At 50.7% G+C, this 70,545-nt stretch overlaps 2 protein-coding genes across 2 annotated transcripts; both read right to left on the bottom strand.

The window, feature by feature from the left end:
* Positions 1-20,594: 20,594 nt before the first annotated feature.
* On the bottom strand, positions 20,595-26,099 carry OPTC (opticin; the record flags this gene model as incomplete). Its single annotated transcript, XM_082856374.1, has 6 exons — positions 20,595-20,765; positions 21,258-21,353; positions 22,394-22,596; positions 23,298-23,456; positions 24,983-25,118; positions 25,863-26,099. The coding sequence occupies 6 exons, from the start codon at positions 26,097-26,099 to the stop codon at positions 20,595-20,597; spliced, it is 1,002 nt and encodes a 333-aa protein (XP_082712500.1).
* Positions 26,100-31,447: 5,348 nt separating this feature from the next.
* On the bottom strand, positions 31,448-45,609 carry PRELP (proline and arginine rich end leucine rich repeat protein). The gene is made up of 3 exons (XM_082832580.1): positions 45,493-45,609; positions 36,622-37,607; positions 31,448-34,091 (listed from the first exon to the last, which is right to left on the bottom strand). The coding sequence occupies exons 2-3, from the start codon at positions 37,589-37,591 to the stop codon at positions 33,916-33,918; spliced, it is 1,146 nt and encodes a 381-aa protein (XP_082688706.1). The 5' UTR covers positions 37,592-37,607; positions 45,493-45,609; the 3' UTR covers positions 31,448-33,915.
* Between the last annotated feature and the right edge of the window lie 24,936 nt (positions 45,610-70,545).

The raw sequence follows: 70,545 nt of genomic DNA, 5'->3' as shown, positions 1-70,545 counted from the left end.
ATTATTACTGATGAGTTGTATTACCTTGCAAAAGTTATTTTAACAGCTAACTCTCATCTTTAGTTTTCACTTCTGTAAAATGGAATTTAAAAATTCTATTCAGTTGTGAGCAGATGGAGAGACTGTCTTCTTGACTTGGACCCCCAGGTGCTACAGCAGTGCCCGGTATACAGATGCTGGTTTCTCTTCCTGATGCTGGTTTCTCTTCCTTCCCTTGCTTTTCCTTCTGCCAGCCCCACTTAGGGCCTAAACACGTGAAAACGGTGGCAGCTCTTCGTTTTCCTTTCAGTTCAGCGTACATTTTGCTTTATACTCACCTTCCAAAAATAGATCTCATTCTCAGTTCATCCATCTTTCCACTAAACTCCAGTTGCCATGACATATTTTTAGTCTAACAATGACGTATAGGTCTTTGCCTAACAAATTAGCAATGCATTTTAAAAAAATCCAGTGGAGGTAGGAATACAGAGAAATGGGCACATTTTTATGTTGCTGGTGTAATGTTTAAGATGGAATATATTAACTCTAAAATCCTTTAGGATAAGCTGACAATATATATCAAAAACAAAAATATGTTTAAGCTATTTTTTTCTCAGTAATTCTTGATTTTGACAATCAAAGCCAAAGTAATAATCCTAAATATACACACACAAAAGCTAGTTGCACAAATATTCAATATACTTGTCGCTGCATTATTGTAAGGGAAAGACTGGAAACAATCTGTATGATCAATCCTAAGGGAATGCTTAACTAAATTATGACACAGCCATCTACCCAAACTTGTGCAATTATGAGGGCCCTAGAGCAGTAAAATTCACGGAGGCTGAAATTAGAATGGCGGTTACTAGGAGCTGTGAGGGGGAGGGAATAGGGAGTTATTGTTGAATAGGTATGGAGTTTTAGTTTGGGAAGTTGAAAAGAATCTGGAGATGAATGGTGTTGATGATTGTACGACAATGTGAATGTCCACAATGCTATTGAACTATACACTTAAAATGGTTAAAACAGTCAATTTTATGTTATGTATACCTTACACAATAAAAAAAATGTGCATTGAAGAAAACTAAAAAGACATTAAAAATTCTCTTTCCTAAAACCCAATTCATTTAAGTAGAGCTTGTTTGGAGTTTGGAATATGAAATAGTGAATGAGAACAAGGAGAAAACTTGTTCATTCATTTGTTCTTTCGTATCATGAAACACACACCTATGCACCAGGCACCGTGCTCCGAACAGGGCGCACAGTGGGACAAACATGACAGACCTGGATGCTGACCTATTTTCTCCTCAATAATGATCATAACTAGGGGAATTGCAGTTCTAGGGGAGCCAGTTAAACTATCGGAGATAATATAAACTGTGATGTCTCATGTGCCCTGATTTTGCATGTTGGGGCTGGAGAGGTGGCTAGGTCCCAGGTGGACGAGGTGGGCATGGACATTTCCAACAAACCCCTCTGTATTGTCCCATGTCCAAGAAAACTCTGCCTCTGGCAGATTCCAGCTCACTTAGCTTTAGGTTTTGAGCGCAGGTGAGATACATGAATGTAACTCTAGAGGGTTTCTGGATTGGTGTCGTGGTCCCACAGCCATGAGGAGGGCATGGTCAGTGTTCATGACTTAGCCAGAGTTGGGGAGAAGGGATGAGGCGGTGCTCCCCCACAGGCCTCGCTCCCGTTCACCAATGCTGCTAGAAAATATTTTAGAACATGCCCAGACTCTGGGATGGGGTTACATACAATAAAAGCACGGGGCAAGTAGTGTTAACATCACAACTGGGAGGGACTGGGGGCAGCTTAATGCTCCAGACAGCCAATGAGTTTGGTGTCTACTACGTGTCAGGCACAGGGGTTACAGAGGCCACATAGAAAAAGGGTTCAGGGCACAGAGAGTAGAGCTGGGCCATCTAGTTCAAGTCCTGGATCTGCCACTTCAGGCTTAGTCACCCTGGGCAAATTATGTAACCAACTCTGTGACTCAGTTTCCTCATCTGCAAAGTAAGGACAATAAGAACATCTACTCTGTGGGATGTTATGAGGATTAAGTGAGTTTACATTTGCAAAATGCTTAAACTAATGTGTGGTGCATGGTAAGCACTGTGCAAGTTTCTATTAAATGAGATTCAATAAATTATCAGCCCCGTGGAGCTCATGGAGCAAGAAATTCTTGAAGCCTGAACAGACTCACACCTATTAGCAGTCCTGGCCTCTAAGTGAGGAGCTCTCCATGTCTTCTCTTTCTCTCCCTTCCCCGCTGAGGTTCACTTTGCCTCCTCCCATCCAGGCAGGGAGCTTTTCTCCAGATCAGTGAATGAAGTGGGTGTTGGGGGCTGCGGCGCCCCCAGAGGCTGGGAACAGGGTGAAGCCAGGCTGCCTGCTTGGGCTGGCATCCCTTGCCCCTCCTGACTGGCTCCTGGCAGGGGCAGGCCAACAGCAGGAGGATGCAGAGGGGGGTGGAGTCAGATTACTGTAATCGCTGTATTACCAGCCCCACTCACTCCCCCACTCTTTCCCTTAATGGTGATTGTTATACTTATTAGAGGCGCAGCTGCCAATGGTTATTGATTCTCCCTGCTGCAGCATTTTAATCAGGGATTTGCAGCTATTGTTAGTAGTACGAGCCTCTGTGGATCCCAGGACAGAGGCAGAGCTGGGCATTGGGACCTTTTCAGTCAGGCAGGCAGGGTCCCCAGGGTTCCAGAGTCATACAGAGCACTTAACCCAGAAACATCCTGACTCAGTCTGGTGAGAGGGAAGTGGGGGATGGAACGAGGGATGGGGCCACCCTGGGCTTCCAGTCATAGATGCTTGTAGGCAGTTCTTTCCAGCTGGGGCCCGGCTGTGCCTGGCTCTGCTGGATATACCACCAGCCCCCTCCCCTAATCCTCTCTTCCCTGCCTCCCTCCATGGCCATGCAGCTTCCTCACCCACACTCCTCCCAGATGGTGTGGGGGGTGAACTGAATAGTGTCTGGGTGTCTGCAGAGCCAGTAAGAAGCAGTGATGGGGGTGAGGGGTGTGTGGCCACGACACCCTGACCATTTCCCAGGGTTAGGGGTGAGGGTGAGAGTGAATGAACGTTTGTTGTACTCCCACTGTGTGTCAGGCATAGCATTAGGAGCTTTGCCCGTGGTATTCCCTTTAAACCTCACATCAGCCTTTCCAATAGCACATTATTAAAACCATTTTATAGAGGAAACTAAGCTCGGAGAATCAGAGTGACTTGCCAAAGGTCACTCAGCTAGGAAGGGGCAGAGCTGGGATTAGACTCAGGTCTTGTACTTTGTAGGTGAGGAAAACTCCGCTTCAGAGAGAGGTGGTGGCAGAATCTTCTAGACCTTTGATGATGTCAGTCCTGCACAGCCTGACCCTGTCCTGTCCAGGCACTGAGGATGCTCAATGAGCTTCAGGCTTATCATACACTTGAGCCCAGGAGAGTGAAACCTGTCCCATGTGAGAGCCACCTGCCTAGGCTCGGAGGTTGGGCAACAGCCCTGAATGGCCGGGAAGAGCCCCCATGGCCCCTGCCCTGGGCTTCAGCTCTGGCTCCTGCTGTGCACCCGAGTTCCCCGCCCCCATTGGTGTGCTGAGGGGAAGGCCATTCTGGTTGGCTGAAGCCTTTGTCCATTACTGCCCTGAGAGCCCTCATGGTACCAGGGTCCTGCTGCAGGCTGGCACCTGGCACTCTCTCACTACCCAGGATGCCATCCTCTCTCCCGGCTGAATTTGTGCAAACAATTACCCTGCTCTGTGAAGCTCTTGTAGCAAGTGCAGTGGGGGAGAGTGGCCAATAAAAGTCAAGTGAAAATCCAATAAATCAAAAAATATTAAACATTATGAAAATGGATGTCCTACACCCGCAAACAATGGATGTCTAACGTGAATGTTTTTCAGTTCTACTGCAAACATTAAGCAGCTTAGGTGTTAGCAGTTAAAAATGATTGCAGGCCTTTGTGGTTGACACTGGTGAAATCTGAGTTCTTCTGGTGGCCCACCCATTGGCCTGCTTGTAGCAGAGGGGCTGGGAGGACAGTGTCCTAGACACACTGCTGCTGAGTGTCTGTACTAGAAATGTCATAGAAATCCTATAATGGGGATTTGTCCCTCCACAGAGTTATGCTCTAGTGATCTTTTGATACCCAGGCTCCTCTACTTTCAGAGAGGACAGGATGGGGGGAGGCAACATAAATGCCTCCAGGGGCACTGCCTCCACCCTGACCCAGGAGGGGGTCCCTTTCCTCCTCAGGGTGCAGGAGAGTTCCAGCTCTCCTCTCTGTTTCCGTAGCTTTCCTTTCCCTTCCGCTTTCCCTGTGTCCTCTGAGTTGCCTCAGGGCCTAGTGCAAGGCTGGTTATGCTGTCATCCCTGAGGTCACACTGGGAGAGCTACAGGGGGGGCTCCAGTGCTTTCAGCAGGATGGCCCACATCCCTGTTACTGCGGCTCCCTCTCCAGCAGGGGCGGCCCCGGCCACAGCCAGCCTTCCCAGCCCCAGACCCCAAGGCTGGGTCTCTTTTGGCATTGGAGCCAGCCCTATTTATTTATTTATTTTTGGCTGCGTTGGGTCTTCGTTGCTCTGCGCGGGCTTTCCCTAGCTGTGGCGAACTGGGGGCTACTCTTCATTGCGGTGCGCGGGCTTCTCATTGTGGTGGCTTCTCTTGTTGCAGGGCATGGGCTGTAGGTGTGCGGGGTTCAGTAGTTTCAGCATGTGGGCTCAGTAGTTGCAGCACACGGGCTCAGTAGCTGCAGCACACGGGCCCTAGAGGGCAGGCTCAGTAGTTGTGACGCAGGGGCTCAGTTGCTCTGTGGCATGTTGGATCTTCCTGGAGCAGGGCTCAAACCTGTTGAGCAGGCAGATTCTTAACCACTGCGCCACCAGGGAAGTCCCTTTTATTTTTTTTAAATTGGTTGAGCTTTTTTCTCTGCCACTCCCACCACCCCCATCTTTCAGAGAAGCACATGGCGCTCTGGGCCCAGCTCCCTACCCAAGATTGTCCCCAGCCCCCAGCCCCCAACCTGTGTGCTGCTCAGGGCCCCTGCCATTCAGGCCCAGCCACCACCAGCCCCAGCAGCTCACCAAGCTTCACCGTGCTTTTGCCCCCTGACCTCCATCACTCCCTGCTTGAGCCTGCAGATGCAGCCACCCAGCCGCCCAACAGGCTCTTGGTGAGGAAGTATTCCTCCCTAGGAGGATGCAGCTTGGGCAAGTGGAGGAGTAGGGCTGGAACCCCGCTGATTAGCGTCTGTCACCCTTCTGAGCCTTAGATTTTCCTTATCTGTAAAATGGAGATACAGCTGATTGAAGGTATGGGTCAAACTAGATAGTGGGTATACAGTGCCTAACCCAACATCTAGCACACAGGGGGAGTTCATCGGCCTTAGTTCCCCATTTCCCTTTCCTTTTTTAAGCTTATTTGTGCCCTTCTAGCATCTGGTTGGAGTGGGGATGCCATAGGCCTGGAGTCAGTCGGCACCTGCGAGGCCGATGCTGGCTGGAGCTGCCGTCACCTTGGCCTCATCTATGTCACCTGAGGCGTCAGGCCTCCTTTCCTGCTTCTCACTTCCAAGATGTGATATATCTGGATCCACATAGCCTCAGTGGCTCCTAATGCACCCTGGGACTTGGAGAATGAGTCACAGAAGTTGATAGCATGGAAATGAGAGAAGCTCATTTGAGCTACGATCTCAGTATGATAACGAGCCTCATGAAACTTGGAATGAGTCAGAGAGGCAGGCTGCCCTGATGCTTGCCTTTACCAGTTGGGATTCCAATACAAAGGGTCTCTATAACCCCTCCCCCCACTGACATGCTGCTCCTAGGCTGTTCCTGTGGCATCAGAGAGAAGTAGGAGGTCTCCTGGGAAGGTAACCTTTCAAGAAAGGGGAGTCTGAGACCCACCCTACAAGAATTGTCCTGCAGTCTCTCAGAGGCCCCAAAATAGCCCCATGTCTTGGTCACCATGACTGCTTGATGGGCCCCAAAGGGAGTTCAAAGAGGGAGGATTTAGGGCTCATCATATTTCTCTTAAAGCACAATAACAATCACTTCTGTTTGTCAAGCTCTATGTGCCAAATAATGGTAAGCACTATGTGTGTGTACATTGCTTAACTTAACCCTATAACAATCCCGAGAGGGAGTGGTATTCCTGTTTCCCAGATGAAAAAAGTGAAACACAAGAAAAATAACTTACCTTGTAGTAGAACTAAGTTTCAAACCGAGAGTCATCTCTAAGTTAACCAAACTGGCCCTTGTTCTGGGGCAGCGTTCTAAGGCATCTTTTCTCCCTATTTCCCACTGGTGAGGAGAGCAGGGGCAAAGTATGCATTAGAGGGGCTCCAGCAGGAAAGAGGTAGCGTATACACCCCGGCAGGGTTGTGGGACACCGGCAAGGGAAGGTGAAACACCCTGAAGGAATGGGGGAGGGCCTTCCCTGGGACCTGGAGAGAGCTGCAGCGGCAGGAGGAGGGTGCCGGACAGAGGAGGGCTGAGGGCCGGGGAGTAAACGAGGGGACGAGGACGGCACAGTCTCCTCCTGCGCCAGGTCTCCAACAGCTGATCCCACTGGAGGCTGGAGGTCTAGGGAGCCTGGCTGGTGCAGGCTTAGAAGTCAGTCTTCCAGATACAGGGCTCAGAGCAGGGCAGAGGAGGGTGGCGAGTGTGGGAGCTGGGGAGGAGGGGCGAATGGAGGCTGTTCAATGCAAGGTGCCTCTGGAACTTTCTGAGAAACTGGCACTTCCTTGATGCTCCAGGAGCCTGATAAGGGTCGGGCTGGGAAGCACGCAGTTGTATTTTGCCTGCACCCGGGGCAGCAGCTTCTACCTGATGTCCTGGGTGTGAGAGCGAGGCGGGGAGTCTCCCGTTCCTCCCCTCAGGGACACAGGGGATTTGAACAGGGGCCTACCTGGAGACGGGGAGGGAACCAAGCAGAGATGGAGAGGAGTCAGGGAGAAGATGCCCCCCACCCCCCACGAAGGAAGGCGTGCAAGAGAGGGACTGGCGAAGGCCAGCTACCCAGGAGAGCCCCTTCACGCGGCTTACCTTCAGAAACATACTTTCGCTGCCAGCAGCCTCTTATTCTTTCCATAAATAGGTACTGTGCTGTGTGTAAGGCCTGTCCCTGCCACGTAGAAGTTGTACTAAACAGGGGCCTCTGCGGGAGTGAGGAGGGGCCATGGCAGTTCACACACTGCCTCCCCGACTCAGGCTTCCAGCTGACTTCAGCCCACGGCACCCTCCTCCCTTGAGCTTCCCCGTCTTACACTGTTAGCATTACTGCCTCAGCTATGGCCTCCAGAGTAAACTCTCCAGCACAGGCTCATGTTTGACTTGTCAGCATAACCCTATACCTAGGAGTAAGGGAAGCACAAAGCATGCGGCACTCAGGTTAGAGAAGCTCTGTTACCCTACTGCTCTGTGCACACCTCTAGAAAAGAGAGTTCAATTACCCAACCAATAATGCAGTCATTTTTGTCTGTTGGGCAGGCGAGACCGATAATGCCAGCTGGCCCAGCCCCAGGCCCCCTCCCCCTGTGCCCAGCTTCCTTTCACTTCAGCTGCTTGCAAGGGTGGCTCCCACGAGTTTCTGTTTCTTTGATTCCCCTCTTATCCAGCAGCTGCTGGGGAGTGAGAGGACAGTGGCATCCCTATCGTCCTGTGTATACATGGGAGGGATGCAGTACATTCCAGAGGCCTGGACAAATGGAATGCAAAGGCTGGAGAAGAGTAGGCTGAGGCCTTACTCGTCCCATCTATGGGCGGTGGAGCCTGCCAGTCAGTTTAAATGGCAGCCTCAGTTCCCGGAGGGATTGGCTGCCATTCTATTGTACCTTGGACCCTGGGATGGAGTCCTGATTGGATTGATTCCAAGGAGATGTGTCTTTCCCTCTGCTAGCTGCTGGCGCCAGCATCTCCTATGCCTGAGGGAGTGAGGTTGAATGGGAGCTTGAATCTCTGCCAGGAGAATCTGGGGCTGGGCCCATTTCTGGGGCACTGGGGCACTGGAACAGGGACCAGGTCTCGGCTGCCAGGTGAGCTACTCCTGGGTACACCCAAGAGCTTTCCATAACCCATGACCTTGAAGGGAATAGATGATCCTTTGGAACCTTGATCTTTCACCTTCCCCTCTCAGCTGTCCCTCTGTGTCATTTGTGTCCTAGAACTTAGGGCCTGGTTCGAGAGGCAGACAGGCGAAGTGGAGATGGCTGAGAGAAGGGCCTAGCTCCCCACCACTCCCATCTAGCCCCTGAGTGCTTCTCCTGTTTCTCAGTTGCTCTGCCACAATATTTCTCTCCCTGCTCAGCCCCACTGGTCTCAGCCGCCCTGAGCAGCTCTCTTGCCTCCTCGTCCATCATCCTGGCTGCGGGGCACCAGAGTACATCTCACAGAGAAACCTTCCTGCCCTAGGCCTCCGAGGAGAAGGGCTCAGCTGTCAGAGAAGAGAGAGGTTTCCAAAGGGGTCAGAGCACTGGGCCCTCCAGGACTGATCGGCTATGAATTACAGACTTCATGTCCCAGTTGGTCCTGGTGCTGCAGAACCAGTTGGGGTGTCCCTGCCTTCCTTCTGGAGTCAGCCTTTTCTCTCGGGCATCACTTTAGCATGCATTCATTGACTTTAGGTTCATTCCTGATTGATATTACTTGTCGGTTGGTTTTTTCTTTTTTTTTTTTTGGCTGCCTTGTGTCTTCGTTGCTACACGCAGACTTTCTCTAGTTTTGGCGAGCAGGGGCTACTCTTCGTTGCGGTGCGTGGGCTTCTCATTGCGGTGGCTTCTCTTGTTGTGGAGCATGGGTTCTAGGCACGCGGGCTTCAGTAGTTGTGGTGCACAGGCTCGGTAGTTGTGGCTCGCGGGCTCTAGAGGGCAGGCTCAGTAGTTGTGGCACACAGGCTTAGTTGCTCCGTGGCATGTGGGATCTTCCAGGACCAGGGCTCGAACCTGTGTCCCCTGCATTGACAGGCAGATTCTTAACTGCTGCACCACCAGGGAAGTCCCTTGTTGGCTGCTTTTTTAATGGATGGAGATTTTGTGCACATGCTCCTGCAATAGACTGGGAGCTCTCTGAGCATGAGGGCTGTGCTTCTCCTATACGCTACATAGCCCGTGGAAGGGTGGACTGCCAGTTGGTGCTCAATACCAGCAGTCACTGTGATGGCTAATGGGGTGGCAGAATGAAGAGTGGTTGTCTCCAGGAAGACCCCAGAGGTGAGGGGAGAGGCAGCAGTGAGCCCAGACTGCTCACACAGGGGTCACCAGGGCCAACGTCACTTCCACACTGAACAGGGTGTTAGCTGTTAGTGACACTCTGCTCTGAGTGAAGCCTGACCCACTTTACCCTCTACCCCTTTTCTTCACTTCTGTGTTGCCAGCCTCTCCTGCTGCTCTCACCTCTCTGGCTTCTCTTTTGCCTGCACACCCACCCGGCCTGGGGCTCCTCCCATTGGGCAGTGCTCTCTGCCCCCTGGCTGCCTTTCTCACAGCTCATGTGCTTAGTAATCCATCGCATACCCTCTCCTGGATTCAGCTGCCCCTCTGCTGGAGAGTCCCACTCCCCAAAACTATTGCAGCCTCTTCGTTTAATGGGGGACTTCTCCTGTCCCACCACTGTTCTCAACTCAGAACTCACTTCATTTTATTTTTTTATCCTATTCTATTCTATTCTATTCTATTCGGTTGTGTTGGGTCTTAGTTGCGGCAGGCAGCCTCCTTAGTTGTGGCATGTAGCCTCCTTAGTTGTGGCACCTAGGCTCTTTAGTTGTGGCATGTGAACTCTTGGTTGCGGCATGCATGTGGGATCAAGTTCCCATGCCCAGGGATCGAGCCCCGGCCCCCTGCACTGGGAGCCCAGAGTCTTATCCACTGCGTCACCAGGGAAGTCCCAGAACTCACTTCTGATTCTCATGGCATTGGCCTCCTAACCAGTCTCCCTCCCCCAGACTCCAGGTTTGTCCCCCTCAAAACTGCCTTTCACAGAACTTCTGAGATACCAGCCTGACCCTTCTGATCCCCCACGTGCCACCCAGCAGGGGCTCCTTTCATAGCCTCTCCTGCCCCTGCTTCCTCTGCTCACAACGTCTGCTCCAGAATCACCCTGCTCAGCACCACCGCGTGCCCTGGGTACAGGCCTGTAGCGCATCACCCCCCATCCCCCCGCCAGCCCTTGATCCCATGATCCCACTTGGCCTCAGGCTTCCTGCTCTGGCATCACTATCTTCTCCTTCAGTACACCTTCCGCCTTCCATGGTCTCTGCCCCACCTTGGTGCCGTGTGCCACCACTGCTGCCGTGTGCCACCACTGCTGCCACGGTTACTGCTTTGTACTTTAATGGTTTATTCGTGTATCCATGCACCCACCCCCCCACCCCCCGTATCTCATATCCACAGCACCTGGAGTCCCTAGCACATAAAAGCAATGACTCTAAATTGCTGAATGAGTGAAATGACCTGAATGAAGGAATGGTTAGGAGTGGATGGGTCCTGTGGGCAAAGGCTCACAGGTGAGGATTAAGAGAATGGGGGACCCAAGAGGCAGGTCAGAGGAGCAGCCTTTGAGGAAAATGAGAAAACAGTGCCAGATTCAGCCATGGGGGTGGGGGTGAGGGGGTGTGGGGGACGGACAGATGGAGGCTTTGAATATACAAAACACCCTTTACCTAGCTGCTCCTGTCAGCACCTTCGCAAAGTGAGGAAAATAAAACTGTTTTCCTTATGACAAAGCCTGATTTGATGATAAACCCTCTGTTTCCCAGGAGGTGGCAATGGCTCTGAGGGGTGGGGAGGAAGCAGGAGAAGGTAAAGGAAGGGGGTGGGGGAGAGACACAGAGAGAGAGAGAGAGAGAGAGAGAGAGAGAGAAAGGAGGAAAGAGGCAGGAGGCGGGGGAGGAGGGGAGGGGAGGGGAGGAGGGGAAGAGCGCTGGGTACGTGTGCTGCTTACTAAGGTGGTAGAAAGCGCTGCAGGTTCTGCAGGAAGGACTTGCTGTGCTGAAGAAAGCAGGCAGCCTGCTAAAGCAGCTATGCCCGGGTTCCTGCAGCCAAGCTAGAAGGAAGGAGCCAGGAAGGAGCCAGAGGGCTGACCCGGGCCTGGAGACGCTGCTTGGCCCCGAAGCAGCAGGGTAAGGAGGAGAGAGGACCTGAACTCTTGGCTCTGCCAGGGTCACAGGTCACCCCAGACCCTCTCCAGAAGGTGAAGAGGCGCTTCTGCTCCCCAGGGGGTATCTCACCACTGAGGTCGTAGCCGCCTTCCTTGAGGAGTTGTTTACATGGTCTACCTTGCTCAGGGCTGCACCCAACCCACTCCTGGCATCGAAAGACAGACGCTGATGAAAGCTTCCAGGAGTCCCTTGTCCCTGAGGGAGGTCAGTTCTTTGGAGAAGGCTGGGCCTGAGCAGTGTGTGGCGGTCAGGGAGCAAGTGTGCCCCTAAAACTGTCCCCTCTCGGCACTAAGGGCAGCAGGACAGCCTGCTGCAGGGGTGAGACAACCTTCTCTGGAGGTCAGGAGGATCTAAGCCTCATCTTCTCAAGTCTCTGTTAAGGAAACGAAAGGACATGTGGCATCTCGGAGCCCCAGACTGCTTGCACCTTAGAGATCATCTAAGCCAGTCCTCTCATGGCCAGAGGAAGGGAGCAGAGAAGTGACTGGACTGAGGCTACACAGCAGGCGAGTGTCCTAGCAGGAGCCCTTTTCACCTGTGTTCCAATCTCAACAGTGCACTGAGCACTGGGGCTCTCCTGAGGCCCACTTCAAGTCTCTAGACTTGTCTAAAAGGAGCTGACATCAGACTCTAAAAGCTTTGGGACATAGTGAAGCTCTTAACACAAGGTCTTCTTGAGAGGATAACCAAGGGGAAATTACACTGTGTGAAAGCCAAACAAACGTCCTTAAAATACTCTGTTCCCCTCTATTCAAAGCGCCACGGCTCCTGGGAGCTGCTCAGGCCTCCTTCGCTCTTTAAGCTCCAGCCCAGTGAGATTTCCTGCTCTCAGCCCTCCCCTAGACACCCTCCCCTGGTGTCTCTCTTTTTGCTCCACTTCTGTTGCCCATTTCCACCCATGACCCTCCCCAGGCCTGGTAGCCAACAACAGATCCTTCCTCCCTAAAAGATTATACTGGCTCTCGTCAATGTCATCGCCAGTGAATCACGCTTCCTTCCCCTCCTTCCCTGTGTTTTTAGCATCACTAACAGAGAGACAAGCAGGTAAGGGTGTTTGAGTTCCTCGGAAAAGGACCCATCGCATTTCCAGTAAAATCCTGCAAGACCTTGATGTTCAGGGCCGGCTGCTTCCCCCTACCTCACACCCTGGTAGGGGGAAGCAGCTCTGGCTGCTTGCATGGGTCTCCTCTCTCCTCTTTGAATCTGCTTGTTTCTGCACAGGGCCTTTGCTTCTTCTCTCCCTTCTGCCTGGAGAGCATTCGCCTCGTATTTGGAAAGGCTGCTGCCTTCTTGTCATGAAAGTCCAAGCTCAACCGTCACCACCTCCCAGAGGCTTTCCTTAATCCCCTTTCTAATGTTGCGGGTGCTATCACCAGTCTCTGTCACATCACCCTCATTTTGCTGCATGTGTCTGAATTACATTGTTGATCTGGTTGTTTGCTTATTCCATTACTGCCTGCCTCCCCCACTGAGAACAGGGACCTTGTCTGTCTATTTATTATAATGTCCCTGATGCTTGGTACTTAATAAAGACTTGTTCAAAGAATCAATGGAGGACACCGGGGATGGTTACGGTTGAGGGAGGGCCTAGTTCTACGTGAATCTCTTGGTTGATGGGCCCTTGCAGACTCATGCTCCTTCTCCAGCCTGCTCAGAAAACTGAGGCTCAGGATCCGTGTGAGTCAAGAATTAGGGGATCCCCATCATTCTCCATGATGGAGGAGTTGTGGCCGCCTGCTCTCTTCAGGTGGTTGTGTCTCCGTTCTCTGGTGTTGTCTCTGCCATGTTTATTGCTGCTTCTTCGCCAGCTGTCACGGAGGTTACTTGGAAAACACCATTCCCCCACCCACCAGATCTCAGCCTGGGTGTGGGGTGGTAGGAACTAGCTTGGTGATGGCTACAAACAAACGAACACTTCCCTCTTCCCATCCCTCTTCCAGTATTCTAGGCAGGAGCTGAGAGAGCAATTCCTGGGCTCTGAGGAAAAATAGAGGCAGTACGTTTGGCGCTGTACCACTTGTCCCCTAAGCTGCAATGTGCAAGAATGGCAGGGGCAGAGAGGCAGGGCATGGACCAGGCCAGGCCCCCTCTCTAGGATGTTCTGTCCCCATCAGGAAGAGACTGTGGCATGAGGGGCTCCTTGAGGAGCTGAAACCTGGTCTGGAACACACCGCCCTCGGAATGTTGTGATTCTGTTTACCAACACACACAGGAAGGAGCCTATTGTATTCAGGGTGAAAGAAGCGGGAAGAAATCGGTGAATAGAATATCAGGGGCCAAGAAGTTGGGCTCAGAGACAATGGGTAGGAAGGGAGGGGGTGTGGGAAGGGAGATCTAGACTGGAAAGGCTTGAAGGAGAAATCCAGGTGTGCGGGTGCCACCACTGGGGTAGGGAGGGGGCAGAAAAGGAGCTATTTAAGGTCAGATTTCTGCAGAAGTCTGCCTCCCTCCCCATGCCATGTGTGGTGCTCCAAGGACAATGGTGCTTCAAGGACAAAGGACGACCCTGCCTGAAAAAGTGTCAGCGTCACACCCCCTACCGGACTCTTAATTGCCCTCCCCACCATGTTGCGATGGTTATGAAATTCCTGAGCCCACCTGGGCGACGCCCACCTGGGCAACGGGACCTGTCCCAAATAAGGAAAGGCATCTGCCCTGTCCCACTCCCACCCTATAGAAGGAAGGTATATGTGCCTCGACAGATCAGTAAAGGAAATTTTCACCTCGGACCATTCCTTTGTTTTCAGGCTATAAAAACTGATCAGTAGCACATGTTCGGGGCTCGACTCTCCCAGACTACTAGGAAGTCGGCCTGCTGTTCTGGCAGCGACCTTCCCTCTAATAAATTTTATCTTCTTTATGTTCTGCCTTATGTCTGGCAGTTCTCTTCCAGCCTGCGTTCGGACCACAACGCCATGGAGCTGGCCGCATGGTGTTTACTGGGTGTGTTCCATACGCAAGGCTCCTATGGGAAGCGTGAGGTGACCCATGATTTACCAGGAATGTCAGATGCCCAGCACCAATCCAAGAGGGATAGAGGGTTTTGCAGTCAGGCCAAGTTTGAGTTTCCATTCAAACTTGCCTCTTACTTGCTGCATAACTTGGACAAGGAACTCCTTGACCTTGGACAAGGAACTTAACCTCTTGGGGTTCTTCTATAAAATTGGGGCAGTGCTCACTTCATCAAGCTACTATGGGGATTAAATGTAACCATGCGTGCAACGCAAAGGGCTCGCCAAGGCCAGGCAACGGTGTCCTGCAAATGGTGGCTGGGTAGCTTTCTGCAGCTTGGACCTCTGGCTCTTACTTAAAACCAGGGGAAGTTTTACCTGCACTAGATAAAGACCTGCCTGGACACAGGAGCTTGGACTGAAGGTCTGTGAGCCATCTCAAGGCCTTTGGAATACTGAATTTCTTCCCATCTTTCGTTACCTCCCATAATCTCTGTAGGGATAATGTTCTGATCTGCTGACTTTAAAATGGAGCCTATTTTCAGACTGACTTGTTCAAAGGGGTACCAGCATCTGCCTGGGCAAGGTGACTTTAACCCAACTATACAGGTGATCTGGAAGACTTGAATCCCTAAAGACTACATTTTTGATTTTTTTTTCCTCCTCTGCAGGGTGCTTTAGCTTGAAACATCTGTGTAACTGCTTAACACCTTCCTACTTTGCAGAGCGTTCTGGGCATGGGGCCTGTGGGCATCTCTCTAGCCTGGCATTTTTCATGCATGGCTAGGGTCCCACCTTTCCTCTGCCCATGCCAATCCCCACCTCCCCCATCCCCCAGCACTTTCCCCAAGGTCACAGTCTCACCTGCTATCACTTGTCCCCAAGGTTCAAATCTGCCATCATGCCTGTCTCCCAGGACGTGGCTCCATGGGGATTTCTTAGATCCCCAAGAGACGTGCTGCTCTTCTTGCAGGCACTGGGCTCCAGGAGCCTGTCCTCGGATGCAGGGTCCCCTCTGGGGGAGGGAAACACCTCTCCTGAGACTGCGTTTCGGTTACCCTTTGGTGACTGGCCATCCTTAGGTGGGTGAACACTGATCACGGGCAACGTGTGATTCAAGAGCTGTTGCCTCTAATGTCAAGAGGGGTCAGGATGGATGTCCCTGTCCCAGGTTCCTTGGCCTAAGTGGGAGGAGAGCTTGGGTTGTTTCCTGTTCTGCAGGACCAGAGAGGGGCTCGGGAAGGCCTGCAGCTAAGCCAGTTTTTGGGTCAAAGTGCAGTTGATCTGGGATCAGAAACCTTGAGTTGGGGGCTAGACACATTCTGTGTGGTGTGTATTTTCTGTCCTTATTCCCCTTTGTTTTCCTTCGTTCTCCTTTACCATTAGGTGTCTCTGTCAACGTTGGCCTGTGCTACTGGGAATAGTGGGGGAGGGTTTGGTCTTTGTTCTTAGACTAGAAAAGTAATGGGGGTGGGGAGATACACCACGCCCACCAGGCTTCTTTATGCTTTGAGCCACAGAAGTAGGCTGAGGGGCCCCAATTTGAAGGCAGGCAGACTGTGGTGCTGGCATGACTTTTGCCGCATGTTGCACAGCGAGTCAGGGCCTTAGGTGGTCAGACTCAGGGCTCTGGACTCTCATTCCAGTTGCTCACTCCCTGAACCATGGTTCCTTTGCAGGTGGCTGCAGCAGAGAACACCTTGCGTTTCCTCCTTTGTGTGAACTGTGTGTTAGATACACACCAGAGACGAGGATTCAGGGCAATGGGGCTGGGACCAGCAGTGCCAGGAAAAGGCTAAGAACTGTTTGCTCCGGTGCCTGGGGCACAGCAGTGGGTATGGGAAGGGAACCAGATTGCAGAGGGGAGGAAAGAAGAGAGCAGATGTAGCGCGTTCTGCATGCACGTACTGGACAGTGTGCACATGCATGTCCCGGCCACAGGTTTTTTCCACGCCTGGGAGGGATGAACAGGCTGGTCTGAAGATAAGAAGGAGGTCTGAGTTTGGGGGGCTGTGCAGTGAGACAGGAAGGAGGTGGTCCCCTGGCTGCTTTATCACTCTTGGAGGAGAAGGGAGACATGGGAGCCGTGGGGAAAGAAGCCAGCATCCCCCTTCCTTATGGAGACCCTCCTTTAAGCTGCCAGCAACCACAGGAGGGAGGTCTGTGAGATGGGGAGATGTTGGCTGCTGGGAGATGTGAAGCTGGCCCAGCTGAGAGAGATGACCTTGAAAGAGAGGAGAGGCCAAACTGAGTTGGTGTCTAGTGTGGGGGAGAGGGGAGGGGCAGGCAGGAGGAAGGAGAAAGCTGAGAGATCCAGACAGTGGAGGGGGCAGGGCAGAGCCTCGTGCACCTCCTGTCTGTCTGCCTCCCTCCTTCTGGCCGGAAGCAAGAAGGACACAGATGGGGGCGTGTGGGTGCTGGGCTGTCCATGCGCCTGCTGGGGTGGGGGCAGAGATGGGGGGCAGTGTGTCCTTGAGTCCTGGGGTTTTCCTGAGCTGAGATTCACAGAAGCTGCCTTCTCCTCACTACCTCCTGTGCACCATCAGGATGCAGGCCCACAGCCCTGTGGGTGGCACGCATTTTGCCAGTCTGAGAGAGGCTCTCTCTGTTCCTTGCTTTTCAAAGAGCTCTTGGGGAGTGGGGAGGGGGATACTAATCCATTGCTCCAGCAGCTGGTGATGGGATTTCCATTTCTCTTGCAGGAATTCCCAAGAAATGATGGCTGTCTCCCCCCATCTCCCTTGTGCTTCTATACGTTAAGTCAACTTTCCCTTGAACAAATCACTTAGCCTCCCATTTTCTATCTGTAAAGTAGAGATAATACTACCGTCTGCAGAGTTATTGGGACCATAAATTCAATCCCATATATCAAAGAGGTCTATCTGTAAAGTGAAAATTTACAGCATAAGCATAAGAGATTGTTATTCAGGGAGGAAATTCAAGGGGAAAGGAAGCAGCAAGGCAAGGTCAGGGTGAGGAAACACTCCCTGGCTCCTGAATGGATTTAGCTCCAGCCCCTCCAGCAGCCCCTCCCTCCCTCCATTCCCTACCAGCCTCTTCCTGCCCTGGGACTGGCTGTGGAGTTGCGGATGGGCAGGTGGAAGGGCAGTCACTGCAAACTTACCCTGGCCTCTTTGCCTCCTCCCACAACAGTCACAGAACTGGTCAGGGCGCCTGCCTGGAGCTAGAACCATCCTGAGGCCATGGGGTGCAACGGGGTGTGGGGGAGGTGCTCCCCTTTGCTCAGGGCTGGCAGGAGGGCCACCAGGGAGCCACCCAAGAGCAAGGGTTCTCACCAAGGTTGCCAAGGTGGAGCACAGGTGCTGAGTGCCATTAAGGACCTGGATGAGTGAGGCCAGAAAAGACTGGCTCTTTGAAGAGGTGGATTTAAATCCCCCCTAGCACTGCCCACTGCATCAGCAGTGAGGCCCCTTCCCCACCTGACTGGACCCCCACAGCCCACTCCTCTCTGCTCTCCCTTTTTTCCTCAGGGCTGGTTCACACCCGTCTTTACCATTCTGCCGGACAGGAGACCCTCAGTCTGGATAAAGAGGTGCTCTCTCTTTCCCCTGCCAGGTGTCCGACCCTAACTTCTTTAGGTCCCTGAGAAGAGCCCCAGCTCCTTCAGTCAAGATATAAGAGCTGCTGGGAGCCACTTGGATTTCTCTTCCCTCCCCACTCCCTGGATCATGGGAGGGGCCGAGGGACAGATGCACTATTTATAATTTCTTCAGGGAGGCGGCCAACAAGGGCGTTCTTTCTATTCCTTGGGTTTCCCTAGCCAAAAATGGGGCATTAGTTAGGAGACAGCTGCAAAGGCAGCAGGCCCTTGGGGAAATCCTACCCAGCACAGCAGCTGTGGCCTCAGGAAAGGAGCCTGTCTACTTTAGCTGGCCTTGAAAGTAGTGCCTACATTGAAGTGTGCTGTGAGAGCAGGACTCCGTAACCTGTGCTTAGAGGGACCTGGGTTTGAATCCTGGCTCTGCCACTTATTAGCTGTGTGAATTTGGGTACCACACTTTCACAAACTTGTTTCCTCATCCACAATGTGGAGATAAACATCTCTACTATCTAGAGTGGTGGTTGGGATTAAGTGAGTTGATGTGCATAAAAACTTCTAATACAGTGTCTGGCAAATTCCAGGAGTCCAGAAATTGTGAGTCCCCTTCTCCCACAGTAGAACAGGGGTCAGATGACTTTCTGTATTTAGCACATATTAACCTTGGGGCATATGGGTATGATGTGGCTTCTAGCACACGGGAGCCCCAGTTCTGGAAAATTTCTTCTGTTTTTTCCATTGGATTGTTTCAAATCAGGGTTTCTTGCACTTGCAGATCCTGAGGTTTCCAACTGTTGCATGCCTAGGCCTGGTCATAATCAAATACAGTGGGATATGGAAGAGGATGGGACTGGGGGATGAGAGAGAGCGTGCATGTGAGAGAGATAGAGAGAGAGCAAGAGAGCAAGAGAGAGACAGAGACAGAGAGAGAGAGAGAGCCAGCCAGAGAGAGACAGGGAGCCTGCTGGGTCCTGGAATCCTTGGGTCCTTGGGGAGAGGGAGGGTGAACACAGCAGCAACTGTACCAGGCCGCTCTCACCGCCTTTGAGACTTCCCACTCCTAGTTTGCAGCCTGTGTGTGGAGTCTTCTCTAGTTCTCAAATTCTTCATCTGAAGAATGTGAATAATGATCCCTGACTGGTCTGCTTACAGGACTGTCCGGAGCACCCACAGTACTTGGAGAGGTCTAGACACAGGTGGGGGAGGTGGATGAATGGGTTCCCTTCCAGGTGGGCCCCAAGACACACCTGTTCCTCCAGACTTGGGGACCACCTGGGGCCTTGAGTGGTTGCCTTAGCTAACTCCTATTCCTTCAGCTTTCAGCTTAGACATTGATTCTTCAAGGTCTCCTGGACCCTTAAACTGTGTCCCCCTCCTGTAAGTTCTCATAGCGTTTTGAATATTCCTTTTACAGTATTTATCATGAGTTGAATAGTGTGGTTATTTGTGAGATTATTTGTTTCACACATGTCTTCCACACTCGACTTTAAGCTCCATGAAGAAAAGGAGTATGTCTATTGCATACCATCTGCACATAGCAGGTAGGTGCTCAATAAAATCCTTGCTGAATGAATACATGAACTGCTGGCCTCACCCTTCTTCCATGCCCCAGTCAACACCTGATGCCAAGCACCGATCTATAACACCACCCCCCCTTGCCCAACATGTCCTTATAAGAAGGAGAAAGATGACATCTCTCTTCCCATTATAATTCAAGGGGCAAGTTGGCTAGATCATAGTTGCCCTTCTTCCCATTCGCCCAGTACAGCAGGCCCAGCCCAGGATCCAAGAAGGTTGCAAGAAGGTGAGTAATTGCTATATTTATTTATTTATCTTTGCACAAGGCTGCCCTCTGGTGGTTAAACATCAAGAGAGCATGGCTAGGAACCAGCTGGCTGAGCCACCCGTGCTCAGAAGCTGGTCACTGAACCAGGAACAGGTAAGCGCTACAAGCAGGCATCCGGATGAAGATTCATGTCAGTTCTCCATCCTTATGAATGGCTCCCTCCAAATCTAACAGGAAGCCCTGGCACAGGAAAAGTAAGAAAATTTTAAAAGCCCCACAGAAACCCCATCCTACCCCCAGTGGGGTGGCCTGGAAGTACGGGGAGGGGTAGTTTAAATAGCTCTTCTTTTTCCTCAGTGGTGTGCTAGCAAATGCTTAACAACAGGCTCTCTCTCTTTCTCAAAAAAATCCTAATGTGTAGTGTTTACCGATGTGCGTGGTGTAAATACTCCCATCATGGCCAATTTCAAACTACCAATGTGATGTCACTGAAAGCAGAGCTGGGAAGAGATGGGCAGCAGTAGCCTGTCATTATATAGTAGTTCCACCACACAGGTACCGTGGACGTAAGTAAGTTCAAGAACATGGTTAATAGTAAAACATAGTAAAGTAATTGGGAAGTGATGAGTTTGAGTATTTACTACATTTGTTTTCAACATATCTAATTGTGAGTTTATATAATTTAGTTTTTAATAATGGCTGTATTTAACAACTGGTTTGCAAAATTCTGGAAAATTTTAATGATCAGTTATTGCAAGCCTAGTAGTAAGAGCTGGCTCCAGCACACCACTGCTTCTCCCCACTTCCTCCTTCTCTTTCTGTTCCTCCTCTTCCTCTTACATGATTTTCTTGGCATTCTGTATGGGTAGGAGGGATGGGGGATATGGGAAAGAGTTTTGCTGCAGACGTCGCTATTCTCTGAGCCAGGCGCCATAAGGTGTTCAGGAAAGAGGATGGAGAAATACAAATCTGGCTCCTGGAGGACATTTCCGTGTGTGTGTTGGGGGAGGGGTGTGTGTGGAGTTTTGCAATTGCATCTTGAGGATGGTTAGTGCCGGGATGAAACACCACTGACAGGGATCAGGCCCTGTGGCCCAGGAGGCCCGTGCCCTTGGTGGTCCTCCAAGGGCTCTTACTTGGGAGCAGTGGAAGGGGTGAGCTAGGTGAAGCGGCCTGTGGGGAGCCGAGGCAGGCAGAAGTAGGCACTGGGGAAGAGGTTCAGGTTGATGGGATTGCCGTCCAGGCGGATGTCTTCCAGCTGCCTCCGCGTGTGCTTGTGCCTCTCAGCGTCACAGAAGGTGTCCCTCTGCATGGTCTCTATCATGTTATTCTGGAAAGAACACACTGACAGCTGCAAGCCTGCTCCGCCCGGAGATTCTGCCCTCAGGCCGCACTGAAGGCAGGATCAGTGTGTTCTCCCTACCAGCTTGCCTCCCCTTTACAACTGGAGAAACTGAGGCACAGAAAGCCAACGCCCCATGCAAGGAAAGAGGAGAGGAGACCATTGAGGACGGATGGAGAGAGAGGGGAGATTGAGAGGGAGGAAGGGAAGACGGGAGACAGAGGGTAAGGGAAGGGGGAGCAGGAACAAGCAATTGGGTGAGATGGGATAAGGACATGGAGGGGAAGTGTTTCAAAGAGCAGGAAGGGGAAGAAATCAAACTGAGTCTGTGGACAGTGGTCTGAACAACACCTACCAATCCTTGTCTCCCATGAGCTCTCAGTGACGTAGACCCACCGCTGCCTAAGGGGGCGGGCTCCCTGCAATCTGACCTCCGCTTTCTATGCTGTTCAATGCCCTTGCTCTGGGGAGGCCGCTCACCTGCAGGTGTAGTGAGCGCAGGCTTAGGGGCAGGGACCTGGGGATGGAGTCCAGCAGGTTATCGGCCAGGTAGAGGAACTGCAGCTTCTCCAGCGCCTGGGGAGGAGGCAAAGGGTGCGTGAGGCTGGTGGATGCTGTGGGGCTCTGGCAGCGATGGGTGGCTGATGTGATCCCGTTCACTCACTCAGGGTCTCCCGGGCCTCAGCCAGGTGCCAGGTTCCGCACTGGGTGCTGTGGGGGAGGCCCATTTCCTCCCACTGGACGCAGAAGGAAAAGCTGCTGCCACTGAGGCACCGGCAGCTGGGGGAGTGTGAAGGCACTCGGCAGTGTCAGTGGCGACTCTGGGAAGAGCAGGCAAGGGGCAGGGGTGGGTGGGAGGCAGGACGCAGGACATTTCGGCCCAGCCTCAGCATCTCTGCTATCAGAAGGGACTTTCCCAAATGAAAAGTCTCCAGATGCTAAATCTGGAGCAGCTATGGAGAGCGTGGTCGGGAAACACTCGGACCAGCGTAATGACAGCCACAGGCACAATGGAAGCAAATTGCATATGTGAGTGTGACAGAGCTGGGGTGTCAATCTCATCCACACCCCTCTTCACTTCCTCACTGGAACTGTCCCCAGGACTCTTCCTGGCCCTGCTGAGTGGGCAGCCCAGGGGGCCATATTTGTGCCATGTGTTGAGCCCTTCCCATCAAAACTGGCCAGCCAGTGACCAGATTTTCTCTCTTGAGAATTTGCTCCTAGAAAGACAGTGATCAGTCAGTTAGTGATGGGTTTTGGAAATAAAAGAATATGTAGAGTGAGAACTGGAGCCAGTACCACTGCAAGTCCAGTCACATGTAAGTCAAAGTTTTAGGGGAGCAGAAACTGAGTGTGCGAGGATGTTGGTGCACAGGGAGGTGACTGGGCAGTTGCACAGAAAGAAGCCAAGAGACCAGGTGCCCCACAGAGGGAGAGGGGGAGCTACTGATGGTTTAGATGAGGAAAATTGGGTTTGATTTTCACGCCCCAGAACAGGGTTGGAGCAGAGATATCCTGTGAGGGCCATGGGTGTGTGTGTGTGTGTGTGTGTGTGTGTGTGTGGTTGTAGGCATGGGTGGCAGGTGGTAGATGGGGGACTTAAGGCCCTGGCTCACCCTGAAGGCTTCAGGCTGTATCCCTGAGCTCTGGAGCTGGTTCAGGCGGATGTCCAGGACCTCAATGCCAGTGGGCAGCACAGGTAGCGCCGCCAGCTTGTTCTCAGGGAGGATCAGATCCTGCAGAGCAGGCAGCAGGAGGAGGGCATCGTCATCGATGGAGGAGATGAAATTGCTAGAGAGGTCAATCCTCTTCAGTTTTGCTAAGAGGTGCAGGGCAGAACACAGAGAGATGAGGGACATACCATCTTCCTTTGCTCCTGCTGGAGCTGCCTGTGCCCTGCTCCCTGCCTCTCAGGATAGGGGATGCTAGCCAGCTCTCCACTTGCACCAGGTCCAAACCAGAAGGAATAACTTTATAAACCTGGAAAAGCCCTCAGATTCTGTAATACCTTTCCCTGGAGTTCTGTCCTGTGTGGACTGGCTTGGAAGAAGCTTTTTGAGGGTAAGACCCAATAGGCTCAGGAATCCCTGGATCCATCCCACTTCTACCTGTTAGTTTACACAAAAGAACAATGAGGCCCAGGAAGGCTGTCAGTAATTAGTGGAAGAATCTGGATTAGAGACAAGAGTTAACATGGCCTTGTCCAGAGGCCAGGACGGCAGAGAGCTACAGTTGCTGGGACAGCCTGAAAACGTAGGCTTGATCATACCTTCTCCTCCCCTGCTTCCCATAGCTTCGGGGAGAACATACAAGAACAGGTCACTTTTGCCATCTAAAAATCTTCAAGCAAAGGAATTAAAAAGACTGGGGCTATTTCTGTTTGATAGCTGGAGAGACTGAAAGCCAACAGGGAAAGGCACTTGGTCTGGTGACTGTTCAATGTGGCTGGGTGGCAAGGGAAAGAACCCTGGGGGTTCCCTCTGCCCACCCACTCTTTTCTGTTGCCAGGACATTACATACTCAGCCCTTTGAAGTCTCCAGCCCGAATATGATGGATGCGGTTGAAGCGGGCGTACAGGTAAGCGGTTGTCTGGGGAAGAGGAGGGATGTTCTCTAGGTCAGCATCATCACAGTACACAGAGGAACCAAGGCACACGCAGATCAGACAGGTCGGCAGGCCTGGCCCAGGTGGAAGACAGAACAAAGGGAGACCCCCCTCCTCAGTCAGACTCCCTTCAGCCTCTGGGACCAATAGCCCCGGCCCCAGGGAGTGTCTGAGCCGTGGTTGTCTGTGTCTTCTTGGGTTGCTGCCCAGACCGACTGTCACAATGTACCCAGGAGTGCTGTTGGCCGCTGCCAGCCTGGCACTCAGCCCTTGACCTAAGAGAAGCAGATCCACCCTCAGTTATTACCCGTTACAATCCAAGCCCATTAGTGCCTTTATCAGACCCTGATCCTGTGTAGGTTTTTCTGGGCCTATGTGGGCGTTTCTAGGACATCTATCAGTCTCTTTTCCATAGGGCTCCCCTCTGGTCCTAAAAGGTGCAATGAAGATGAAATTAAGCCAGATTCAGTGGAATGGCCAATGGCTGCCGGCTCTGCCATCTGCCTGGTGGGCGAGTAGTTAGACATGTTCTGTGTGGCTCCAAAAAGCATAATAGAGCCAAGGTGGAGTGTACACTGCCTGCCCAGGATTCATTTCCCCTTCTCATCGTTATCAGCATCTCAGTTTTCTATTGGAAAACATCCCTCCCCTGTTCTCAGTCCATGACCAGTGGTCATGAGACTTAGGCCAGACCATTGAGCTCAGACTGGCTTTACAAAGTTGGGAAGATTTTACTCAATACTGCAGGAGGTTTCCATCCCTTGTTATTAGAAAGGACAGAGATTACTGGAGATCACTGCTCGTCCAACTCAAGGCGGAACTCTGTTGGTAGTGACACAGACCCAAGATTAAGAGATAGCTCTTCTTCACCAGTCGTGACCAGACAGTGTACTTATCCCCAGGCCTTGAACGGCAGGTCCAGCTGAGGCCCTTTATGGTCTCTTTAAGCCTGGGACATCATGGATTCCTGACAGAAGTGTTTTCTCTACAGGTGCCCCATTACCCTATACCCACCCAAGACAAACATCTCAAGAAGAGAACAGGAACCGAGAGCAAGCAAGTCAGGAATTAACTGCATCCTCCTCTGCCTCAGTTCTGATCCCCAGCAGAGTGCCAACCCCCTACCGGCGGATATGCCAGCATCCCAGAGTCTCCAGGAGGGCCTCAAGGAGAGGGAAAAGCTGCTAACGAGGGAACTCAAGCTGAAAAGCAGTATGACTACTTCATTTGCCCCCATGCCAAATGACGGCCACAAAGTTATTTATTCTTCTCTACAGGCCTTTAATTGTCTCTAATCTAATTATCACTCAACCTGCTCCCCCAGCGACGCTATTAATTAAGGTAGGTGGCTTTTCTAGGCACAGCGGAGTTCTTGCATTTCTTTGCTTCCTATCCAGTTTGTGCACTCAGGAAGAAGCATTAGGAACGGCCAGCCTCTCTCTTTGTTTTCTTTTTTCCTCCCCTGCAGCTGTTTCCCCTTCTCTCCCTGATCCTCCACTCCATATAGCTCTGACTGCACTCCTCTTTGGCACCCCTGGTGCTGGGTTATGGCTGCCGGCCCATGACCTGTGGCTACTGAGACCTGTGCCTGTGAACTTACCATGGCTGGTCAGGGAAACCAGCAGGCCCCGTGTCGTAGGCCTGGCCATTGTGGGGTTTGAAGGGGGTGTCCTTGGAGCCCTTGTGCTCTGAGTGAAACTTGTCTTGGTTGGAGAAGCCAGGCTGGTCCCTTTAACCTGGAGACACAATATACAGTAAGCCAGCTTTGAGGGGCTGAGAGGGACTTCACTTTGGATTCTGGGAACTTCAGCGACCAATTTCAAGCTTGCAAAGAGTCACTGTGGAAAACAAGGGAGGGACGGCAGGAAGAGTGAACAAGGCAAGGCCCTTCTGAGCATTTGGTCCCTCATCATGACGTGGATGAGGAAACTGAGGTCCAGATGGGGAGGGACTGAGCTCAAGGGGCCATCTGGTGGCAGAGCCAGAACCACATCTCCAGACCCCCCAGACTGGGCTTTTCCCTTGCCTGCAGAGACCAAGGTCAGACAGCAGATGAGTGCAGACTTCAGATCAGTCCCTGCAAAGGCCAGAAAGGGCTGAAAAATGAACTTCAGAACTGAAGATAGTCTAAGAAAAGACAGGTTGTAGCATTCCTTTTTCCAAGGGAGAATGTGAGGACATTGCTGTTGTCCCAGTGAGATATACCTTATGGTCTTGAAGGCAGAGGGAAGGAGGGATGTATGACTTCTAAGGGAAGTCCCACAAAATTTGCTACAAACAGACAAAGAACTTGAAGTTTTGTGTCCTCTTTCTTAGTATTATCTAAACGACAAGTTCCTGTGGAGGGACAAGAATTTCCACCTCCTAGAGAAAGTTGGAGGCTTGAGATACCTGCATTATGGAACAGGTAAGAGAGGGACCAGGCCTCAGGCTCCCAGTTTCTTGCAGGGAATGCAATGGGTCTGCTGCATGCCCCTCACCTTGGGGAGCTGGTCCCTGTAGTCTGTGAGTTCATCATAGTTGCTCAGGTCAATGACTTGATCGTAGTTGTCTAGGCTCAGGACATAGTCCCCCAGTTGCAGAACTGCATAAGAATCGCCTTCTCCGTGCGGCTGGTCTCCTTCCCTCTCCCTCTCCCTCTCCGTCTTTGGGAGAGATGCTGTCCTTGCTTCCTGCAGCATCAGGGCCAGCAGGCTGAGTAAGGCCAGGAGCTTCATGGAAGTCCTGGCAGGTGGGGGATGGGATGAGAATGGGGCCGAATCACTTAGGTATCCAGTCCTGGGGGAACAGCTCACAAACTCACCCCACTTCCCACCCCCACACTTGCAGACTCTTAAGCCATTTGTCACACACTTAGTGCCTTCATTGCATGTGCAGGCTCCTTCAAGGCTGGGGCTACATCTAGGGGGATATCTCCTGCCAGCCCCCCTCACTGCTCGCCACTTCAGTCTCTTCACATGCTCATCCACACACTGATATTCACTCACGCAGGAATGTGCAGGCACCTGGCAAAGGCTCATTTACTTAACACACACACACTCATGCATGTCCCCTTGTCTACATACCTCCCTACTAACTAGGCACACACTTGTGAATTTACACAGATGTTCTCTCTTATACAGCCACCCACTCAGAGTACAACCATTAGCCACTAAACTAGATTCAGAGAAACTTCACCATTAAGGAATCCTGGGGTTTTTAAAAAGATCATTCATTCATTCATGCCTTTGCTTGACAAACATTTATGAGATATCTTAATAGTCCTAGGCACTGGATTTGTCTCTGGGGGCACAGAAATAAATAAGGCATGCCTAGTTCCAGGAATGACTATTCCATTTAGAGAACATAGGCTTAAAAATTGATTACAGTGTAAAAAAGCATGTTAGTTTTAAAATCTATTTATAAATGCAGCTTTTTAGAAACAAATGATTATGGAAACAAAAGAGCTCTTTGTGTTTGGTTGTACACACTCGGAAAGTTCCTTAGGTTTTTGTGTACAGGTGAATTCAAATGTTCATCCACATATGCACAGATGGGTCAAGGAATGTGTGCAGTGTGGATGTGAGGTACCCAGTGTATTTCTGATAATGCAGCTCTCCCCAAAGCTGGCTACACAAGTCTCTAGTAGACTCTCCCTCTTTTTTTCTTCATTTTTAAAAACTGAAGTATAGTTGATTTACAATGTTGTGCCAATCTCTGCTGTACAGCAAAGTGACTCAATTATAAAAAATATGGGGCTCCCCTGGTGGCACAGTGGTTAAGAATCCGCCTGCCGGGCTTCCCTGGTGGTGCAGTGGTTGGGAATCTGCCTGCCGATGCAGGGGACGCGGGTTCGTGCCCCGGTCCGGGAGGATCCCACATGCCGCGGAGTGGCTAGGCCCGTGAGCCATGGCCGCTGAGCCTGTGCGTCCGGAGCCTGTTGCTCCGCAGCAGGAGAGGCCACAACAGTGAGAGGCCCGCGTACCGCAAAATAAATAAATAAATAAAAATCCGCCTGCCAAAGCAGGGGACACGGGTTCGAGCCCTGGTCCCGGAAGATCCCACATGCCGCGGAGCAACTAGGCCCGTGTGCCACAACTGCTGAGCCAGCGTGCTGCAACTACTGAAGCCCGCACACCTAGAGCCCATGCTCCGCAACAAGAGAAGCCACCACAATGAGAAGCCCGCGCACCTCAACGAAGAGCAGCCCCTGCTCACCGCAACTAGAGAAAGCCTGTGAGCAGCAACAAAGACTCAATGCAGCAAAATATATATATATATATATATGGAAAGCTTCACGAATTTGCGTGTCACCCTTGTGCACGGGCCATGCTAATCTTCTCTGTAGCGTTCCAATTTTAGTATGTGTGCTGCCAAAGCGAGCACGCTCCCTTTCTTAGTTTTTGCTGGGCAATGGGGTAAGCCCCCATCCTAGCAAGAGGTGTCTCTTCATCTTACCTCCCATACGTTACTCCAAACCAAATTATATAATCAAAAAAATCTTAAAGCAAAAGCCCTAAGACAGTTTACTGCCTCCCTCCAACCTCAATCCCCTGTCTCAACCCAGACACCCCACCTCACTGCACCCCTGTGCTCTCCTCCCCACAAGCACTCTCCCTCATTTGCATACCAATGGGCCTAACCCCTCAAAGCCTTGAACCTTACCCCTGGAGACTCTTTTGGTTCCAAACGGAGGCTCACAGCTTCCAGAGAGGTGGGGACTCTGATGGAGAAGTCATGACCCACGGAGGGGTCTGGGTAGACTGTCGCCTGGGGAAGGCAGGGGAGCCAGCCAAGGCAGGCGTGTAGCCAATCAGACTTCTCTTTTTCCTGATGTCCAGCTGTTTCTTCTCCTCCTTCCTCAGCGGGTCCCTCATCCCACTCCTTTGCTTGGTTTGAAAGATTTTTTTTCTCCCTCCCTCCACCTCTTCTACTCTCAGCCCCCACCTCCCCTCATCTTTTCCTCTCTTTCTCTGTCTGCTACATCTCTCTCTTTCTGGCCCACCGTCTTTGAGGGGGCAGGTGGTTCCCACCTCCTGAGGGGAGACCAACCCCTCAGATTCTGTACTCTCCAAGAAGAGAAGGCAGCAGTGGGGGTATGTGGAGGGATGGGGCTTGGCTTTCCAGCTTTTTTCTCCAGCCAGCGAGTGATAAGCCTTTGGTTTCATAGATGCAATCCAAAGATTAAAAGAGGCTCAGCTGAGGTACTCCGACCAGCACCACTACCCGCCACCTGGACCTCTAATACAGGACCATAACTGAATAAAGATCACCACAGGGAAAGAGATTCAAAGAGAAGGTGAATGGGGGATGGAGCAGGATTTGATAGCCAACTTCAAGCTCTCTGACGGTGATGGGGAGGAAGATATAGGAAATTCTCCCAAATCTATAAGACTGAGCCCTAGAAAAAACCTTCCTGATCATAAACACCAGGAGGCATTGTGTGGGGTCCTCAAGGGGCCGAGGAGACTCCCCCCCACTCCATGGTCCCCTACCAAAGATGCATGTGTCAGGAGAGACTCTCCTTTCCCTGGTGCCTTAGGTTGCTGCAGGGCAAGTCCTTGCTGAAGGCACGGGTAAGGGGCTAAGACATTGTCCCCAGGAGTCTGCCAGCCTGCATACATGTTTGCCCAGGTTCATAGGTGAGGCTCCTCCATACTTCCTCCCACTAACCCGATACCGAATCCCAGCTGCATAGTTCTCCTTAGGATCATTTAATCCAAAACTTTCATAGTGCATGTGGGGAAACCGAGGCCCAGCAAGGTGAGGTGACTTGCCCAAGGTCACACAGAGCCAGGGCCAGGTCCTAGATTTCCTGATTCTCAGGCCAGAGAGTTCTCCTTTATTCATATGACCCTCCCCTTCTTTGCCTCACCCCTGAGGTCCTGAGGCCATGTATCTCCGTGCCCTCAGAAGAGATGGCCTTGGCAGAACTCATCTCTGCCCTGGCACAGCAGGTGAAGGGTCAGAGCTAACAGCCTGGCCCCAGGGGCAGTGCTCAGCCTGCAGTGCTCCTGGGCACCAGCTGGTGTGGAGGGGGCTTCCCCAGCTCAAGAACCTTGTCACCAGAGCAACACTTGTTCCTGTGCCCCAGACAGCCCCCCGCGTGTGGAGAGACACGCAGGGCTCTGCTGGTGGAGGGAGGGAGCCCCTGGAGCCAGGAAGGTGCCCGGGAAGCAGAATGCATATGTGGCGGGCTGTCCTCTACTTTCTCTCTACAGCCTAGGCTCTGCAGCCAGAAACCCGAGCCCCCGCCCCGCCCCCCAGTCAGCCTGGGCGTCACCCGTCCCCACCCCCCACCATTTATTCCCTGCGAAGAATGCAGATGTGACTGTTCATTCATTCCCCCCTGCAGTCTGCTCCCACTCTCCTTCCCCGCTTTCTCGGTGACGCACACCCGCCAGCCCTCCTGCTCTCTGGGCTCTTATCGCTGTGCCCCCTGCAATCGGTATTCTCCCACGCACTCGGCCAGCTTGGCCAGATTTGCGGTCACGCCACGCATGCGCCGGCTCCCCCACCCCGGACCGCCCCCCCACCCCCGCCCCCGGCCCCCGGCCCCCAGTGGAGCACCTTCTGATTTAGGCTGCACGTCTTAGACCCTCTCCCAGCTTCTGCTCTCGGTTTCACAAACACACCGGCACACATTCTGGTTACCATGGATTTCAGGGAGGGTCCATGGGATGTGTGTGTGTGTGTGTGTGTGTGTGTGTGTGTGTGAGACCTACGTGGGAACCGTCTAACGATCATGCTGTTGTTCCAGGCAGCTCAGCCCCCAGAGAGCCCGGAAAAGGTGGCGGGAGGTGCCGGAGCTGGTCTAATCCGAATCTCATTAGGAGAAGCAGGAGGGCATGATGATGGAACGGAGGTGGCAGGCCCTGGGGACAGAAGTCTGGCCAGCTGACCCTGTTGCTTCCCTGTTCGTGGGCAGAGAGGGCGGCAGGGGTGGACGTTTCAGGAACCCTCCTGCTTTTTGGACAGCAAGGGTATATTCCCTGCTGAGGGCTTGTAGCTACATAACTGCACGGCTGGAACTCATTTCTCTTCCTCTCTCAGGCACACACACACACACCCCTCATACAGGGTAGACTCCATGTCTTCCAATCTCTTTCTCATGCTGCTTCCCTTCTTTCCTGTTTATGTGCTTTTTCCTCCTTCTCCCACCTGGCAAAATCTGATTCAAACCTTAAGATCCAGCTTAAATGATAGGAGCCATTCTGGTTTCTCCCAGGCAGAAGCAGAGGCCCTCTCCACTATGCTTTCTGTACCCAACATTATTGCAAACACTTAAGACATGCAATTACTAATTCATGGATTTTTCCCTTTATGAATTCCTCAGTGGCGTGGGGTATATATTACTTATCCTTGAATTCTTAGCTGGGAACCTTGCACGTGGTTGATAGATGCTGAAAACTTGCTGAATTGAACTGAAGCAGGAAATTAGGGGGCAGGGTGGGAGGGGTGGGACAGCATCCGGCAGTTTTCATTCAAAAGAAGATGGTGTAGTCCGGGAGGATCACGGGGTTGGCTCTGGAACAAACCTTCCACCTGAAGAGAGATTCCAGGGTACCCTGTTTTAGCCCTTCTGTGAACATCTGCATAGCATGTAGACCATTCCAGATGATGTGGCTGGCCCTTTGCTCACTGCCCTTGATACACCTCTGCCATTGTTTTGTGTATCTTACACTACCTGTCCTCAACTAGTCTGTTAGCTTTTCCTGGTCAGGAATGGTGTCTGTTTTGTGTCTTTCAGTACTGAGCATTTGGGAGACCTCAACAATTTGGTATGTGTGGGTTAAAAAGAACTTGGAGATTTGGGCTTCAAATGTAGCTGTCAGATTACTTGTCTGACTTTAGGGATTATTTTTGTAACGATTGTGAGTTTGGGGGAAATTCACCAGAAAAACTTTTGGAATCATTTTCCTAGAGCTTCTTAAGGATAGGATCCTTTCTCCACCAGTCTTCTCAGAGCAAGGAAGGTGGGAGGCCTGGGGAGAGGGGTGGCAAAGTGACTTTAAGGTACTATTCTCATCTGTTTACATTGTCAAATTCAAGCAGGGTATTTTTCATATAACTTTATTTTCTCTGCTGTGAAGCGTGCTGGAATGTCAAAGTTGTTGCACAAAGTTAATACGGTCTTCAAGAAAGAACAGATATATGTACAGAGTACACATACATACACACCTTCCTACACACCTGTATGTGCATATGTCAGCAGCACTGAGAGAATTAACTTGTATATGGAGGAGGGGGCTTCCTTAAGCCCAAGGGAAAACAGCACATTGTATGTGGGAGGGTGGTGCTGTAAAGCCAATTTAATTTCCTCTGGTTTACAGATACAGGGAGCAATGGAGGAAGCAGAAATATGCTAGATGCGGCAATAGGATGATGGTGATTTTGTTGCTGCTGAATCAAAACACTTCAGCTTGGCAGGAGCTGGGGAATGACCCCTCCTCCCCGGGGAGCCCCAGGAGCTGTGCTCCCCTGAGGGCCTCATCAGAGGGGCTGAGGGCACAAGGTGGGGATAAGGTGCAGAAGGGGCTTATCCAGGCCATAGCAACAGGTTGCTTACAGACACAATAATATCTTGACTCTAAGCAGGAGCCTTGGAGAAACCAGCTGCAGCCTCAAAGAATGAAGCAGTTGTATGCAAGCATGGGGGATGGAGGCTGTAATGAAATGGGCCCATATTCTGTATATTAGCAAAAGGGAAAAATAAGAGTATAATGGGAATTTCTTGAAGTTAGGGACCTAGCTTAATCCAATTTCTTAAACATCTCTGGAACTTTTTTCAACCTAACTTGGGAGTGGGCACTGTATCCTAATCATTTCTAGGACATACGCCCCCACCCCCACCAACATACACTCAGAGGCTGTAGAGGGGCAGCATCCCCTAGAGGGAGTTAAGGGGAAGATGAAGTTGAGTCAGCCCTGTGGAACCCAGGCTTCCCTTAGAGGCCTGACACACTGCTCACCTGGGCCAGACAGGGTGGGGTGGGAACTCTGGGGGAAGGAGAGTCCATACAGGGAATAAATTATTGCAAGGGAAAGGGATAATATTTAGGACTCGTCCTGCATTAGAACACGGTCTAAAGGATGGAGCTGCATACAGGAACATGAGCGCCAGAGGGTCCTTGGAGGGGGATCTTATCCACCTCCTTGGTGTACCACATGAAAGCTGAGAGCAGAGGGGACCCATAAGGTAAGAGAGCAGATCGGAACAAACTGTATCCTCAACTGGCTTCCTGAAGGTTCCCACTTGTGTTCACTCATGATGGGAATCAGATCCCCCACCCTGGGGCCTCTGTACCTTTGTGCCCTTTAGACCCCAGAGGAGAGAGAGACCATGCACATCGCCCATGGCTCTCCAAGTTGGAACCTGAGGCCAACTCCTTGATCTTGGAAAATCACACCAGAGAGAGGAGCAGGAACACGGGAGCCGGATGTGGCCAGGACCAGCCACCAGGTGTCACTGCTGTGTCTGTCTTAGAAGGGGAGGCTGATCTGCATAAGTGGAAGAGGCTTCTGGGAGATTTCCAGGTGCTCCACCCCTTCTTGAGCAGTTTCTCAGGAACTGCTTCCTGGGAGTGGAAAGAACTGGGCCATCCTCACTGATAGAGAACAGATGGCGGGGCGGGGTTGGTGGCTCTGTACACTCCACCGTGGATGCCGTGTTTCCCAGGGCATCAGGCCTCTTATCCAGAGTGGCCAAGGGGGCAGCAGGATCCATCTGCACCCACACAGGGCCCAGCCTGGGTCTATGACTCCCACCCCTCTCCCACCAGCTGATTCCTAGTTTTTTGAGCCATTCTTCTCCTGGAATGTTCCTCCCTGCTCTTACTCTTGGAACAGAGAGGACCAGCCAGGAGGCTGTGTGCTGAGAAGGAGGGCCCCATCTCATCCCTATGCAGAGACAGCCTGATGCAGGCCCTTGTGTGAATCTCTGACCCTCTGCCCTCCCTCAGCCGTTCCCTTGCACTTCCTTTCCGGAGAACACAGGCTGGCACAGAGCTGGTGCACTGTCTGGTGCCAGTGAATGGGGTGGTGGAGCAGCAGTTTTGGAAGATGGGATCCTCGGCCAGGGAGACACGGGTTTCTCAGCCTCTTTGGGCCAGAGCTGCCCACCATGCAGGAGTTTCTAGCAGGACTTCCCAAACCTCACCTCTAGGCTTCCCCTGACCATCTTCTGCTTGCTTTGGCCAGGACAAGATCCAGATGTCAGTTCATAGCCCAGACTTACCCAGGAGTGATGAGGGGAGGAGGAGAGAGAAGAGAATATGAAGTCTTTAGACACACCTCTGTGCTTCTGGGGCCAGAAGTTTGGATGTGCAGTGGGTGTCTTTGAGCTGCGTGGACCAAATCAAGCCTTTGGAAGTCTTGCTCTAGAAGCTGCAGGGGCAGCAGAGTACGTGGCTTGTCCTCTTGCATCAGGAGGGTGGGTTAAGAAAGGCAAAGCTGAGAGCAAGAAAAGGAGACAGAGAAAACAAATGGTGGGCACAGGCACCTGGGCCACTGCATTCAAGTGTGGCCAGAGGAGCTCCAGGGGCAGAGTAAGGCCTAGATGATCACAGATTGCAGCAGGCGGAAGCACATCATGAGGTCCAGCGGGATGGGCGGCTTCAGGTAGTTTCCATCCAGCCGCAGGTAGCGGAGGTGTGGCACGTTCTCCAGATCCGAGGAGAAGTCGTGGAAGGCAACTAGATCTTTGGGGCAAATCTGGGTCCCATTGATTTCTATGGAGAAAAAGGGGAGAAGTCAGCAGGAGAGATGGGCAGGGGATCAGGCCTGACAGGGCTGGAGTAAAAGACAAAGAGGAAGAAGAGGGTAGACAGGGGTAAGGACTCTAGAGTTTTCCTCTCTGGAACTGGCTGACCAGTTCTTGGGAACGTGTGACCGTGAATGAGTCGACCGTAACCTCCAGGCTCCACTTACCCATTTGTGAAACAAATTAAGTTGGAATTGATCAACAATTGTTCTTGAAAATTTACTCAGAAGAGTCATAGAGGAAGTAAGCTTTCAGCTGAACCTTCAAAGATAGGATTACAGCAGGTAGAGACCTGGGGATTGTGTTCTGATGCTGTGACCTATTTGAATGATACTGTGGAGGCCAAGAAGCTCATGGCAGAGTTTGGGACCAGTAAACTGTGCAATGTGATGTACTAGGAAGACTAAGCTGGAGAGGTAAGTTGTGGCCACCGGTTACGGTAGGCCTTCAAATATTTCACTAAGGATGGGCTCTTTGATTTCAGTCTGAGGAATGGCACTGAGCAGGACTGTTGTTATGAGATGGATGGTGGGATATATGAACCATAGTGTCCTGGAGCGCTTAACCTGGAAGGGTCCTATGATCACGTTTGTACTATAGAAAGATGAATCTGGCTACAGTGTGGAGAAACAATAGGGGGAAGCAAGATCTGAAGCCAGCCGGTGGATGGGTTACTCTGGAGGTTTTCCTGAGAACAGAATGTGAGGCACGAGGATGAGCAGAAGGTGGTTACATTAACTGAAAAGGGACGACAGGAAGAGGAAAGGGGGCCTGGGAAGGGCATGGAGCCCTAGGACATGATGAATCTGTTGATTCTGAAGTTGATTACCGATTCTGGGGAAGGTAAGCTGGAAAGGTAAGCTATGGCCAAATTGTGGTAGGCTTTCAAACGGAAAATGAGTTTCCATTTTCTCCTTCCCCTCTTATTAGATGACAGGAGGTGTGGCATCTTCTAAATGGAGCTTTTGATTCTCCCGAAGCCTTGCTTCTTTTATCTTCTGTCGGTTGTTGTTGTGGTTGCTCTTCATCTCCTTCTTCCACTTCCTCGTCTTCCCTCTCTCCCCTTTCTTCTCTCTTCAACGCTGGAGTAGCAGAAAGAGCCCTGACACAGATGGATTTTCTTCCCATGACCTTTGTGACTTTGGACTTTACCACCCTGATGCTCAGTTCTCAAATCTGTGAAATGGTGCGAATGGGTGTGACCTTTCTGTCTTCAACCCCAGAAGGCTGGATAATACACTGCCCCCCCCGCCCCGCCACCCCTGCAGCCTGTTCTTCCACAGTGTGGTAGGAACTTGTCAGCCATGGATTAATCAAGGTATCATTTCTGTCTAGATCTGTGGCCTATACAGCCTCCTGGGGGTAATGTGTTCCATTAGTTTGCTACCTGCAGGGTAAAATCAGACAGTAGTTTTCCCTTTTCCTGAATTTGTTTCTTACAAGATTTTAAGAAGCCTTCCCCTACTTTTGTGTAATTATCTCAGATGAGTGAATAAGCCTGTTCTCCCACCTGCTTGTTTCACTATTATAGAAATTCAAAAATCCCCCTCTCATCCTTTGGCTTGAAAACTAAGGATTCCTAATATTATTTTAGGACTGCTTCTCTTTCCTCGCGGTGTCCTTTATCTGCACAGCTGCTGCATTCCTTGTGTGAACGTAGCTTGATTTTGTCCACGGACCAGATAATATTTTCTCTTTTGTTTTCAAACTGTTCTGCTGCTGCTCTACTCAGACCTGACATTTTTGATTGAAGTAAAACTGTGACTTCGAGCCTCTTTTCTGGCCTGCAATCTTTTATCCCAAGCCCGGGACCCTGTAAATGTAGCTTAGGCAAATTCTGCCTTAAGTGTACTATCTTATATGCGTAAATCTTCCAGCCTTCCAGATAGATTCAGAAAGCACCTGCATACGGACATGTCCTTCTGGCTGCACGTGTTTACCAGTTGTATATACGCTGAGTATACAGTTGCCTCTCTGTGTATGCTTTTTACAGACTCTTTAAAACCTAGGCGTAGGCTTGGGAAGAAGCCTCTTTCCTCACAGCTGCCAGTTTCTGCAGTGGACAGGCCCAGGACATTTCAGAGTCAACATTTAAATGTCACCATTCTGCTTTTAGGAGAATGTCCAGGCCTATATTCCATGTCTACCTTACCTATAGATCTGGAGGGCAAAGGAGCTGGGGCTGATGGGAAGGGGTGGAGGGAGAAAAGCTATTACCCTCCAAGCATGGTATTCTGGGCACTTTATCCATATTAAACGATTAAATCTTCACGTCAACTTTGTGCCATTCTCATTTTACAAATGAGGAAACTTCCCAGAGAGGTCGGATATCCTTTTAAGGTCACATAGATAGTAAGTGGAAAGACCAAGGTTTGAAGACCAGGGCCCCATTGGGTGCGTTTTGCACCCCCCACCGTGAGGCTCATGAGAAAGTGTTGAGGCAGAAGAGACTCCAGCTTCCCTCCCAGTGGCTGCACCCCAGCCCTGCCCCCACTCACGCTCGATGCTGTTGTTGTTGAGGTACAGGTGCTCCAGCTTGTTGCTGATGGCAGGCACATTGCTGATCTTGTTGTGCGACAGGTGGAGCACGAGGAGGTTGGAGATGTTAAAGGAGTTCCTGGGGAGGCCCCTGTCTGAGAGCTTGTTGTAGTTGAGGCGAATGAAGGCCAGGTTGGGGAAGCCCTTGAAGTATCCGCTGGGGATGGTCTCGATTTTGTTGCTGTCCAGGTAGAGCTGGTGAATGGCCACAGGGATCTTGGGTGGCATCTTTCTCAAGATGTTGTGAGCCAGGTTGAGCTGCATGAGGTTTTTAAGGCCCTGGAAGGTGTCGGGCTTGAAGACGCCGTCGCTTAGCCTGTTGTGTTGGAGATCCAGGAGCAGCAGTTTCTCCAGCTTGCTGAAGACGCCGGGTGGGATTCTGGAGATATGGTTCTGGCTTAGCCTCAGCTGCTCTAAGTTCTGGGGCAGAGCCGAGGGCACCTCTTCAAGGTGGTTCTTTTCCATGTAGAGGAACACCAGGCTGGGTAATTTCTCTAGCACTTTCTGGTCCACCTTGCGAATTCGGTTGTTGTCCAGGTTGATCCACCTCAGGCCCGTGGCATTCTTGAAGGACTCCACTGGGAGCTCGGTTATGAAGTTGTTCTGGAGATAGAGGTAATGGATGCGGGATGGGATGAGAGGGACCTTTCGAAGATTGCGGCTGTCACAGTAGAGGGCAGACGGGAAATCAGGGGGGCAATAGCACTCCCGGGGACAGTCAGGAAAGATAGATGGAGGGCCTGGTGGGAGGGGAGGAGGCAGGTCTGTAGGCTCCAATGGCTCATGGGGCTGAGGAAAGCTGGGTGTGGGCCTGAGTCTGGGTCTGGGCTGGAGCCTTGGTCTGGGTCTTGGTCGTCTTGTTGGCTGGCCTTGGACCTCTGAGGCCAAGATGAGGAGAAGTGGGAGGAGCCAGCAGAGGGATGACCTCATGATCCAGGTGACGCCCCTGTGGGGAGGAATACAGGAAGTCATCAGCCTGCTGGACCTCAGTAATGAGAGGACATGTCTTTGCAGCTAGAGTTGGTCAGGATGGGCTCCAGGGGCAGCTGTGGGAGGGACCTGTGGAAGCATCTCCTTGTTTGCCTGTATCCAGCAGGTGAGAAAGTAACAAGGGCTGGAGGGTCTGGACCCTCTCCCAGAGGCCTAGCCGCTGAATGTGTTAAGCCTGCTCTGGAGGGTGTGAGCCATCCTGGCAGAAAGCACATTGGGCTGTGAATCAGGAGTCCCGGGGTTTCCTGGAGAAGACCCTTAACCTCTCTAGCCCTCGGTGTCCCCATCTGCACCATGAGAAAATCATCCCTCCACTTATACTCCCCTTATAGGACGGATGTTAGAATATGTGAGCCATAGAGTCCTGGGGTGTTACATCTGCAGGCTCCTTACGGATCCCATAACTCGGTGGTTTTCAAACTGTGCCCCCATTTCTGTGGAGTCCTCCTGAGAGAGGGAGACCAAGGGGGTGGCCCTGGGGTACCCCCAACCCACCCTGTGCCAACCTGAGCAGCTCTGTGTTTTTTTAATCTGTTATGTATATTGAGGTTTAGCCAAAGCATTCATTTGAAAAAAAAGTTGCATTGCTAAAAATGTTTTGAAATCCACCAATCAAGTCCAGACTTGACTAGTTATAAAAATTGAGTACTGGAGGAAAGAAGTCGCTTGTGAAGGCCAGGAAGCTATGTAACAGCAGACCCAGGACAAACCCCCAGGTCTCCATGGGCTCACAGCGCTCTTGGGAAGGAAGTGCTGCAGATACCCTTGTGTCTGACCTTGATCACCCCTCACCCCCAGCGCTCAGCTCAGAGAATGCTGGTCTTTGCCAGCAGGATACACACCAAGAATTTCTCCCCAGATGTGGAGGCTCCTGGGGAAATAAACAAGGAAGGAACTGAAAGCTATGGGGAATACAACAAACTAGTGAATATAACAAAAAGGAAGCAGACTCATAGGTATATAGAACAAACTAGTGGTTACTAGTGGGGAGAGAGAAGCAGGAAGGGGCAATACAGAGGTAGGGGATTAAGAGGTATAAACTATTATGTATAAAATAAACTAGGATATATTGTACAACACGCAGAATATAGCCAATATTTTATAATAACTAGAAATGGAGTGTAACCTTTAAAAATTGTGAATCACTGTATTGTACACCTGTAACTTATATAATATTGTACATCAACTATACTTCAATTTAAAAAAAGGCTGTGGGGGTCATTTCTTCTGACCTGGTATTGCTGCTTTCCATATCCATTGGAGTTGGTGGGATTGAGGTGGGATATAAAGAAGAACTTCCTGCCTCAGAGACATAGTGGAATAGGTTGCTAAAGGGTGTTTTCGGGTTGCCCTTCCCCTTGGTCCTGATGACACCTCAGACAGGGTCATGTACTTTGAGTTGAATTAAGCTGGGGAAATTGCAGTAGACCCAAGTCTGCAGATGGAAATTGGCTTCTCCCATAGACTTGTTCCCCTGGCCTGGCTGGGTTACCTGTACTTTCCCCTCCCAGGGCCATCATCCCTGTGACAGCCCCTCTGGTCTCCCTCTGGGGTCTCTGTTTCCTCATTGCTCCCAATGGCCCTCCTTGCTGCTGCTTCACAGTTGTGGTGGTCTGTCCCTCTCCTTCCTGGGGTCTGGGACACATTGGAGATGCAGGTTTCTTGGGGTGCCCTGCAAGAGAGTGGGCTGGAGTGTATCCCCAGCTGCATCTGGACCCTGTGAAGCCTCTGTTCCAGGCTTCCCCTCTCTTTCCTTGGAGCCCACATCTTTCCTTGTGTGACCCAGTGCCGGCTTCCTGCTGGCTTTGCTCAAAGGAAGACGATAGAAGCCCTTCACCAGCTGCTTAGTCCTGAGTCCGATGCTCGGGAGGAGCTGAATGCGACAAGAGACAGGAAAGAGGGCAGAGCCCACCCTGGAGGGGCAGAGGGCATCTCCCCACACCTTTCACACATACCCCCTGGACACCCAGCCTGCACACTCTCACATACACACCACTCCTCTCCCCGTACCACACACATAAGCAAACGCACGCTCCCCTGTCATCTGTGTGCATGAGTGAATCCTCATAGAGGATACTGAGTATGGGAAGGAAGGAGAGGAAGAAGGCGGAAGGCAGATGAGGACGGAGGAGGGAGGAGACTGCCCTGCAGCTTCTGTTGCTTCTTCACCTCCCTCTAAGGTGGTCTCTTCCCAGGCAGACCTCTCCAAGGGGTCCCGGAGTACCATGTCCCCTGGGCCTCCCATCACAAAGGACCTTGCAGTTAGATTCTTGTCTTTATCTCCAGTTGAGGATGTAACAGTTTTGGGGATACACCAAAAGGACTGAGAAGAAAAGACATTCATTGTAAAACCAAACTTGAGTCTTGTTGCCGGACCCCACACCACTTGTAACTGGTGAACCATGAATTAATATGTTACAAGTCCTGTAATTTTCTTGAAAATAACACAACCATATTGCACATAGATTTTAAACAGGTGGTTAAAACATTAGTGTACTAAAATCAAACATTTTTAAGAGCTCCAATTTTTGTGACCTTGAATTTTTTTGCTTTGGCGTTTTTTATTTCCTGATCGCCCAGAAGCCTGACAATAAGCAAGAGATCTCTCATGGTGTGAGAAGCCCTGCCCTGGGGAGGCTTCCCAGGCTGGCTGGGCCCTCTATCCCTTCATTGCCTTTGTCACCAAGAGCATCTACCTGGTGCTGGGCCCTGAGGGAAGCAAGAAAAGCTCGTCCAGAGTGGAAGCCTGCTCTGTGAGGCACTGTGACTCAGGCAGCTGGCCCTCGCTCAGGGGTGTTTCTTGGTGGTTCAGGGCCTGGGCAGCACTTGGCCTCATTGTCAGGGGTGACAGAATCACGGGTTAGTCACAGCTCCGCCTGGCAGGCCTGCCCTCCACTCCTTCCATCCACGTGAACACAGGACTTCCTCATCCCCACCTCCTATGCCAGACCTTTTGGGAACTTCTCTTATCTTCCCATGGGTCCTCTGACCCTTCTACACTCTAGACCCCTGGGGCTGGCCAAGCTCCTCTCAGAGATGAGAGGAGGTTCCCACGGAGAAGCTCCTGGGCCTGTTCTGTGGAGAAACTGGATCTGTTCAATTCTCCTTCTCTTAGCCTGTGGCTGAACCATTCTGTGTGTGTCTGTGTGTGTGTGTGTGTGTGTGTGTGTTTGCACGCGCACACACTTCCTTCTTTAGGAAATAGTGCTCATTTCTAAGGCTTTTCTCATCAGGCAGTGCCCCGTCCTGCTGGAGTCTGGGCAGCCCCCAGAGTCTAAGTCTCCAAACCAGAATTTGTGACAGACTGGAGGTCCTTGGACTCCAAGGGGAGCCACAGTCTTCCTCACAAAGCCCAGAGTCACACCTTCTTATGTTCCTGTCTTCCAGAACCTTCTGTCCGGTCATAACAGTGCCTTAGGCTGGCTCGTAAGTGTGTGTGAGTTTTAAATTTTGTATGCCTTTGCAAGCACGCCTCCCAGCTTTCTGCCAGGCTGTGCTCACTGCTTGCTCAGTGAACACATGTGGACCACCTAGAACCACTCACCTCCTCCTGCAGCCTGTTCACCAGCATCGGTTCTCAAAAAGCTGCTCGTTTGTGGGGGGAAAGCAATTGCTTTGACTGACCCAAAATTCACTCCCTCATTTAAGAACATTTTCTTTTTTTCTTTTTAATAAATTTATTTATTTATCTTTTGGCTGTGTTGGTCTTCATTGCTGCACGCAGGCTTTTTCTAGTTGCGGCGCGTGGGGGCTGCTCTTCTTTGCGGTGCGCGGGCTTCTCATTGCGGTGGCTTCTCTTGTTGCGGAGCACGGGCTCTAGGCACGCGGGCTCAGTAGTTGTGGCTCATGGGCTTAGTTGCTCCGCGGCATGTGGGATCTTCCCGGACCAGGGCTCGAACCCATGTCCCCTGCACTGGCAGGTGGATTCTTAACCACTGTGCCACCAGGGAAGCCCTAAGAACATTTTCTAAGAGAGTTTTAAATTCAAATTTCAGTTCCAAGTATTAGAGATTTGGGCTTGAATCCTGGCTCTGACCCTCTTCCTCAGGCCCCAGGCTCCTCAACTGTGTGAGGATCACACACGTTAAGGCATGTTGTAGAGCATAAAATCTCTACAGATGGCAGTGATTTCGTTTATTCATTTATTTGTTTATAAAAGGGCATATTCTCTAGAGAGACTCTGACCTATTTGTTTATTTTTTTTAGGCCGTGCTGTGTGGCATGTGGGATCTTAGTTCCCCAACCAGGGATTGAGCCCATGCCCTCTGCACTGGAAGCACAGTCTCAACCTCTGGACCACCAGGGAAGTCCGAGAGACTCTGATTTTTAAAATGAGATAGCCCTGTCCCTGCTTAGCTCATAAATTCATTCATTTAAGGTTCAAACTCCCAGGATCCTTGCAGTGTTTAGCCTCAGGACTGGGGGCAGGGTTGAGGTCCACATGGGTTTGCCAAGTCATTAGGGCAGGTTTACGGGTAATTGGCTTTGTATGGAGAGAGTCTCGGGTTGGGGCTGGGCTGGGAGTGATGTTGGGTGTGTCTCCCCGGGTTAAAGAAGGATGACTCCACGCTACTTCCTGGTGTTCTTCTTTCTTGTCAGATCTCCCATCTAGCTTGTCACCCCTGAGCCTCCATGGCTTAACACAGCCAGTGACCCTACCACGGAGGATGGGGTTGCCCCTGGACACACCCATGGACATTGGGATGACCTTCTTTCTTTATTCCCTTCCTTCTGTCCTAAACTCAGACTTCTGAAAGCTATCCTGTTCCCTTTACCTCTTCCTGAAGCCCAGAAGAGAGTTGGAAGCTAGGTGAATCAGGTGGTCTCTGACCAGCTGTTAGCAGAGGAGAGAGGCAGGCCCAGCCAGGCTGCCTGAGACTCTTCCAAGGCCTCCAAGTAGGGCTTGTGGGGTTCTGAGGTAAGGAAAGGGTTGACATGGAGGCATGGTAAATTCAGCATATCACTGATGCACTGTCCCTTTCCTGGGGAGTGAAATCAGAGTAAGGGTGAGCCTGATTGGGGCAGAGGCAGGGAGTGCATCATGGTGCGTATTAGACAGAGGATGTGGGGTCACAGCCCGTCTACCTCGACCTAGTGACGTGACCCTGTTCTCGCCTCAGTTTCCTTATCTGTAAAATGGAGATAACGAAGTTTTCCTTATCCCTATCTTCTTCATCCAGTTGTTTTCAGAAGTGTGATAAGCAACTTTAAAATGTGCTACAGATCAGAAAGTGCTAAAAATCAATATAACACTATTATGGAGAGACAATCTGTCTCCCCAGTGTCTACCACCAGGCAAAGTGTAAACACAGTGTTTTTTTGGCCTCAGGCCACTAGTCCAGAAGAGCAAGTTTTCCATTCCAAGGGCCTGGGGAAGAAACAAGCGTGAGAATGGCTCTAGTCCTCTGACAGCCTGTCACCTCACCGTATCCTTCTCTCTGCCTCCATCCCCTAACATCTCCAAGCCCTGAAAAAAGCATAAAAGAATCTGTCTGATGCACTGGGTGCTTGTAAATGTGGTCTCAACCCTGCAACTCATCAGCTGTTTAGCTGGGTACTCTTGAGAAATCTCTTACCTCTACTAAGCTTCAGTTTCCTCATCTGTAAAATGGGCATACTAACATCTTATCAGATTATTTTGAAGGTTAAGTGAGGAAATGTGTGAAAAGTGAGGCTCAGTGAATGTTAAGCTATTGACATTATTTCAAAGTAATGTGGTCTCTTTCCCTCCAGCTTGGCCAGAGGACAGCCCTGCCCTCCACCGAAAGGCTGATCTATGCAGGTGGGCACATGGATTTCTCCCAACCTTCCTACACAGAGCAATTTCCTCCTCTTTGGGGCCTGTGAGACCACACTTGGGTCTCAGAACCAACAAATTAGAGAGAACACAGATGGCCCAGCCGTTCGGGGAATGTTTACTCTGTCCCTCCAATTCAGTAACCCCCACCCCTAGCATTTCTGAAGCAGGTGAGGGGATGCTGACCTCCTGTCCTCAGCAGGCTGTGGAGTCCCACTGTGACCCATGACTTCCCATCCCAACCTGTTGCACCTGGCCTTTCTGCCCCTTCCAGCTTCTCCCACAGGCCCAATAAATAGGGCTGCCGCCCCCTCTCCCAGGAAGGCGAAAGGGGAGTGTTCAGCCCATCCTCTGTGTGAGCCCGTCAGAACAGACAACTGTTGGGCAGGGGAGGGGGGCATCTAGAAGGGATGGAGGCGAGCCCCACGCATGCCCCTGGGGGCCCAGGGAAGGCAGATTAGCAGGTAAGAGGAAACATAAACTCTTTGGAGCTACCTTGGGGGAACTTTCTTTCTGGAATGTACCCCCACGACATACCTGTCAGTGCTTACAAGGAGAAGGAGGGTGAGAGTTCACAGGAGGTCTTCCCTGTTCCCTCAGGTGCTTTTTCTACTCCGCAAAAGAGGGTGACCCACTTGGGACCCTCGGGAGCTCCTCCGTCAGACAGTCCTTGTCCAGGAAGCCACACAGCCCTTCTGCGCAGCTAACTGCCTGGGGTCTTCAATTCCACACAGGTCTCCTCAGGCCCCTGGTTCAGGTTCTCAAGCCCTAGCTGACCCTCAAGTTCTGAGACAACAATAGATTCCTGGGTCTTGATCCAGTGGGTCTGGAGCAAGGGGTCCAGACATCTACATTTTTAGTAAGCACCTCTCTCCCCCTCCCCTGCACGCAGGGCGTCTGGAAGAGCACCCATATTTGGAGACTCTGCTCTTGCCCATGCCCTGCCTGCCTTGGGATAGCACTCTGTGTCGTCACAGAGGAATGAGTTGGGGAGATGGAGAGGGACCACCCTATTTGGAAACAAGCCCCATTCGGTTGGCCACTTCAGTTTTCCCCTCCCTGACTGATTAAGGAACTACTGTCTTGTTTCCTCTCCCACAGGGACCCCTTACCAATGTGGGATAATTTTGAAGTGGCTTTAAAGAGAAATCTTTTCTAGTTGCCTGCAGAAAAAAGAAATGAATTGCCCCCATAGCTGGGAATTAGTACCTCCAAAGTCAGAGCTACTAGGAAGACACTGTGCAGGTTGGAAACCTGCTTTTCTCTCTCCCACTCAATTATGTTCTGAAGAACGAAGAAATCCTTCCAGCTCCTGCAGTTGTTCATGCCCTTCCTACTCCGCCTGGACTCAGGACACATGATTTCTTTTGGCTCTGCCATCTCAGTGGGGAAACACACTTTCTCTTTTCTCTTACAGCTGGGGAGGCGTGTGAGAGGGCAAGAGACAAGATGCAGCGTGTGTGCACGTGCCTGTGTGTGTCCCTGCCAGTGTCTCATCACTATGTGCTCTAGCCCTGCATGTCAAATGCAGAAGAGTGGAGGTGAATGGACAGGATGCCTTCATATTGGGTGCGTATTCGTGGGTGTGCATGTGGAGTGAGAGTGCAGCCTCTGTGAGACACGTGTGTGTGCCTGTGACAGTGTGTGACAAAACGTGAAAGGTGCAGAGAAATGGGTTCTAGAGTAGGGTTTCTATGGGAACTTGATCTGTAGAAATACTGTGTGCAGCATAACTCTGCGCTACAACAAACATCTGTACCAAGAAAGTTCAGCTTTTGCAACAAGCAAATACATGGGTACAGAATGATGCAGAGAAGGAAGAGGGTGGAGAAGAAATGAGGAAGACTAATTTGAGCTCCTTCGAAAGGAGAAAAATTTGGTGGAAGGAAGGAAAGAAGGATGGAAGGAAGGAAGGGAGGGAGGGAGGGAGGAAGGAAGGAAGGAAGGAGAGGATACAGACTAGATCAATAAACTAGCTTGGATAGAGCAGGAAGAAACTGGCTGGAGGCAGGAGCCTTCCTCCCCATCTCCAGACTGGACTTACCTGCACAACCTGCCTCTCCTCTCAGCTCTGGGTTTAGTCGGCAAGGCTCCCTCCGTCTCCCCCCACCCTCTGGTGGAGCTGTGGCAGCAGAGAGCCAGCTAGAAGTTCTGATCTCTCAGTGGTGTGTGCCTGCTTGTGTTTGCCTGGCTTTTCTTCCACTGGATCCTATTGGGGTGGGGAGGTTAGGTTGGGGGAGGGCCGGGCAAATTGTAAGGAGGGAGGGGAGGAGTGAGGAAGGGAGGGGAGAAGGGAGGGAGGGAGGGGAGAAGGGAGGGAGGAGACGAGAGGGAGGGAGCTTGGGAAAGGAGGAATGACAACAATAAAGTCTTTATTTAGCAGCCAAGACTCCCAAAGACTTCATCCACACACCATGCCCACTAACGGACCCGTTTTTAATAACATTTCCTTCTGCTGCTGCTGCTTCTGGGAGGGAGATTGTTTGACCCATGTTTGGAAAACAGGCCAAATTAACAGAGGAAAAGGAATGAAAAGCGTCAGACTCTTTCATTCCTCCTCCTAACAATTGCCTTTCTTCTAATGCCCCTCACTCCCCTGCTGTTACGTTCCCAAATGTGAGGGGTGTGGGATGTGTCCTCTGAGCAGTGACAGTCCTTCCCTGGGTCATCTTGTCTAGGAGGTTGCTAAGGGAATGGAGTCTTGCTGCGTGTGAGTTAGCACAAGAGACAGCCTTGGTTTGGCTGCCAGGATGCTCTGAGGGAGAGGGAAAAGTCTGGCCTGGGATCACACTGCAAAGGTAAGGCAGAATAAAGATTTTATGTAAGACCTAAAGTCACTGTCCGTGTGAACACCGGCAGTGTCTTTTTTCAGCTTCTCCATGTATATCACACTCAGGAGAGAGTTGAAGGCTGTATGGTCATCACACAAAGTACGTGAGGAAACCCAAATGTCCCCTGTCCATGTCATCCCAGAAGACCCACTCAAGTAAGACCATCACCTCTAATAATTCTCCTCAGTTAAAAAACTGCAACACACTTGTAGCTAAGTGTTAAGTAACAGCCCATCGAAAGTGCCTGCCGCCTCAGCTGATTACTTAGAAAACTTGATGTTTACTTTTTCTATCATCAGGTCCCTGGAGAGCTGCTTCATTGGAAGCATTGGCTGGGAGAGCATTTTGCGATTCACTGGCTTCATATAGCCAGACCCTTAGCCTCCTCCAGAAAGAGCTTCCCTTCTTGGGGTCTCGGGGACACCAATTGTCGAAGCTTCACCCCAAGGGAGGTATTTATCTCTTTTTGGTGTGTCAAGGACAATATGAGGTGAAGGCTGGGAAAAGTGGTGGGAAATTAAGATACCTGGGTTGCTGCTGCAGTTGCCGACTCCTAGGATGGAGGCGGAATGTGGGGACAGAAAAGTGCAGGGAAGGTGAGGCAGTGGGGAGGTGGCTCTCCAATGTGGTGGATTACAGCTACATTTCCAGAGAGTCAGGACCTGCTCACACTTCCCACCCAGGTTGAAATCCCATCTTGGGGGCTCACTGCTTATTTGATCTGCACAGTAAGTGCTTAAAGCAAGAGAAGAAAGGGCACGATTGTCTATGATCCTTTCCACAGGGAGGCAGCTCAGGCTCCTCACCTCCCCACTGCCCTGTCTGGAGACTCTGCCAGGAAGGAGAGGTGTGGCCCTGAGCAGTTTGGGCTCAACTGCCCTGTGGTCATCAGGCCCACAGGGGCTGGATCTGGGTCAGACCCTCACCCCTCACAAACTGAGGCTCACAGCCTCGGGTGGCTGGGGGTCCGGGCAAATACGCAACAGGGAGGAGCTGTGGGAGTCTTGTGGTAGCGTACCCCTCAGCCAGCCTGGGGGTCTGGGTCGCCTGGGGTGAGTGGCTCCTGGTGGGTAGAGGCAGCATCCTGCCCATCATGGTATAACCCGCAGCACCCACCTGAGGCTTGGCACAGCCTGGGTGCTCAGTAGAAGTCTGTTTCATCACATTTAAGAGGGTTGAACAAGGAAATTCTCTGTCGATCTCTTTTTTTTTTTGCGGTACGTGGGTCTCTCACCGTTGTGGCCTCTCCTGTTGTGGAGCACAGGCTCCAGATGCGCAGGCTCAGCGGCCATGGCTCACGGGCCCAGCCGCTCCGCGGCATGTGGGATCTTCCTGGACCGGGGCACGAACCCGCGTCCCCTGCATCGGCAGGCGGACTCTCAATCACTGCGCCACCAGGGAAGCCCTTTTTTTTAAAAAAATTAATTAATTAATTAATTTATGGCTGTGTTGGGTCTTCGTTTCTGTGTGAGGGCTTTCTCTAGTTGTGGCAAGCGGGGGCTACTCTTCATTGCGGTGCGGGGGCCTCTCACTGTCGCGGCCTCCCTTGTTGCGGAGCACAGGCTCCAGACACGCAGGCTCAGTAGTTGTGGTTCACGAGCCTAGTTGCTCCGCGGCATATGTGGGATCTTCCCAGACCAGGGCTCGAACCCGTGTCCCCTGCATTGGCAGACGGATTCTTAACCACTGCGCCACCAGGGAAGCCCCTTGATCTCTGTTTAAAAAATGTTATTACTGTAAAAATATGAAAAACTAATACCTTCTCTTGATTCAGAATCCAAAAGGTACGAAAGATTGCACCGGAGAAAAGTCTTCTCCCCCTGCCTGCTTCCCCGTAACCCAGTTTCCTTCAGGACACAACCAGCATAACAGTTTCTTGCGTGCTGCCAGATTTAACTTAATGCACATACCAGTGATAGGTTCAGGCAACTAAGCCTTTTATTTTTACTCAGTAGGGTGTCTTGATGATCACTCCATATTGACGCATAAGGCTCTCTCTCACTCTCTGCCCCATATTTGTCTGGGCAGCCCCTCCTGATGGACATTTGGGCTTGCTGCCACCTCCTGACCCATTTTTAAGGTAAGCAGTGCTGGGCTTGGAGTCTCACAAACTTGGGTCCAGTTCTGGCTCTACCTCCTTTCCATGCTAACTGTGTGGCCTTGGGCTACTCATTTGCCCTCTCTGAGCCTCAGTTTTCTCATCTGTGTGTGGCAGGTATCAATTGCAGTCTACTGACTAAGTAGTTAAATTATTTTACAATTTAAACTTTCTTCTATAATTTAACTTAGTTTCTGAATCTGAGCACTCTTGTCACTGGGACAGTGGAAAACTCCACCTCAGTCCTGGGTGTCCCTCCCCTTGGGGTTGTCCAGCTGCTGAGGCAGTTAACGTTTTACCTCCAGTGCTACAGGACACGTCCTTCATCCTGGGAGGCCCCTCTGGCCTGGCAGCCCTCTGACGCTTTCTAAGGCTGTGTACTGAGGACAGAAACCTTCTGCAAAGTTGTCATTTCCTTTCTGCAGACATGCTGGCTCCTGGCACTCTGCCAGGGGCTCAACCACCACCCCCCCCAAACCAGACCCCACATTCTACCCTGGCCTGGCCCAACCAGGGACCATTTCTTCTCGGGGAAGAAGCTTCCTTATCCTCTTTACTTCTGGCCAAGACATTGCATGTATACTCAGAAACCCCCAAGGGCTCTGGTTGTCAACCAAAGGGAGGGGAAAGACAGGGAGGGGAGAAATGAACCATGTCTGCAGCCACACAGGGAGTGCAGTTGTACTGGGGGACCCTGAAATCCCTTTCTGCTCATTCTTCATGATCCTGTCCAGAGGTTGTCAATTTGTGGGCCAGCTGAGCAGTCCTGCTACACCATCAGCTGGTATGACCAGACAACACTGGTCAGGGGGCTGCTTAGTCAGCATTGCTTCCAGAGTTCCTCAGGTCCTCGAGAAGCCAGGCTCAGGGGAGTGGTAATGGCATTTTGCCTTCCAAGGTGAGGTCCTCCAAGGTTCTGGGATACCTCTTCCACCCTCCAATTACATCATCCTGGAACTCCAGTCTAACTTAATATTTATGTTGTAAAAATTGCCTTTTGCAAGTCACAACACCTAGATCTAATATCCAAGTTCCAGATATAATTCTGATAAGTCACAGATGGCATCCTGCTCCATGCAATGGAATATTGGGTAATGACACTGCCTTACATAGGCACAGTCACACTGCCACCATGTGATGATGACACGTGGACATATGTAGTTAATTATGCCCCATGTTGCAAAGTTCAGGAGGGCAGGAGCAACTCAGGCCGACCTGGGGCCACCACACATGACCCTGGGCATCCTCACATCCACACGTGCACCAAGCATCATCTTTAACCTGAATAAAAGTTATAGTAATAGCTAAAGCTCATTGAAGTTTACCATACCTCAAGCCTTCTTCTCAGCCCTCTACACGAACAACTCTTCAATCCTAGTACAACTCCATGATGCGGTACTGCTGAAACACTCATCTGACAGGTGAGGGACGGAGGCACAGATAGTTCATGTGCCCAAGGTCACACGTCTAGTAATGGTAGAGATAAGACTGGAATCCAGGTTGTTCTGCTTCCAATGTTCTTGTTCATGTATATATCTATGCTGTTGTGATGAATAAAATGCAAGTTCTTTAAAATGATCTAGAGATCATTTTAGAAATCCATGTAGCTGGTGTCCTTAGGTATTTTCTATTAATGCAAGTTTAACTAGCAACACATTTTTTTTTATGTTGAAGAGAAATCCTCACACTCAAAACGGTTGAGAACCACTGATCCAGGCCTCAGTTTCTCATCCCTAAAATACAGATTTACCCTCAGCTCCTCTCTTTCTCCCCCCGCCAACCGTATGGACTCCCTAAGTTCTGTCAGTCGTATTTCCTTAGTGGCTTTGGCAGCTTCCCCCCTCACCTGCCATGGTACTACACCACTACTGGGGCTCCCGAACGAGTGTCCCTGCCTCACCCCTCCCTCTGGCCTCCACCTTCCACCTGGATCTTCCTAAGGCGTGGATCTGACCAGGTCACCTTTCAGTGACTTCCTGTCCCCATAACCGTGGTTCTTAGCTTATGGTGCAGGTCAGATTCACCAGAGAGCTCTTAAAAATGTCTGAGCACCACCCCCACCCCACCCCCCGCCTTAGAGATGCTGATTCAAATAGATCTGTATTTTTTTTCTTTTTTGCTGTACACGGGCCTCTCACTGTTGTGGCCTCTCCCGTTGTGGAACACAGGCTCCGGACGCGCAGGCTCACCGGCCATGGCTCACGGGCCCAGCCGCTCCGCGGCATGTGGGATCTTCCCGGACCGGGGCACGAACCTATATCCCCTGTATCGGCAGGTGGACTCTCAACCACTGCACCACCAGGGAAGCCCTAGATCTGTATTTTTAAAGGCTGCCACCGTGAGAGATTGGGATCCACACCTTTGGCTGAGCTCTGACTCCTCCTTACTTCTCCAGCCCCATTTCTCAAACTCTAGACCCTAACCATGTGACTGTCTCACAGCAACCAGAATCCTCCAGGCTATTTCACATCTCCACATCTTTGCTCTCTGACCCTTCTGTCCGCCAGCTGTTGCATCCTCTAGGATGATCTCCTGACAGCACTTTCCTCTCCAACCCCATGGGTAGCCATAAGCACTCTGTCCATGTGTTCCAGCATCCCCCTAGTGTGTGTCCATCCCAGGACCTGTGCCACTTCCCTGCCCTCCTCTGTTCTCCTCTCTGCCTGCTCTACAAACTCCCCAGTGGCCTGTGTCAAATCTGATTCTTGGAGCCCTGGGACCTGGCACAGTTCTGACACACAGTAGGTGTCAGTACCCTGAACCCTGGCCTCAGTGTAATCTGCCAGCCAGTCCAGAAGCACTAGAATACTTTCTCCTCCTTTGTGTTTGCCCGAGCCATTGCAAAATCCTCCTGTGTGTGTTTTTCTGCAGCCTTCTCACTTTCTAATCTATTTTTCATGACCCACAAGCATGTTATTTCCCAAAACACAAACTTGATCATGCGATCTCCTTGCTTAAAATTCCGTAGTGAGTCTCAGTTTTTTACAGAACAAAATTCAAATGCCTTAGCATGACACGAGGCCCTGCAGTCTGACCTGGTTTTCCTGCCATTCTCATTTCCTTCTATAATTCCTACAGAACTTGAGAGCCAGATTCACGGGGTCACGTATCCCAGGTTTTCATGTCTCTAAACTTTTGCCCAATCTAGGTTCAGATGTCCTTCTTCCCTTATTTGTCATTTGGGAAACTCCTATTCACCCTGCAGGACCCAAATCAAATATTATCTCCTGTATGAAGCTCTCCCTGATTTCCACAGGCAGAGTGAGCTTGCTCTTGTCCGTGCTCCCCTGGGCCACAGCTCTCTTACTGCACTTACCGCACGGTGCAGTTACTGCTTGTACCTCCTTTGTATGATCAGAGGGTCTCCAAGGCAGAAACCCAGCTCCTGGCAAAGGACCTGGCAGAGGAGTAATAATGGTCAGAATAGCTAACATTTCCAAGAGCTTACTATGTACCATGCATCTACTTTACAGTGCATTACCTCATTTAATCCTCATAACAACCACAGGACTAGGTACTATTATTATTATCCCCATTTTACAGGGTGTTATACAGTCTCTAAGTGTCAAAGCCAGGCAGCCTGGCTCCAGGGTCCATGCTACACTATACTGATAATGCTTGCTGAACGAATGGTAATCCACAGTGAGTTATGTGTGTGTGGGAGTGTGGGGGGCGGTGTTAGTTAATAAAACATGATATGACCCGACTCCTACCCACACTACTGCCGGTGTCAGGCTGCATTGGAACCCTGGTCTCCCGAGAGCCAGTCTGTGGCTTTTACTGAGATAACAGAGCTGTCATCTCTTTTCCAGGAGCCGACACAATGCTCGCCCACTCCTCTCATTATCCCCATAAGCATCAGCCTCCTTTCTTTTTATTTTTCTTGTGTTCTGCTCTGCTTGCCCAGTCAGGAAAAATGACTGGTTGGCCTGCAGCTCAGGGAACGGTGCCCCATCTCCCTCTTGCCTCCTGGCCCTCCTCCGCCTACCTCCTGTGCACACCCCTGGCCTCACTCAGAGCCAGATCACAGGGCTCAGGGGCTGAGCCACGTGGCTGCCCACCCTTAGCTCCCTCTTGATTCCGGCCCCACCAGAGGGAAAGGATCCAGACAGAGGCAAAGACGGAAGCCAATGTTCTCGGCTCCAGTTTTCTCCTTTCTCAGCCTGCAGCGTTCAGAAGTGCTACTGTAGGATGTCACAGCACTGTACGCATGCACTCCCACCCACTGCCTGAGACTTCTGTTGCCTCCAGGGGCTCTCCCTCTGTAGGCTGAAGCAGAGGGAGAGAGAGAACGCGCTTTGGTAGCTGTCTGTGGGCCCCAGCTTGGTTCTCCAGAGTGGAGTCACCATCCTGCCCTGGAAATTGTGTCAAAGCACCTTCCGGAAGGGAGGGCAGCCCACCCGAGCAGATTCCTGGAACCCCTCTGTTCCTACAGTCACCCTGCCTTCTGTTCACGTTTGCGTGCCTGTGGCTTGTTCCTGGATCTCTTTTCTCTTTTCTTCACATGGTGTGGTTCTGCCCCTGACAGAGGCTGCGTCTCCCCATCAGCCTGGCATTGGCATTTCCCAAGAGCAGTGTGAGAAGGGATTCTCCCAGCTGATGGTGTGGGAAAGAGGAGCCATGATTGGCTTCATCCTTGTTCTCCCTCCCCAGTCAGTGCCCAGGGAGGGTAGCAGGGGAACTTAGGGCTTATTTGAAGTGTTCCATTGACTCTCAGTCTAAAATGGGCAATACACACACAGACAGGACAATCGGGGCAACAAGACCCATAACGACTGTCTGAACCCAAAGATTCACAGTAAAGGATAAATACTTTTTATTTTTTAATAAATACTTTTTATGGCCGTAGCTCATGAAACAGCATCATGGAAGAATCCCGAGCTTTGCTATGAAGTGTCCTTGCCAAGAGACACTGTGTTTCCTTTGTAGTGTTTACACTGGCCTTGGCAGCCATAGACAGAGGATTTAGCCAAGGGAGCTCTGGGCCGAGGGCTGCAAGCTGGGAAGAAATTTACTGGGCACAAATGATGCCCCTTCGATCCAGTCACCTCTTGGCAGTGAGCTGATGGGGCCACTCCAGCCAGGTCTTAGAAGTCCACTGTAGATGCTCTTTCTTGGGAGGCACTCTGGGGGTGGCACTAGGGGCTGTGCAGCAAGACCCCAGAGACTCTGAACCATGGCCTCTTGATGCCCCTCCCCCCATGTGGCCCTGGAGGCTGCCCCTCGCTGCTTTTGGGGACTGAAGACCTGCTGTCCCACCCCATAAGGCTGTTCTGAGGACAGAGCAGGGCGTTCAGGCTGGAAACAGTGATGTTAATGGTGGAGCATCCCATCTTGGCCTACCCCAGGTGTGGGGAATTTTCAGGCCCAGTTGAGCCAAGCCACAGAATGAAGGCAAAAAGGCAAAACATGTTTTGGAAGGTGGCTGGCAGCCCCGACTGTCTGCTCCATGGGCCAGGGCTCAATGAGAGGCTCTGGAGTTAGCAAAGTGGTGTGGTGAGCTGGGAGGAGGCAGGCTGGGATAGCGGTGGCTCTGCTTTCACTAGATACCCCCAGAGATGAAGGCTTTCCACCCCACCTTGCCTTCATGCACCGAGCCTTCATTAGCCTAGCACTTTAAGCTTAAATGACCTTGTGAGGAAGTTCTTCCTTCAGTCTACCTTGCCTCTCTCATGCTGGAATTCAGGTTCCCTTTTTTTTTTTTTTTTGCAGTACACGGGCCTCTCACTACTGTGGCCTCTCCCGCTGCGGAGCACAGGCTCCAGACGCGCAGGCTCAGCGGCCATGGCTCACGGGCCCAGCCGCTCCGCGGCATGTGGGATCTTCCCGGACCGGGTCATGAATCCGTGTCCCCTGCATCGGCAGGCGGACTCTCAACCACTGCGCCACCAGGGAAGCCCCCTTTTTTATATTCAGATCCTTCTTGGAGGACGGAGAAGCCCCCTCCCGCCTTAAGCGGAACGTGGATTTGAAAGAGAGCCTTGGGTTCTGGAGACAGGTGCTGGGTAAACCGCGGCGTCGTCATTAGGGCTATTATATCATGAACATTACTCGTCTGTCTGCTCCTTCTGAATGCAGTAGCTCTCTGGGCAGGCAGCCACCCTCCTTCCCGTTTGTTCTGGGGAGCGGAAGAAAGAGGGGAGATGGGGAGGTGTGGTGAGGAGGGGGCAGAAGGAGGAAGGCAAGGACTGGCTCAGAGGGGAGCCAGCTATGCTCTTCTTTTTTTTTTTTTTTTTTTTGCGGTACGCGGGCCTCTCACTGCTGTGGCCTCTCCCGTTGCGGAGCACAGGCTCCGGACACGCAGGCTCAGCGGCCATGGCTCACGGGCCCAGCCGCTCCGCGGCATGTGAGATCCTCCCGGACTGGGGCGCGAACCCGCGTCCCCTGCATCGGTAGGCGGACCCTCAATCACTGCGCCACCAGGGAAGCCCTATGCTCTGCTTATAACGTGGCTCTGCCCTTAGACTACATGTTCCCCCAGAAAGAGGCTGTGTCACCCCATCAGACTGGCATTTATGAACCTGATTTATCAGGGTCACCACCCATGGAGGTACAAGGGTGTGATATGGGCCATTTGGTCCGTGAGGCTGTCACACTGATTCCTGTTGTCAGGAGATCCTACTCCTCCCTCCCACTCTTCTCTCCCCCTCCTTTCTCCTCTGGTCCTCTCTCCCCTTCACCCATCCCTCCATTTCCTCTCCTTTTCCTCTTCAGGCTGCTCACTTCATTCTCCCATCCTGCTCCCAGCTTCTTCCTCTCTCCCCCAGCCTTGGGCTCCTCTTGTGGCTGAGCTCAGGGAGGAGATATGAAATTCATTAGCCGTCACATTGCCGTGGGATTAAATCATCCTGGCCGCTCCGCTCCGGCAGCACTCTCCTCTCCACCAGGCCCTCACTGAGCCCCAGGCGCCTCCAAGCCCTGCAGCTCCGCCAGGACTCTCCCAACCCTTCAGTGCAGCTCCAGGCTGCCTCCACTCCACCCGGTCCCTGTGACCCAGAGCTGGGTCCCTTCCCTCAACCCAAGTCCCCGGTGGGTTGGGGCGGAGGTGACTCTAGGTCACTCCCTTTTCAGCCTCCCTCTTGCAAGCTTTACCCTCACCCTCCTGGCCCCAGTCCTGACTTCTAAGCCCAGCGTTGGGCCCCTTCTCCTGCTCGCCCCGCCCCAGCCCATCTCTGGTGCCCCTGCTGCCTCCCTATCAGTGCTCGTGTGCCTGTCATCTTCCTCCACTGCCTTGTCCCTCTCTCCTCATCTCAGGCCCCTTGCCTGATACCTTCTGCTCTCACAAAGAGCTCAGAACTGCCCTCAGAGAATTATTTAAGTTATTCCAGCTTCCCCTTGAGATGAAATGCTCTATGAAGTCTTACAGTGTATCCCAGCACCCTGCCCAGGCCTGGCATTCATCCCACAAATGCTTATTGAGCACCAACTATGTGGTTGGCACTATATTAGTCTCTGAGAACACAGCTGTGAACAAAACAGACATGGTCCCTGCCCTCCTGGAGAGCTCAGTCTAGCAGGAGACACAGAAAATAACCTCAAAAAAATCACATCGTGTAACCCAAATATATATAATTTTTATTTGTCAATCATACCTCAATAGAGCTGGAAAAAAAATAAACAAACACATAAATAAATCTAAGTATATCATAAATGGTGGTTGTACTATGAAGGGGAGAAAAAGATACGGAGTAGGCCCCTTATACATATTTATGTAATGCATGAACGATGCATTAACTCCAATTTTTTTTTTCCCCTTTTCTTGGCCCTACTTGCTTCCAAGAATGAAGGCTGATCTGGTCTATACCACCTAAAAATATCCTTAATTATATCCTAAATTAATCTTTCACTTTTTCCCCTTGTTTTTGTCTTATCATATTAATAATAATAATAATTTTCACACATTAAATGGCTACTATGTGCCGGGCAATATGTTAAGAACCTTCATGTATTGCCTCATTGTCATTTTTATCCCCATTTTAAATACAAAAAAAACTGAGACTCAGATTAAATAACCTGTCAAAAGCCACACAGCTACCAGCCATAGATCTGTGTCTTACACTTCTTCATTGCCCCATAGGCAGGGGTACACAAGATCCCACAAAAGGAGTTGGGTAACCAAGCTGGTGGGGAAGAACGGACCTGGAAGCGTAACTCTGCCTCCGGGCCCCTGCTGAATCCAGCAAGAGTGGGGTTGGCACCCTTCCTGCCCCTTGGAGGGCTCCAGGCCTGGTGCTCTCACACACCTCTGTTAGGAATGGAAATCAGCCACCACCCTGCAAGAGCTGGTTGTTCAGCCTTTACTAGCACACCACTGGGCTTACCCACAAAATATGTCCAGAATCTGATCACTTCTCACTACCCTGACAGCCAGCACTGTGACCCCAGCCACCACGATCTCCTTACCCAGATTATCACACTGGTGTTTTAAAAGCTCTTTCTGCTTCATTCCTTGCTTCTCTTCAACTGATCCTCAACACTGCAGCAAGAATGACCCTGTCACTCCAATGGCTTCCAGTCTCACTCCAAGTGAGACCCAAAGCCCTAGGTACTTTGGCTTTCTCCTCCTCACTCCTCTTACCTGTTACCTCTCTCACCTCTAATACTACTATCCACACCTCTCCTGGCCACTCTTGCCCCCTTCCTGTTTCTCAGCCACTCTGGTACTCTCCTTGGGCCTCAGGGCCTTTGTACGTGTTATTCCCTCTTTCTGCCTGTTCTCCCTGCAGATATCTACATAACTCCCTCACCCCTCAACTTCAAGTCTTTATCACATTTCATCTTCTCAGTGGCTGTCTCTGGCCACCCTGTCTGAAATTGAAATACCTGCACAAAACTTCGTAAGTCCCTTTTCTGCTTTCTCCTTCCCCTTAGCAGTTGTTATTAACACATTATAAATTTTACAAATTTATCTTTATCATATGTCTCCCAATTAGAATATAACTCCATGAGTTTGGTGTTTTTTTCTGTTTTTGTTGAGATACATCCTGTATCCCTAAAACAAAGTCTGACATACAGGCATTCAGTAAATAATTCCTCACTCACTGGTTTGTGTTGACTTACATGGGTATGACCTACTGGGGCATTTGAACATTTTAATTCAATTGAGGAGGACAGGGCTTATCCCAGCCTTACTGGCATCTTAAAGGCAGTGTGCTGGCCCAAGTCTGCAAATTGGCAGCCTGAGCTGAATCTAGCCCAAGAATGTGTTTTGTTTAGCCCACTAGGCTTTTAAAAAAATAATTAATTAATTAATTTGTTTTTGGCTACGTTGGGTCTTTGTTGCTGCTCGCAGGCTTTCTCTAGTTGTGGCGAGTGGGGGCTACTCTTTGTTGTGGGCTTCTCATTGTGGTGGCTTCTTCTCTTGTTGTGGAGCATGGGCTCTAGAGCGCAGGCTCAGTAGATGTGGTGCACGGGCTTAGTTGCTCCGCGGCATGTGGGATCTTCCCGGACCAGGGCTCGAACCCATGTCCCCTGCATTGGTAGGTGGATTCTTAACCACTGCGCCAGCAGAGAAGCCTGCTAGACATTTTAAACTAAATAAAATTAGTTGCCAACATCAAAAAATGGGAAATTTCACATTTTAAAAATCCAGATTTCCAGCTTCTCCGGAAAAAAACCCAAAGATCCTGTAATCCTGAGGCTGCGTTCCCACCTGGCAACGATCAGAAGGCACTGAGCAGAGCCTGCTCTCCAGTCTCTACGCCACTCCCCACCAGCGTCACCTGCTCACATATGTGTCTGGAACCTGCCTGGTCTCCTGGCTTAGGTTTGTGTCTGTTCAATGGTGAGGTTATAGCAAGACCCCTAAATTGGAGACAGGAGCTCTGAGTTTCAGTTCTTCACTTGTAAATGGAGATAATAACAATATCTACCTGAGAGGACAGTTATGAGACTTAGTGAGGCAACATCTGTGTTGAAGAGACTGGGTGAGCTGCAAAGCCCAGGACACCCCGAAGGGATCAGCATTCACGCTACAGCTGATAGGTCTCTGTCCAGGTCTCTCCTGTCTGAGGATCCCACCCAAAGCTTCTATGCAACATCATTCTGCCTTTCAGATAGCATCTGGCTCCCATGCAGAGCAAGGTCCTCAACCTACTCTCTGTCCTCAGCCTGTCCAAGGACACCTACCCAGCCACCTTCCTGGCACAGCAGCTCTACCAAGCTGCCTCAGGGGCAGAGTCCTGTGTTCTAGGACATCCCCTTCTGACAGGCTCCACTGCACTGGGCCCTGGGCAGCTGCGTCAGCAAAGCCTGGCAGGATGACACCAGGAGATAATCTATAGGATCCTGTGTAGGTTGGGTCCTGGGAGAGCCAAATGAGGACCGTGGTTCCTGCCTGCTCACAGCACCCACCAGCACTGTCAGCTGAGCCCAGAGTGGTTCGTGAATGTCTCTCTGCCCATGATCAGAAAGGTAGGAGTGTGGCGGGCGAGGGGAACACCATTCCCCCAGCCCACAGTGGGTTTGGGGTGGAAAAGCCAACTGTTATTGGGAAGCTTCAAGAATGTGTGGGAAGGCCACAGGAATGCCAGGGGAGGGGAAGTTGGAGGGACGGTAGGGACGCCAGAGTTGAGGGCTTTTTTATGCCATGTCTGTGGAGCTCAGAATCCTGGCTTTGAGTAACCATGTGCTCATGTATTAGCTGTGTTGTCGGAGGCAAGTAACATAACTTCTCTGAGACTGGTCTCCTCTTCTGTGAAGAGGAGAGATCTTTCCCTACTTTCTAGTGTTGTGAGAATCACGAGAGGTCATGGGAGAATCACATCAATTTAATTAATGCGAGATCACATTAGGAGCTTCTGCTTGTGTGGCAGACACTGTCCTAAGTGCTTTACACTAACTCATCCACTCCTCACACCAGCCCTATGACTAGGTGCTATTTTTATACCCATTTTAGGGATGAGGAAACTGAGGTACAGCAAGGTTAAGGACACTGCCTGTGAATTTACAGCTAATAAGTTGCAAAGCTGGAATTTGAACTCAAGGGGTCTAGGTCTAGAATTCAAGACCATTTTAAACTCTCGTTGTGTTACATCTCTAAAAAACTGTGCTGGGACAACTCTAAAATCTACGTTAAAATGTAAGAGCAAATTGTTCACTCAAATAACTGGATGTGATTTTACTGGGAGGGTTTTAATTTTTTAAGACTTGTTGGTAAGCAGAATAGTCAGGCTGTTTACTCTTGAGCTCCCAGTGGGGTGCTAGCTCCTATGGGAGGTCTGAGGGGCTCATGGCTCCCTGGGGAAGCTGGGACTAGCAACCTGGGAAGAGAGAAGTGTTATGAGGGAAAGCCCTGGGGTTGAGTTGGGAGTGGATGCCTGAGAGAGGACACAGTGTGCAATTTCTGGGAAGGCTTCTGGAGGGTTAGGGTTAAGGTGGTCCCTGAAGAGCAGGACCTTGAAAAACGGGACGAGAACAGGGTTGGGTCACCCCAGTGCCATGGTTGTGGTGTGACTGAGGTCCTGCCAGCCACCCTTCTGCGTTGTTTTCTGAATCCTACTTGCCCTTTCTGGCTGGGAGTGGTCCTCCCATCACTTCCGTGGTAAGGAGCAGAATTCTGTGATCTCAGAGGCCTTGTTCAGCTTGCAGGTGGCTGTGAATGGACACAGAGGCCTGCCTCTGATTTAAACTTCATGATTTAAACTATACTCCCAAGGGAGCAAATGGCAGCTAGAGACTGGGCCTTGGGGCTAACGGCCATGAAAAGGAGGAGGCAGGAGACAGGAATGCTGCCCTCCCTCCCCTGGTGGCCCTCTTAGTCTGCCCTGTGCCAAGCCCCTCATGTGTGGGGAGAGGCAGACTCAGCCTGGGCTGTGTTGGGGCTTCTTGCGTGAGTTTCTGGCAGCGCTGGTCTGGTTCTGCCGTCACCCGAGTAGTTCTCTTTTCCAGAAAATCATCACATCTCTTCCCGGATTCTCTCTTTCTCCCGTCCCTGGACATGATCAGAACAGAGTGAGACATTTCTTGCCCCTGTAAAAAGTCATGTTTATGAAATAAATCATATTCAGATTTCTCTAAACCAATCAGCTTTCTAGAAAGTATGATTCACTTGTTCACTCATTCACAAATATTTCTTCATCTCTAAAGGGGATCAATGATGTAACTCATGGGAAAATTGTAGGTGCTGAATGGCAGTATATGGAAATCTCTAGAATGTTACCTGGCACCCAGTAGACCAGTGTTGAGACTGGCTCATTTTACTGTGCACTGTCACTGTTTTAAGTGCCACGGGGATTGGGGAAGTGGCTGAGACAAGATCCCTGCTCTCAAGGAGTTCATAGTCTGGTGTATCCGAGAAAAAGGCCCTACAGCTGTGGTTTAGCATGCAGCATGTGCCTCAGAGTCCCCTGGGGGGCCTCTCTCCTTCACAGTTTTGATTCACTGGGGAGGAAGCAGGGCTGGAGCATCTGCATTTCATTAAAAGATGCGCAGGGGATTCCGAGGCACACGCAGGGTGCAAGAGGCTGTCCTACAGTATGACGGATGCCACGTGGAGGTGGGGCACTAGGGAAGGGCTGATCAGCTCTGCCTGGGTCAGGCAAGGGAGGCTTCCCAGAGGAGGTGCTGCCTGAAGGTTGCAGACAAAGAGGGTGGGAACACCCTTCAGTAGAAGAACCAGCATACATCAAACTGATGGCATTTTCCAGGAACTCCAGGAGTCAGTCACTGCCCACGAGCATAGGTTCAGGGGATGTGGGGCTTGGGGCTCAAAGCAGGACTGCCAAGAGATGAAGCCAGAGAAACAGACGGGGGCTTGACTCTCTAGTTCAGGGGTCACAGTCAGGTTCTGAAAAACCTGCCATCTCTTTCTGCAGGAAGAAAACACATGTACACACAAAATCTTGCATAAAATTTCAAGAGGTTCATAGACACGCCCTTTCCCCCCCACCCATCCATCCACTGACATACATGGACCGAAAACCACTGTCAAATGTGATGCATCAGAATATGGGACACAAAGGAGCCTCAGGTTTATGGAAGAAATTAAGGAGTTCACTTTTGGAGAACTTGAATTTGAGTTGTTTCAAATTTGACCTCCAAGTGGAAGGTGGGTGCTTTGGCAGATGGGTGGTTAGGTGTGGGGTTTAGTGAGACGTGTAGGCTGGACACAGAGACTGGGTCATCTGCAGATAGGTGGTAGCTGAAGTCATGAGAGTGGCTGGGATGACCCTGGGGCAGTGTGGGGGGAGAGAAAAGCAGGGGGGGCTTGGGTGTGACTCTTATACACATGACACTTACCTTTATTATTCTAAGAACATATTAGGTAAACCAAGCCCTGATTATAAGCTATTTACATACTAGGAAATGCTAGTATAGGATGCTATACTTGAGAGGAAGGGACAAGAAGAGAACAAGATGAGTGGAGTGTGAGAGATATAGTTGTCACTACTCCAAGTTCAGGCACGAGCTGCTTGGGAGATCATTTTGGAAAGAGTCCTTGAAGCAGATAGGATCCTACAGTTCTCTGGATGCGGGCTGCCCTGCTAGGCTTGGGGAACCAGGGAACACATGCACTGTCCTTTGGGAGTGGGAGGTGCTCAGGGACACTCCCCAATTCTTTGGAAGTGTTTCTGAGCAGTGTCTTATTCCAATCCAGACGGCACAAGGGGACTCTGGACACCTCCACTTGGCCATGATGCATTCCACCTGCAGAAGAAAGTGAGGCAGACCTCAGGGTCCTCCCACCCTCTCCCATCTTTAATGTATCTCTATGGAAAGCCCTCCCAAAGGATGCAATTTAAAACAAACTTAGCTACAGATTTAACAATGAGTCTCCTTTTAAAGAATAAAATTACTCAAACTGGGGACTGTCATAGGAAATACTGGACATATGGTCAACACATTAAAGAGCTGTGAGTCTTTATGCTGAGCAGGAAAACTTTCAGAACTATTAACATGTCTCCCCCTGACCCCCCTTGTTTCCATCTCCTCTTTGCCCTTCCTCTCCAAAGCTAGGGCTTTTAATTACCTCGGGCAGTGTTGTATCAGCAGAGCAAAAATCACCCTCTGCAAAGTTTTGTCCCCTTGACTAGAACATAGATTAGATACAAGACTTGGGAGAGAAATATATTAATAATATTATATATTTTTATGTAAGAAATATAAGACTCTCCTCACCCTGCTCAGCGGGACAGCTCCTAAAATTCAGAAGTATGGGGTTGGGGGAGGGGGACAAGAGAGCACAGACATTAATGAGTTTTGGAAAAGCTGACCCTGCACACATTTCTTCACTCAATGACCCCAGAGAGGGGAAAATACCAGGGAGATAAGAGGAATCCAAGAACAGGGGGTATGGGCCTCATCGACTGGGGCAGCTCCAGGCAGCAACAAGTGTGTAGAGAAATGCTGCCTGGACCGCCTAGGCAGGTAAAGGCCTTATAGAAGCTCCTGTTTGTTCCAGCACATGGTTGGAGCTCCAGAATCATTGGAGAGTGGCAGAGAATAACGGAGAGAGCCATCAGCCTGAAGGGACCATAGGGCAGAACAAAGGACATCTACTCACTACCTGAGGGTCCCATCCACCAAGACCAGGTAGGGTGGCTGAGGTCTCAGAGGAGGTTTCTTCTGCAAACAGGCCATGTTGAGAATCAGATCCAGGCACATTAGACACCACCCTGGGGAAGGGAGGTGGTTCTTGAAGATTCTGCCAACCCAACTGAATAAAAAGTCAAAACAGAAATGAAAGGAAATGAGTCACACTTCTCATACACATGAGTTTGTGAATAATGATTCATAAAATTTAAATCATATTTATGTAAAGATTACACAAATTACATTTTAAAAACTGGGGCTTTCTGAGAAAATATAAGACAGGTGGTCACTGTACTACAAATCTAAATCTCTAGTACCTTTTAGAAGAAGAAGAAAAAATTATTCCAACCCCACTCCCTTAAAAAATAAATAAATAAAAGGGAGAAAGAGGATCATTGTAGTGTTAGCAGTAATTTTCCAAACATTTCACCAAAAAAACAAACAAACAAAAAAACCAAACAAAACTCCTGAATCTAGTCATTCATTCATCTCAGGCAAATATGGAAGAACTAGAAGTATTAGCCACGAAGAGTGAAGTTACCAGAACAGGGCTGAGGATGGAAAATGTTTTGCAATTTCATAGCTGTCGCCACCTGGGGTGGTGAAATGGGTCATGAACACAGTGTGCCTTGGTGCCTGCTGCTCAGGGGAGCCCAGAGGAGGCTCCAGACACAGGCTCCGTTGACCTTTATGTGTTTAACGCCCTAGCAGCCTTGATGTCTGGAACAGCTGCTTCACCCGCTCCTCTGAAGGGGGCCTGGCGAGTCCTGTCCCCACCCCTCCCCCAACACTTTGTGAGGTGGAGCCGTGGAACCTCCTGCCTTCAGCGGCTTCCCACTGGGATGAGCTGCAGCCATGGACTTGGAAAATGTTCTTGCTGAGGAAGAGGGGGCCCTCTGACTGCCTGCTCACTGTCTTGACCTCTTGGAAGGAAGAATAGGGCTTAGGCTGGCTGCAGGAGGAGGGATTTACATTAAACATCGGGGAATATTTCCACATCATCTGGGCTAAAAAATACTGGCTCATGTCCCAAGGGAAACTGGGGATTTACCTATTTGTCGGGAGGCAGGTCGGAGTGCGTGCAAGCAGGGGGTGACTCAGTTAATACCATCATTCAGTTCTGCATTTTTTCAAGTGTCTTCCACTTTCAAATACACCCACAGATATGGACATGGGCATACAGTTTTATTCTCCCGGTTCTCTAAATCGTGTTCAGTCCTCCAAAGCCAGCTCTCTCTAAGCCTTCTCTTGAGAAATTTTCTCCTACCCTGTGGAGTATGAGACTGAGGCTGGAAGACTTGTCACTAAAGCAGAGAAATGAACAGAACAGAGAGGATGACAGCCTACCCCAAGCCCCAGGGTCTCTTGTCAAATTCAGGTATATTTCTGAACTCATTAGCCCACCCCTCTGACCTTACCCACAGTGGAAATGGAGAACAGAAATGCCTTGGGTCGAGGTCCTTCGTGCCTATCTCCCCATCTCCCCAGATTCTTGTCTTCTCGATAAAGAACCAGGGAAGAAGTCAGTTGTGTAATGACTTATTCAGAGCTAACCAAGCAATGAGAGTCTAAATAACAATTGCTACAGCACTTATTATATGTCCTTGATGTGGTCTGTCTTATTTAATTCCTCAAATAGCCCTATGAGGTAAGGAAAATAATTCACTCCATTCTTCAGAAAAGGAAGCCAAGGCTTACAGAGGCTAAGTAACTCACCTGCATAGCTGTTAAGAGGCAAGCTGGGATTTAAACCCAGGTCTATCTGACTCCAGAGCCCACAGCCTTAACTCCTAGACTCTGCCATTTCCTAGAGAGAATGCAGAGTGACGCATAACATATATATATGGGAAATAGCTAGACTAGTGCATGAAAAGAGGGGAGGTGGAAAACCTATTTTTAAATTATAGATAGCATCTTTTGGGAAAGGTTGAAAATTTCATTGTTGAAAATGGTGAAGCTGTGTTCCTACATTTGGCAAATATAGACATGGAGGTCCTGGCCATAAAGAGCTTGTAGAAAAGGGAAGTTGGAGTAAATGAGTTGGAAGGTTTGGAATGCACCAACGCTTCCTCTCAGTAAAGGCAGGAGCTTGTTCCCTTCTCCCTCGTCCCAGTCCAGCTCCAATTCTAGGCCCTCTAATTCCCAGACCTTCTGTTGAACAATACTCCCCACCCTGTCCAACCCCAGCAAACTCTAGGCCTAACCCACTGGCTGCCAGGGAAATGGCAGGCTGGGGCAGAGCCTGGGATGACAGCTCCAAGGGAAGCAGTCAGTGCTGCCCTGTCTCCAGAAGCCAATGGAAAGAATGATACAGACAGTAGGAGAGCCAAGCTGTTACTTGGGTGGGAAGATGGACTCTCTGTCCAGTTAATCAGTGGGCACTTGTCCAAAGATTTGATCTGGGACCCCCCCTGCAGGGTGTGAAGGGACTAGCGGAGAGGGCGTCCGTAGACATTTTGTTAAAAATTGAGCCAGGTAGCCAGCTGCCTAGGAGATAGGCCTGCCTTAAGACAGGAGCTGGTCGCTAGGCTCCTAGAGCGTGTTTTGAGAGACCTGAGAGGAGGTAAGTTTTCTTGTTACAAGCCTTGAAAGTTCCAGAACGTCACTTCTGTCACATTCTATTGGTCAAGCAAGCCACTAAGGCCAACCCTGGTCTCAAAAGGAGGGGTAGTCAAGGTCTGTGGCCAGCTTTAATCTACCACGCGTCCTCATTTGCCAGAAGAGTAGGTGAGGCTCATAGTGTGGCACCTGACTGCTTCTAGGGCATATCGCTGTTAGACACTACATTAGTTTCCTAGTGCTGCTGTAACAAATTACCATAAGCATAGTGGCTTAAAACAACTAATCTTTTCTCTTATATTTCTGGAGGCCGGAGGCTGAAATGTGTCTTATAGGTGAAAATCAAGGTTTCAACAGAATGGTGTTTCTTCTGGGGGCTCTAGGAGAGAATTTCTCCCTTGCCCTTTGCAGCTTCTAGAGGCTGCCTGCGTTCCTTGGCTGTGGCTCCGACCTCCACAGCGGGAACACACCCTCAACCTCTGCTGTCATCACACCTTCTCCCTGACTTTGACCATCTTGCCTCCCTCTCATAAGCACCTTTGTGATTAAGTTGGGCCCACCCAGATAATGAAAGATGATCTCTCCATCTCAAGATCCTTAACTTAATTCCATCTGCAAGGTCCCGTTTTCCATGTAAGGTAACATATTCACAGGCTCTGAGAATTAGGATGTGGACATCGGGGGGCCATTAATTCTGTCTACAACAGATACTGAGCCTGACCTAGAACACAGGCTCCCAGCTCATGAGGTGCTTTCTGTGATAGTAGGAGAGGGCTATGTCAGTTACTTATTGCCTCAAAAATGCAGCATAACTGACCAACCCCAAAACTCAGGCCTTCAAACTAGAAGTGTTCATTTAGCTCACAAGCTTGTGGGGTTCTGAGTGGTTGTCATCTTCCCTGGCCCTGCTAACATGTTTGTAGGTCAGCCCTCCTCAGCTGGGACAGCTGAGACAAATCAGTTCCTTTCTGCATGTCTCGTATCCTCTGTGGGCTAGCTCAGACTTATGTTCACGGCAAGGGCAGAAGTGCAAGAGCCCCAGGAGAAACATGCAAGTGCCTTATAAAGCCTCTGCTGGATTCACGTCTGCTGACAACCTGTTAGCCAAGGCAAGCCATGTGGTTGGGGCCAGGGTCAGGGTAGGGAGGACACCAAAGATTTCACGGCAAAGGATGTGGACACAGAGAGCAGTGAAGAATTTGGACTCTGAATTAATTTCCCTCCCCAGTGACATGGCTGTTTCAGTTCCAAGTGCCACTGAATACAAAGTCCACACATGAGCATTTGTTTTGGGCTCACAAGGGCCAGAGACGTGGTCGCACTCTATTATCCCAACGTGGCTACATCTGTATATTTATCCCATCTCATGAGCTCTCCTTACCAGATGACTAGAACCCAGTGAGAGGCAGGTTTTATGTTCCCTCCCCCCTTGAATCAGCAGGGTCTCGGGATTTCCCTGAACCACAGAACACAGCAGAAGTGATGCCGTGTGACTTCTAAAGATTAGGTCACAAAAAGCTTCAGCTTCTGCCTGGTTCACTCTGTCTCAAGATGTTTGCCTTTGGAACCCAGTAGCCATGTTGTAAGGAAGCCCAGGACACATGAAGAGGTCCCCTTGAAGAGGAGCTAAGGCCTTCCCCCAACAGCCAGCACCAATTGGCCAGCCATGTGGCTAGGCAACCTTGGAAGTGGATCCTCCAGACCCAGTCACACCTTTAGGAACTGCAGCCTTGGCTGACATTGTGACCACAACCTCATGAGAGGTGAGTCAGAACTACCCAGCCAAGCCACTTTCAGATTCCTGATCTGTAGAAACAATGAAAGGTAATAAATGATTGTTGTTGTTTTAAGTCACTAATATTTGAGATGATTTGTTATGCAGCATTAGCTAACCACTACAGACCTGTTCATGAGGCTTAGGACAGAATGAGAATAAACATGGTCTGAGACCTTAAGGAACCTACAGTCTCCAGGTGACCAAGCAGACACTAATGGAATCAACAATGTATATGTCTTAGTCCATTTGGACTGCTATAACAGAGCACTATAGACTGGGTGGCTCATAAATGAGAATTTATCTCTCATCTTTCTGGAGGCTGGGAAGTCCAACGTCAAGTTACCAGCAGATCTGGTATCTGATAAAAGCCCACTTCCTGACTCACACACAGCTGTCTTCTCATTGTGTCCTCACATGGCAGAAGGGGCAAGGGAGCCCTCTGGGGTCTCTTTTATAGAGACACTAATCTATTCATGAAGGCTCTACCCTTGTGACCTAATCACCTCCCAAATGCCCCACCTCTAAATACCATCACATTGGCAATTAGGATTTCAACATATGACTTGGGGCAGGGGACACAAACTTTCAGTCTATAGCAATATACAAAGTATTTAATACAGTCAGGATATATTAGGGTCGCCAAGAGAAAGTGTGGGTCAGAGATATGGTGACCATATTTTTCGAACTCAGAATTGGGACAACTGACTAATGGTAACCCATTGTAGCTTAGAATTGGAACAGAATATTTAGATCAGGGCTGACCAGGATAGTCAGGTTTGTATGGTCCCTTTGTCCAGCAATGTCCTGCCCAGCTGTGGCTTGGTGTGATCTGTAAGGGCTATCTGTAGTGACAGCTACCGTGATGGGGAAAAAGTGATGACTGCATGAATATTTCCAACCTTCACCCTTTCCCCTGCCCAGGAGAGAGGGCTTTACCCAGTCATCTTCTTCCCCTCCCCTCTCTCCAGGGGTGGTCTGTGTGTTTGGGGCTTTTGTGTTACAGAATCAAGAGGAAAGTGGAGATGAGACGAAGAGCTGGAAAAGGAGTTTGGGAGGTAGGAATTTTGGAAAGGAGAGCTACAGGATCAGATTTGGTATATAGAGAAATAAATGGGAGAGGGGAAACAGGATTTTGAGAAGTATTGTTTTGAGAATACTACAAATAACTTGAGTTATTTTGAAACATTTTTTGGTTGTCAGACTGAGTTTACTGATGGCAACCGCTTTGAGCGTGGACCATGTGGGTGAAAACTCTCTGGGGGCTGCGCTGTGATTTCACAGCAGAGCAGGAATGGGGTGTGGTGAGTGTTTCTATGTGTAGGAGACGGTTGGGTCAGTGACTGTGAGGGGAAGAGGCCCAAAGCCAAAGAAATGTTCATCTGTTCCAGGCTTAGAAGTCTGTGTGACTTATGGCCTGGGGAATTTAGGCTGCCCCAGGCCCAGCTGTGTCCAGATATGTGAAAGGAGCTCAAAGACTCTTTTAGAGACCTGTCTGTCTGTGGTGTCACTGACTACTCTGGCTGTAGCCTCTAGAGCAACTCTGGGAGAAGAAGGGGAAGGAAAGGCTTAGCCAGAGCTTGACCGTCTGTCTCTCAAAACAGAGGGAGCTGGGCTGGGGGGAGAAGCAGGAGCTTTGCTAGGCCCCCAATTAGGAGCTCAGAAGTAAAGACCGGGAAAGATTGTCCTGAGAGTAAGGGTGTGTGTGTAAAGAGCTGCCTCAGTTTCCTGGAATTTCTCAAAGGATTGTGAGTTCCCCAAGGGAAAGCCTGGTTCTTAGTTGTGTTTGTTCCTCAGACTTAACACCATGCCCGGCAGGTTGTAACTGCTCTATAAATAATGTTAGAGGCAGGAAGGGAAGGAAGGAAGGGTTGATTCTGTGACCTCCCCTCAAAATTAATTGGCTACCTGATTAAGACATGACACTGTTCTCACTGAAATCTAATTTCTCCTGGAGGCAGAGTTGTTGTAGAAGACGTCGATGTCAGTCCTAATTTTCCAGAGTTCTGGAGTTCCTTTTGTCTGCTCTGATCCAGCCACGCCTCCTCTCACAGCGAAGACAGAGTGATGGGGAAGCCATCTACAATCTGATAGACCTGCATTCAATCCCCGCTCCACCACTTCAGCCATGGAGCCACAAGCAAGTTACTGAAATTCCTTACAAAATTTCAGTCTGCTGTAAAAGAGGTCATGTCCTGGCTGAAATGAGGGTTAAATGATATGTGTCTAAAAGGCCCTGACACAACCCCTAGCACATGGGTCTCAGGACACTCAGCTCTTCCTTTCTCGGGTGGATAAACTCAGTCCTGTTCACTGACTGATCTGACCGTTCCTTGTACTTTATCTCTTCAAGCTGCCCTCCTGCACTTTCTTCCTTGTCTCTGACCTTGCTTCCTCCTGACGTCTTCCAGTCTTGGTCACTGCTCCCTGACCCTGTTTCCCTTCAGCATTTCTCTCACTAGCCCTGCTTGGTCTCTTTGGTAGGACTGTGGCGGTGTCCCTCCAGGAGGCTCATGCCCTGGGAGGTGAGGGGCCAGCACAGAGTCACAGAGATAGGACTGTCCACTCCATGGCTCTGGAAGGTTAATGCCCTTCTCTTTTCCAGCAGCTGCACACAGGCTGTTATTAGGGGGGAAATTAAATTAAAATTAAAAAACGGATGCTCCTACATTCCACAGCATTCCAGGGCTCTGTCTCAGCCCCAGGAGAACCCCATCCTCCTCCAGCCTTCCGCCTCACCTCAGTCGCCATCCCCCCTGACTCTGCCCTCCATCCTCTGCCCAGATGGAGGTGGCAAGCTGCAGGCTGGCCTTGGTTTCTTGTCGGCGTGATCACTCTCATCTCCCCCACCCCTGAAGGTGGGAGGCTTACACAGGGTGCCCCAGCCCTGCTGTGGGCATTTGGACTGACCTCCGAGGAGCCTGTTTTTAATTTAAGATTGCATTGGGATATGCCCTCCAGCAGGTGGTGGGTCTGTGCCTGATTCAAAGGAAGACAATACTGGGGTGGGGGTCAGCCTATCCTGACAATGAGTTTGCCACACTGTCAGGAAAAACCCCAGAGAGTCCAGGTGAGTGGTCAGAGGTCAGAGTGGAGAAAGCTCAGGGGCCGTGCCCAAGGCTCAGCCCCATGCAAGGCCTTCTGAGCCCTCTTCATCAGTGATTCACAAACCCTCAGGAGGGAATGAGATCAGGGCCTGCTTTCTGTCCAGCATGGGGCACCAGTGCACTGCGAGGAGGGCCCAGGAGGAGCTGCCAGCGTGGCTCTGTTCAGGGTGAGGAGCCAGTGGCTTTTGGGGAGGAG

Source organism: Leucopleurus acutus (assembly GCF_964270905.1).
Source record: "Leucopleurus acutus genome assembly, chromosome: 2".
NCBI classification, from domain to species: domain Eukaryota; kingdom Metazoa; phylum Chordata; class Mammalia; order Artiodactyla; family Delphinidae; genus Leucopleurus; species Leucopleurus acutus.
The sequence above is the reverse complement of the archived record's forward strand: the minus strand, read 5'-3'. Positions and strand labels throughout refer to the sequence as shown.

Bases quoted from the DNA above. Each gene is read 5' to 3' on its own strand.
- PRELP (XM_082832580.1), bottom strand. From the start codon at position 37,591: ATGAGGTCATCCCTCTGCTGGCTCCTCCCACTTCTCCTCATCTTGGCC. The intron at 34,092-36,621 runs GTGAGTGGGGGC...TTTTCTCCATAG, and splicing joins CAACAACAACAGCATCGAGC to AAATCAATGGGACCCAGATT.